Source organism: Theropithecus gelada, chromosome 10 (genome assembly GCF_003255815.1).
Source record: "Theropithecus gelada isolate Dixy chromosome 10, Tgel_1.0, whole genome shotgun sequence".
In the NCBI taxonomy this organism is placed as follows: Eukaryota; Metazoa; Chordata; class Mammalia; order Primates; family Cercopithecidae; genus Theropithecus; species Theropithecus gelada.
In genome coordinates this window covers 33,492,565-33,558,912 of record NC_037678.1, presented here as the reverse complement: position 1 = coordinate 33,558,912, position 66,348 = coordinate 33,492,565, and the positions used below count along the sequence as shown (strand labels likewise).

General features: G+C 51.0%; 3 protein-coding genes and 1 long non-coding RNA gene across 6 annotated transcripts; 1 reads left to right on the top strand and 3 right to left on the bottom strand.

The window, feature by feature from the left end:
* Positions 1-5,797: 5,797 nt before the first annotated feature.
* SDF2L1 (stromal cell derived factor 2 like 1) lies at positions 5,798-9,215 on the bottom strand. 2 transcript variants are annotated; one of them, XM_025398827.1, is made up of 3 exons: positions 7,562-9,215; positions 7,022-7,214; positions 5,798-6,206 (listed from the first exon to the last, which is right to left on the bottom strand). In XM_025398827.1, exons 1-3 carry the CDS (start codon positions 7,750-7,752, stop codon positions 5,925-5,927), a joined length of 666 nt encoding a protein of 221 aa, XP_025254612.1. In that variant the 5' UTR covers positions 7,753-9,215; the 3' UTR covers positions 5,798-5,924. The 2 variants fall into 2 exon arrangements, with proteins under 2 accessions (XP_025254612.1, XP_025254611.1); XM_025398826.1 differs by having other exon boundaries at positions 7,022-7,218; positions 7,566-9,215.
* Positions 9,216-13,264: 4,049 nt separating this feature from the next.
* CCDC116 (coiled-coil domain containing 116) lies at positions 13,265-17,886 on the bottom strand. 2 transcript variants are annotated; one of them, XM_025398784.1, is made up of 5 exons: positions 17,775-17,886; positions 17,349-17,482; positions 16,016-16,570; positions 15,317-15,901; positions 13,265-14,153 (listed from the first exon to the last, which is right to left on the bottom strand). In XM_025398784.1, the coding sequence occupies exons 2-5, from the start codon at positions 17,418-17,420 to the stop codon at positions 13,449-13,451; spliced, it is 1,917 nt and encodes a 638-aa protein (XP_025254569.1). In that variant the 5' UTR covers positions 17,421-17,482; positions 17,775-17,886; the 3' UTR covers positions 13,265-13,448. The 2 variants fall into 2 exon arrangements, with proteins under 2 accessions (XP_025254569.1, XP_025254568.1); XM_025398783.1 differs by having other exon boundaries at positions 13,280-14,153; positions 17,349-17,622; positions 17,775-17,884.
* Positions 17,887-20,239: 2,353 nt separating this feature from the next.
* Positions 20,240-22,222, top strand: YDJC (YdjC chitooligosaccharide deacetylase homolog). Its single transcript, XM_025398819.1, has 5 exons — positions 20,240-20,446; positions 20,535-20,694; positions 20,889-20,988; positions 21,110-21,287; positions 21,524-22,222. Exons 1-5 carry the CDS (start codon positions 20,283-20,285, stop codon positions 21,891-21,893), a joined length of 972 nt encoding a protein of 323 aa, XP_025254604.1. The 5' UTR covers positions 20,240-20,282; the 3' UTR covers positions 21,894-22,222.
* A 4,021-nt stretch (positions 22,223-26,243) lies between these two features.
* Positions 26,244-32,506, bottom strand: LOC112632808. Its single transcript, XR_003121448.1, has 2 exons — positions 32,397-32,506; positions 26,244-28,723 (listed from the first exon to the last, which is right to left on the bottom strand). It is a non-coding gene; the product is annotated as an uncharacterized LOC112632808 (long non-coding RNA).
* Between the last annotated feature and the right edge of the window lie 33,842 nt (positions 32,507-66,348).

The following is a 66,348-nucleotide window of genomic DNA, read 5'->3' as shown; positions in this document are numbered from 1 at the left end:
GGGGGTTAAGGGGTTGGGCCCCCCCCCCCGCCCTTTTTTTTTTTTTTTTTTTTTTTTTTTTTTAAACTGAGACAGTTTTGCTCTCGTCACTCAGGCTGGAGTGCAATGGCACAACCTTGGCTCACTGCAACCTCTGCCTCCCAGGTTCAAGCAATTCTCCTGCCTCAGCCTCCTAAGCAGCTGGGATTACAGGTGCCCACCACTACTCCCAGCTAATTTTTGTTTTTCTTTTGAGACAGAGCTTTGCTCCTGTCACCCAGGCTGGAATGCAATGGTGTGATCTTGGCTCACTGCGACTTCCGCCTCCCAGGTTCAAGTGATTCTCCTGCCTCAGCCTCTGGAGCAGCTGGGATTACAGGTGCCCGCCACCACGCCCAGCTAATTTTTTGTATTTTTAGTAGAGACGGGGTTTCACCATGTTAGGCAGGCTGGTCTCAAATGCCTGACCTCAGATGATCCACCCGCCTCAGCCTCCCAAAGTGGTGGGATTACAGGCGTGAGCCACCGTACCCGGCCACTCCCAGCGAATTTTTGTATTTTTAGTAGACAAGGTTTCACCATGTTGGCCAGGCTGGTCTCGAACTCCTGCCCTTAGGTTATCCGCCTGCCTCAGCCTCCCAAAGGCATGAGCCACTGTGCCCAGCCTCAGGTAGTGTCTTTATAACAGTGTGAGAACGGATGAATACATAGGATGTAGTCCATCCTGTTGGTGCCCCACCCACATCCCCTTGGCACTCACCTCTACAGAAAGGATCCTCATGGCCACCACCTGAGGCTTACCCTGGGGGCCGTATTCTGGCTTCAGGAGTCCCTTAGCCAATGTACAAGGCCAGTGCAAAGTGCTACAGTGGCTCCCGCCACGCACTCAGCAGACCCAGCCTGTGAGGGAAACTACTTTGGGAGGTGAGTACCTCATTTCCTTGCCCCTTGGGTGGAATAGCTTTTATTTATTTATTTATTTATTGAGATAGACTCTCACTCTGTTGCCCAGGCTGGAGTGCCTCAGCCACCCAAGTAGCTGGGATTACAGGCATGCACCACCATGCCCAATTAATTTTTGTATTTTTTTTTTTTTTTTTCAGTAGAGCTGGGGTTTCGCCTTGTTGACCAGACTGATCTCGAACTCCTAGCTTCAAGTGATCCACCCACCTTGGTCTCCCAATGTGCTGGGATTACACGTGAGAGCCACTGCACCCGGCTGGGTAGGATAACTTTGATGCACATTCTGCACTGGGTCCCAGAGATCCCCAATGGGATTGAGCTCCAGTTGCCCACGGGGGTAATTTGCTCAATAATGTACCTTTCACTGGCTTCTTTCCCGTCCCCTCTCACAGCCCCATTCCTCTATGCCAGCAATACTTCCATTCAAATCCTCTCAGGTCAGATGAGTGATGGGAGAGGTGGATAGACTTGTAGATGATCCTCAAGAAGTTTAACGATGAAGACGGGTGCAGTGGCTCACGGTCATAATTCCAGCACTTTCAGAAGCCAAGGCGGGGGCCAGGCGCAGTGGCTCACGCCTGCAATCCCAGCACTTTGGGAGGCTGAGGCAGGCACATCACCTGAGGTCAGGAGTTCGAGACCAGCCTGGTCAACATGGCGAAAGCCCGTCTCTACTAAAAATATAAAAATCAGCCAGGTGTAGTGGCACATGCCTGTAATTCCAGCTATTTGGGAGGCTAGGCAGGAGAATTACTGTAATCTGGGAGGCAGAGGTTGCATTAAGTCACTGCACTGCCTGGGTGACAGAGTGAGACTCCATCTCAAAAAAAAAGAAAAAAAAAGGAAACCAAGGTGGGAGGATCACTTGAGCCCAGGAGTTTGAGACCAGCCTGGGCAACATAGCAAAACCCTATCTCGACATAAAATTCAACTATTAGCCAGGTGTGGTATGGTATGCCTGTGGTCCCAGCTACTCAGGAGGCTGAGGTGGGATGACCTCTTAAGCCCAGGAGGTAGAGGTTGCAGTGAGCTGTGATTGAGCCACTATACTCCAGCCTGGGTGACAGACCAAGATCCTATCTCCCCAAAAAAATAAAAAAGAAAAAGCCAGGCGCTGTGGCTTACGCCTACAATTCTAACACTTTGGGAGGCTGAGATGAGAGAATTGCTTAAGCCCAGGAGTTCAAATTCATAATTGGCTAGAGCTTTTCTCCCGCCCCCTCACCCGACCCTAAGCCTTTTTTTTTTTTTTTTTTCGACGGGGTCTCGCTCTGTCGCCCAGGCTGGAGTGCAGTGGCCGGATCTCAGCTTACTGCAAGCTCCGCCTCCCGGGTTCACGCCATTCTCCTGCCTCAGCCTCCCGAGTAGCTGGGACTACAGGCACCCGCCACCTCGCCCCGCTAGTTTTTTTGTATTCTTTTAGTAGAGACGGGGTTTCACTGTGTTAGCCAGGATGGTCTCGATCTCCTGACCTCGTGATCCATCCGTCTTGGCCTCCCAAAGTACTGGGATTACAGGCTTGAGCCACCATGCCCGGCCCTTTTTTTTTTTTTTTTTTTTTTTTGAGATGGAATCTCGCTCTGTTGCCCAGACTGGAGTGTAGTGGCAGGATCTTGGCTTACTGCAAGCTCTGCCTCCCAGGTTCACTCCATTCTCCTGCCTCAGCCTCCCCAGTAGCTGGGACTACAGGTGCTCACCACCATGCCCAGCTAATTTTTTTTGTATTTTTAGTAGAGACAGCGTTTCACCATGTTAGCCAGGATGGTCTTGATCTCCTGACCTTGTGATCCGCCCGCCTCGGCCTCCCAAAGTGCTGAGATTACAGGCGTAAGCCACTGCGCCCGGCCTTTTTTTTAAAGAGACAGAGTCTCTCTATTGCCCAGCTGGAATGCAGTAGCACCATCATAGCTCACCAACTCTTGGTCTCCAACTCTTGGGCTCAAGCAATCCTTCCACTTCAGCTTCCCAAAGCGCTGAGATTACAGGCGTGTGCCACCATGTCCAGCTGCTCCATCCTTTAATAAGGTCAACTGAGGCCAGGCATGGTGGTGCACACCTGTAATCCCAGCACTTTGGCAGGCTGAGGTGAGCAGATCACTTGAGTCCAGGAGTTCCAGACCAGCGTGGGCAACATGGCAAAACCCTGTCTCTAGAAAAAAATACTACAATTAGCTGGGCGTGGTGGTGCATGCCTATAGTCCCAGCTACTCCGGAGGCTGAGGTGGGAAGATCATTTAAACTTGCGAGGTGGAGGTTGCAGTGAACCGAGATCGCACCACTTCACTCTAGCCTGGGCAACAGAGACATTGCCTCAAAAACAAAAACAAACCAAAAAAAACCATGAAAGGTCAATTGATTTCTCCAATGCAGGGTGCTCTGTCCACACTACTCCGAGCCTCTTCCAGTCAGTTGCCACCCCTAGCCTCTCTCCTTGGGCTCTTTTGTTCTGCTTCAGGGAAGCGAACCATTATACTCAGTAGCTCCTGTGTCCTAAGCCAACCCACAGCTGCCCAGCTGAGTTACCAAGTCCAGGAAGCCTGTAATCTCTGCCGTAACCGCTAGAGGCCACCCACACACCAGCAAAGCTAACAGTGATCTTCCTTTATTAGGGCTCTCCTATTTAATCTGTTCCTGCCTTAAAGGTACCATACTCTGGCTTGCCCAAATTGTGCTTACTCTTCCAGGAAGTCTTCTCAGATCTCTGCAGGTAGCAGTTGTACGCGGCTGCCTTCCCTTGCAGTATCTTCTGTAGTTCTGTTATCTCACTGATACTTTCAAAGGTCATGGTGGGGGCCTGAGATGCCATGTGCCTAGGCAGGCTAGGGTGGGTGGGGTGCCATTTGCACCGAGTGAGGGAAACTGTGATGCTACTTTCCAGTGGATGGGCAGAATCCTCATCTGTCTCTTGGTCAAATACAGGTGTCAAGACTGCCACAACTGACAGGAGAGTGAGCTCTTCACATCTAGGGATGAGGGAGCTGAAGAGCTTGTGCCTCATCCCAGCTGACAGGGAGTGGGGCTCCCATCCATCCTGCTCTGAGGTCTGGCCTTGGCCCTTAACAGGAAGGTTCATAAAGCTAAGGGGCTGGGGAACGGGGAACTGGGGTCACTTGCCATCAGATCGCCTGAGGGTGGACAGGGGGATGCCCCGGGCAGCACTGGAGTACATGGAAGACCACTGAAAAGGTTTAGATTGCACAGTGACACTCGCCTGTAATCCCAGCCACTTGAGAGACTGAGTCAGGAGGAGGCTTGAACTATGCAGTTCGAGTCTGGCCAGGGCAAAATAGTAAGACCCTGTCTCAAAATAAAAGTAATACAACTGTAATCCCAGCACTTTATGGGAGCAAAGGTGGAAGGATCATTTGAGCTCAGGAATTTGAGACCAGCCAGAGCAATACAGTGAGACCTTGTCTCTACTAAAACAATTTTAAAAATTAGCCAGGGGGAGTGGACACAGTGGTTCAGGCCTATAATCCCAGCACTTTGGGAGGCCAAGGTGGGCGGATCACTTGAGGTTGGGAGTTCAAGACCAGCCTGGCCAACATGGTGAAACCCCGTCTCTACTAAAAATGCAAACATTAGCTGGGCGTCGTGGCGCATGCCTGTAATCCCAGCTACTCAGGAGGCTAAGGCAGGAGAATCACTTGAACCTGGGAGGCAGAGTTTGCAGTAGCAGAGATCTGCCACTGCATTCCAGCCTGGCGACAGAGCAAGACGTTGTCTCAAAAAAATGAAATAAAAAAATTAGCCAGGCATGGTGGCACATGCCTGTAGTCCCAGCTACTTGGGAGGCTGAGGTAGGAAAATCACTTGAGCCCAGGATGCAGTGAGCTATGATCACTGCCACTGTACTCCAGCCTGGATGACACAGCAAGACTCTGTCTCATCAGAAATAATAATTAGCTGGGCATGGTGGCGTGTGCCTGTAGTCCCAGCTACTCAGGAGGCTGAAGTGGAAAGATCACTTGAGCCCAGGAGTTCAAGTTTACAGCAAGGCCGGGCGCGGTGGCTCAAGCCTGTAATCCCAGCACTTTGGGAGGCCGAGACGGGTGGATCACGAGGTCAGGAGATCGAGACCATCCTGGCTAACCCGGTGAAACCCCGTCTCTACTAAAAAATACAAAAAACTAGCCGGGTGATGTGGCGAGCGCCTGTAGTCCCAGCTACTCGGGAGGCTGAGGCAGGAGAATGGCGTGAACCTGGGAGGCGGAGCTTGCAGTGAGCCGAGATCGTGCTACTGCACTCCAGCCTGGGCGACAGAGCGAGACTTCGTCTCAAAAAAAAAAAAAAAGTTTACAGCAAGCCATGATCATGCCACTGCACTCTAGACTGGGCAACAGAGTGAGACCATCTCTAAAAAAGCAAAACCCAGGCCGGGCGTGGTGGTTCATGTCTGTAATTCCAGCACTTTGGGAGGCTGAGATGGGCATATCACCTGAGGTAGGAAGTTCGAGACCAGCCTGGCCAACATGGTGAAACCCCGTCTCTACTTAAAAAAAAAAAAAAAAATACAAAAATTAACCGGGTGTGGTGGCAGATGCCTGTAATCCCAGCTACTCAGGAGGCTGAGGCAGAAGAATCACTTGAACCCGGGGGACGGAGGTTGCAGTGAGTTGAGATTGCACCATTGCACTCCAGCCTGGGGGACAAGAGCGAGAGTTCGTCTCAAAAAAAAAAAAAAAAAAAAGCAAAACCCCCCAAAAAACCAATAATAATAATAATAATAATAAAGGGTTTGGACAGGTTCAGCAGTCACGCTGGGATGGAGACAGGTTTTACACTGAGGAAGAGATGATCAACTGGGCCTGGGCTGGCAGCTCCTGGTCATCCTCAGGATCACAGTGAAACACAATCATATACCAACATTCTTTAATCACAAAGGCACTTGAGGACCCCTACAAACCCAAAGTCTCTGCCAAGAGTGGCCCTGCAGACACCCCACCTGCCACCTTCTATCCACCCATCCATCCATCCCACACTCAGAGTTCATCGTGACCTGCAGAGGGCTCCACACTAGGCTTGATGAAGATGCCTTCCATGGCCTTCCACGTATTGTGCGTGTTGGCACTGGGCATGCCGTGGACCTCATGCTGCCCACGGATGGGGCTTCCATACTGCTCACCCGTGACTGACAGGAACACAGAGGTGCCCACGTGCTGGAAGCGCACAGCAGCTTCACGCTCCCAGTGCTGTCCAGAGCAGCGCACTGTCCATAGGTCCAGGTCGTCACCCTCGCCGTCTTCCCCAAAGGCACTCACCTCCTATAGGTGCAGAGGGTGAGGGGACAGTGGTCACCACAGAAGGCGGCATTCGCACCTACACTGAGCCTAGGATCCTTCCCTGCCCTTCCCGGAGACTCAGCTCCCACAGCTGCAAAAGGTGACACCGTAACCCACCCACGCAACCTCTGGCACTCCCTCCCCAGCATGGGCTCTTCAGACACATGCACACACCATTGCATCTGTCTGTGCAGAGACCACTGGTCCCCACAGAGCTAAGGCCTCCTCCTCCACATTCTCCCAGTCCTAACCCCTCTGACCTACCTTCAGCCCCTCAGGCTAGCAGTCAAGCTGTCTATCTATCTCAAACATTTTCTTCCACCAACTCTCCAAGGGCACCCACTGTTCCATCCCAATCCCCTGAATTCCACTGACCTCCATGCATTGGTGCAATCTCTTCTGCTGGCCTGGGAAGTCCTTCTTTTCTCTTTGTGGCTTGGAGGACTCCTAATCATCCTTTCAGACCCAGCCTGAGTTCCTCCTCCCCAGTAGAGTTTCCTATTCCCCACCCTCAAGGCTGTGTGGATTCTCCTCCTGGGTCCCACTTGCCCCCAGAGGAAGAGCTATCCAGGAGGATCTCTTCGGATCTCTCTCCCATCGGTCTCCCTGCCGGGCCAGGAGCACCTGGGGGCATGATCTTGGCGGAGTTACTCTGTTTCCCCCGAAGGGGTGCTCAATAACCATCTCTGAAGTGAAATTTCCATTTCACGAAGAAGCTGAGGCTCAGATTGGAACCCAGGAACTCTGGCCCCTCACACAGGCCAGGAATCTCTCTGGGGGCTCCGGGAGGGGCTCACCTGGTTGTTGGACAGCGGTGACGGGAAGTGGTGCGTGTGTAGGTTCTTGCCTGTAAGCACATGCGTGAGCCGCACTGCCTGCCCGCAGCGCACCGGGGACCCACGCGGGCACCCGCCTTCCGAACCGCCGCGGATCCGCCAGTAGCTATTGGCGTCGTCCGACGCCTCCACGCCGGTCACCGATTGCTGGCCGCTGCCTGAGGAGTGACATCCCACCCACCCAGGGTCTCCGTCAATCGCAGAACCCCGGACCCTCGCCCTGGGACCATAACATTTCCCAGGGGACCCCAAGGGGCTCACCCCCAGTCCCGGCCCCCGCCTGACACCTCCCTCAGTCTTTGGGCCTGCAGTTCCCCGACGACCGTCCCCACCCTCAATATCCTCGACACCCTCAAAGCCTTGCGCCCCTCGACCCCCCAACGACTCTAGAGCCTCCGCCGCCCGGCTTCGAGACGGCCCACAGACCCCCACGACCACCCTGTCTCCACACTCCCAACCCCAAGCCCCCGATCCCCGCGCTCTCCCAGTCGCAGGTCACACGCACCGGATCCGTATTTGATGTCGTGCGAGTGCAGCCGCACCCGGTGGTGCGTATTGAGCAGCTTCAGCACCGACCCGCAGGTCACGAGCCCCGCGCCAGTCTTGGCGGCACTACCGCCCGGCACTAAGAGCGCCAGCAGCAGCCCCAACAGCACCGGCCCGGCAGACCCGCCGCGGCCCGCGCTCCACATCGCCCCGACCCGGCTCCAGCCGCTCCGGCCCTTGGGCTGCTTCCGTCCTCACCGCGGCCCAATCCAGTTCTGACAGCGCCCGCTCGCGGCAGCCAATGGTCGGCCCGCGCGGCACTCCGCTTGCACTGCCATTGGGTCATTGAGGAGAGGGCCCGCCCCCGGCTCTCTAGAGCAGTAGCTGGGCGGGGACTGGAGACACGAGGAGGGTTTTGATTGGTACACGCTTCCGAGGACTTTCCAATGAGTGTCCAGGGAAGGGCGGCTGAGTAGCCAAGCGGCAGAGAATGAGCGGGAGCGCTTGGTGAGGACGCCGAGTCCGAGCCCCGCAGCCGCTGAGTGCCTGGATACCAGCTCAGGATCCTAGGACCCTGCAGGCACGTGTTCACGACGCCCCTTGATCCTGGACTCCTGGGCACTCAGTAATTAGTCTCTCCCCCTCAGAACCTGGGACCACAACTGCAGGGTCTTGAGGCTGTTGGATCACTAGATTTTGTGGTCACAAAGTCGACAGATCCCAGAATCATTGAATCGTCTGGTCCTTCAGTCCCTGGACCCCAAGATTAATGAAAGCCCAGTCATTCGGCCCTAGCCGCCTCTCTGACACTGGGTCACCACAGTCCCTAGACCCTGGGGTTTCTGAATTCCCCTGGCTACTTATACATTTGACTCCTTTCGTGGCTAAATCTTGTGGTCACTGGGTCATCGGGCAGGAGAGGGCAGCAGGGAGCTGTGGCGTCGAGAATAATGGCAGCTTCCCACCAGAAAGCCCTAGAGCTGTCTTAGGAAACCAGAGTCCAAGGAGACCAAGGGGCTGTGGGAACCAAGCCTGGGTGACTGTGTCCCAGTCTCCTGGCCATGAGTAGGTCTCCCTTTTGCCACCTTCTCAGAGTGTTGTCAGCTCAACCTTCAAGGGAGGAAAACTTATACCACTGTTTATTTATTCATTCATGGGACATTGTTGCAGCGGCTTCACTCCAGATCCTGTGGGGTCACAGAGGAAATAGCTCTGGGCTCAAGAGGCTGACTAAGGTGTAGTTGAAGCACAGGCAAAGCAGAGACAAAAGTTCATATTTAATTAAATCGTCCAGAATTTTGCATTCAGAAAATCCAGAGTAAAGCGATTTTCATTACAGCAACATGTTATATTGTTTTTATTTTGAGTTACATGTAGTGTAAGTCACCTTGATCTTTTCAGCATTTAGGTGTCCAAACAGTTAAAGGTCAGTCTACCCTGGATTTGGTAGTCACTGCACTTGAGGGGTTTCCAGTCAGTCTAGGGTGGAAGAGCTGAAGTACTATCTGAGAGGCAACGGATGTATACTCCTGGACATGTCAGCCATCACCTCAAAATCAACACATGCAAAGCAGAATTCCTGGTCTCTGCCCTCAAACTGCCCCTCCCCCAGGCCTCTGAGTCTCAGTAAATGGCACCTCCATTCAGGCCCAAAACTTGGGATTCTTCTTTCATTCGTCTCTTTACCTTGTTGCTCCTCACATCTCATTCAACAAGTCTTCTTTTTTTTCTTTTCTTTTGAGATGGAGTTTCGCTCTTGTTACCCAGGCTGGAGTGCAATGGTGCGATCTCGGCTCACTGCAACCTCCGCCTCACGGGTTCAAGAGATTCTCCTGCCTCAGCCTCCTGAGTATCTGGGATTACAGTCATGCATCACCATGCCCAGCTAATTCTTTTGTATTTTTAGTAGAGACAGAGTTTCACCATGTTGACCAGGCTGGTCTCGAACTTCTGACCTCAGGTGATCCACCTGTCTCATCCTCCCAAAGTGCTGGGATTACAGGCGTGAGCCACCACCATCACTCCCAGCCTTTATTTATTTAGTTAGTTTTTTTTTTTTTTTTTTTTTTTTTTGAGACGGAGTCTCACTCTGCCGCCCAGGCTGGAGTGCAATGGCCGGATCTCGGCTCACTGCAAGCTCCGCCTCCCGGGTTCACGCCATTCTCCTGCCTCAGCCTCCCGAGTAGCGGTGCCCGCCACCGCACCCGGCTAGTTTTTTGTATTTTTTAGTAGAGACGGGGTTTCACCGTGTTAGCCAGGATGGTTTCGATCTCCTGACCTCGTGATCCGCCCGTCTCGGCCTCCCAAAGTGCTGGGATTACAGGCTTGAGCCACCGCGCCCGGCCTATTTATTTAGTTTTTTAACTTTTGAGTCTCCACATGTGCCTCATTCAACAACTCTTTTTTTTCTTTGTTTTTTTTTTTTTTGAGACAGAGTCTTGCTCTGTCGCTCAGGCTGGAGTGCAGTGGCGCAATCTCAGCTCACTGCTGCAACCTCTGCCTCCCGGGTTCAAGCGATTATCCTGCCTCAGTCCCCTGAGTAGCTGGGATTACAGGCATGTACCCAGCTAATGGGATTAAGGCAGGTACCCAGTACCACTACGCCCGGCTAATTTTTGTGTTTTTAGTAGAGACGGGTTTTCACCATGTTGGCCTGGCTGGTCTTGAACTCCTGACCTCAGGTTATCCACCCGCCTTGGCCTTCCAAAGTGTTAAGATTACAGGCATAGGCTGGGCCCGGTGGCTCACGCCTGCAATCTCAGCACTTTGGGAGGCCGAGGTGGGCGGATCACCTGAGGTCAGGAATTCAAGACCAGCCCAGCCAACATGGAGAAACCCTATCTCTACTAAATCAGAGCCATAAAGACGTGTTGAGTGGGCTGGGCATGGTGGCGCATGCCTGTAATCCCAGCTACTTGGGAGGCTGAGGTAGGAGAATCGCTTGAACCTAGGAGGTGGAGGTTGTGGTGAACCAAGATCGTGCCATTGCACTGAAGCCTAGGCGACAAGAGCGAAACTCCGTCTCAGAAAAAAAAAAAAAAAAGATTACAGGCGTGAGCCACCATGCCCAGCCCACTCAACGTGTCTTTATGGCTGTCATTCCAAATTACATTTCAAGGCATCTCTCCTGAGTCCCCATCACAGTTTCTAACCCAAGCCCCTCCATCTCCCATTTAGATATTGACCACTGCCTCCTAACAGGTCTAGCTGCTTCCATTATGATGCTGGCCCCTCCAAAGCATTCTTTCTACACAGGAAAGTGGTAAAAGCAGCTGGGCACGGTGACTCCCCAGCACTTTGGGAGGATGAGGCAGGCAGATCACCTGAGGTCAGGACTTCAAGACCACCCTGACCAACATGGCGAAACCCCGTCTCTGCTAAAAATGCAAAAATTAGCCAGGTGTGGTCTCATGTGCCTGTAATCCCAGCTGCTCAGAAGGTTGAAGTGGGAGAATCGCTTGAACCCAGGAGGCAGAGGTTGCAGTGAGCCAAGATCACACCATTGTCCTCCATCCTGGGCAATAAAGTAAGACTTCGTCTCAAAAGAAAGTGGTAAAAGCATAGATCAAAAGATCATGCCAGTTCCCTGCTAGAAGCTGCCAGCCATTTCCCAGTTGCATTTAGGACCACAGGAGGGTGAGGACACAGCAGGCAATCTTCCTGACAAGCAAGACAGGATTCTAAGTAGGCTGAGATACCAGACCTAGAGTGGGGAAGCCAATGTAGCACTCCCTTGACTCTCACGGGGAGCCTCATGGCCTCTCTTTGCTGTTCCCTTCTCCAGCCTCCTGCTGCAGACCGCCTTCCCCTGCTCACCCTATGGGCAGCTCCTCAGGGCTGATTATGGCCTCTCCAATGCCCTCCACCTACCAACCATAATTTGTCTTAAGGTTCAGGTTCTCAAGAGAGCATGTGATTGGCTCAACTCGGGCCCAAGGACTGCTAAAGGTACAATCAGCTGTGGAGAGGAGGAAGGGTGGTAACTAGTCTCCAAATACTAACAATTCCTCCCATCCCCGTAAGCCAAAGATACGTAGTTCATTTCCTCTTTCCTTGAATCTGGGTAGGTAGCACAACTTGTTCTGACCAATTGAATGCCGAAGAAGTGCTGTTTGGGGACTTCTGAGCACCGGCCATAAGAACTCTGGCAGGTCTGGCTTCATCCTTCTAGGAAGCTAGACAATGCACCTTGCGGTAATGAAGTGCCAGATTACTGCGTGGTAAAAAGCCACATAGAGAGGGACCCTGGAATGTTCCAGCCTCAGTTCAGTGAGCAGCTGAAAGCAGTCACATAAGCAACTCCAGTGTACACCACTGCCCCACTGAGCCTCCAAACTCCAGTGTTGGGCGGGGCATGGTGGCTCATGCCGGTAATCCCAGTGCTTTGGCAGGCCAAGGCGGGAGGATCACTTGAGCCCAGGAGTTGGAGACCAGCCTGGCCAATATAGTGAAACCCTGTCTCTACTAAAAATACAAAATTGGCCGGGCGCAGTGGCTCACGCCTGTAATCCCAGCACTTTGGGAGGCTGAGGCAGGTGGATTACAAAGTCAGGAGATCGAGACCATCCTGGCTAACACGGTGAAACCCCATCTCTACTAAAAATACAAGAAAATTAGCTGGGCATGGTGGCGGGCGCCTGTAGTCCCAGCCACTCGGGAGGCTGAGGCAGGAGAATGGCATGAACCCAGAAGGCGGAGCTTGCAGTGAGCAGAGATCGCGCCACTGCACTCCAGCCTGGGCGACAGAGCAAGACTCCGTCTCAAAAAGAAAAAAAAAAAAATTTTAGCCCAGCATGGTGGCACACGCCTGTAGTCCCAGCTACTCAGGAGGCTGAGGCAGGAGAATCCCTTGAACCCGGGAGGTAGAGGTTGTGGTGAGCCAGGATCGCACCAAGGCACTCCAGCCTGGGCAACAGAGCGACTCTGTCTCAAAAAATAAAAATAAAAATAAAAGCCGGGTGCAGTAGTTCATGCGTGTAATGCCAGCACTTTGGGAGGCTGAAGCAGGCAGACCAACTGAGGTCAGGAGTTCAAGACCAGCCTGTCCAACATAGTGAAACCCCATCTCTACTAAAAATACATTAAAAATTAGTGGCCAGGCGTGGTGGCTCATGCCTGTAATCCCTGCACTTTGGGATGCAGAGGTTGGTGGATCACTTGAGGTCAGGAATTCGAGACCACCCTGGCCAACATGGTGAAATCCCGTCTCTACTAAAAATACAAAAATTAGCTGGGCATGGTGGCGGGCGTCTGTAGTCCCAGCAACTCAGGAGGCTGAGGGGACAGAATTGTTTAAAGCCAGGAAGTGGAGGTTGCCATGAACTAAGATCATGCCACTGCACTTCAGCCTGGAAGACACAGCAAGACTTTTTTTTTTTTTTTTTTAGACACAGTTTCACTCTGTTGCCCAGGCTGGAGTGCAGTGGTGCAATCTCGGCTCACTGCAACCTCTGCTTCCCCAGGTTAAAGCCATTCTCCCGCCTCAGCCTCCCAAGTAGCTGGGATTACAGGTACTTGCCACTACACCTGGCTAATTTTTGTATTTAGTAGAGACAGAGTTTCACCGTGTTGTCCAGGCTGGTCTCCAACTCCTGGCCTCAAGTGATCTGTCCACGTCAGCCTCTCAAAGTGTTGGGATTACAGGCATGAGCCCAGCCAAGACTTCATCTTAAATATAAGTAAACGAATAAGTAAATAAATAAAATGGCGGCTGAAACCTCAGGACAACAAACCTGTGTCCCAGCAACACAGGCTTTATTTCTATTTCTTTCGCTGGCTCCCCTGAGAGTCTCAGCAGAGCTCCTCGTGGGCATTCAGCCTGTGGTGACTCTGCTCATGGCCGGGGCTGGTGTAATGGGCAGCAACTCTGACAGAGCAGGGAATCGAGTGGCTAGTGGGGACTTCATGGTGGGTCACTATGGCCCACGTCCACAGAGTGGCTGACCGAGGCCTCCTCTCCAGGTTCTGGGAGGCTCTGGACTCCATCCTCCTCCTTGTCCTCATCCTGGTCCTCATCCTTGTACTCATCCTCATCTTCAACCTCCGCCTCATCATGGCCTTCACTGTCCGTGTCCTTGGACTTGGGGAGACTGGAACCCATGCCGGTGCCAGCGGACACTGAGAGCTTGGGCTCCAATGGGCTGAGCTGCCGGCTGGCTGGCAAGTTGGTGTAAATGGAGCGGCAGGGCTCTGTGGCCTGGTCCTGGGCAGTGTGGGTGGCCGGTTCCTGCTGCACAGAGGGTGTCTCTGTGCTGCGGTGGGGGGTGCTGAGCCGGGAGGTCTGCCGGGCCCTTTTGGCCTCCTCCAGTTTACGCAGCAGGCAGCTCCGGTGGGTCTCCGAGGACAGCTGGATGCGGGAGCCTTTCACCTTCTTTAAGCCCAGGGAAAGGTCCCTGAGCACTTGGGTGACAGGAAAGGAGAAGAAGCCCAGCTGCTTACTGAGGTCCTTTTCAAACTCATACTTGCGGATGAGCAGGGAGGCTGCCTGCTGGGTCAGGAAGTCAGCGAGCTCCTCATAAAGGCGGTTGGAGAAGTGAGACATGCTGGACTTCGATGAGATGGAGGGCAGCGGCTTCTTCTTTGTGAACCTGCCACTGCTGCGGGGGCTCTGCATAGCAGCCGGGGAGGGAAAGGAACACATGTCACATCTGCCAGCCCCATCCCTCTGTGACACCCCTTCCAGCCACTGTGCCCTCCTCAGAGCCCTGCCAGCCCTGCCCATCGCAAACATGAATGGGTACACTTCGTGTGACAAACACACTTGTCACACGAAGGGTACAGCTTTGCCACATCTGCTATGCTGACGCACTCAACTGCCCACTCTCATGCTCACCTCACCATCACACCTCCTACACCTGTTGGGCCTGGGGCAAGGGCAGAGAACTGTCACAGGGTGAGGTTAATCTGAGCTTTGACAACTGGGTTTGGGCAGGCTTCTGCCCAGGCCTGCCCAGAGAGATGCCTGCAGGAGCCTTGATGGCCGAGGAAAGGGTCGAGGGACCATGCTGGAGATCCACGAGTGTGAGGCCACCTACGTCTTGTGCACATCCTGCCTGGTCAACTTTCCCTCGGCAAAGTCCAGAGACTGGAGAGTCCTGCTGGAGGCAGCTGGATTCAAGGGAACTAGACCTAGGAGGCAAGGCCCCGGCCAGGCTAGTGCTTCTGTCCACAAGGGACGGGACCCTCCACTCCCACATAGGAGCGTCTCTAGATTCACATAGAAACGTTAGCAAAAATACCCAGCATAAATAAATAGCCTTTATTTATCTGTGACAACACCTGGTAGTAGCTAGGCCAGGATTCACGGGCCCCCATCAGCTTGACCCCTGCCCAGGAGGTTTCCACAGTGCAGGGCAAGAGACCTTGACCTTGAGCACCTGCCAGTGATAGTGGCTGCTAGGAGTGGTGGGTCAAGGAGCCTTTCTCCTGCAAACTCATGTCCGGTCCTACTTTCGAGGAGGTCACCTCTGGACACAGTGAGGCAGGAGATGAGGAAGCAACTGGGGAGAGCTCAGGGAGAAGGTAGCAGGAAGAGCGGGGGTAGGGGCAGGCAAGTGGAGGTGTGACAACCCTGAGGTGGCCCTGGCCGCAGGCCGCCTCCACCACTATCCCGGGCGCGGGCAGGGTGAGGTGCAGGCCCCGCCAGGGCTGGGCCCTCTGTCTGGAGCTCAGGGAAACAGGTGGGTTTTGTAATTTGGGATCTGAGTCAGGCTCCTTCTCCCTGGAGTGGAGTGAGGGGCTGGGGACATCGGGCTTCTCCATGGGTGTCACCTTGAGCTTGAATCTGGTGGCCACCTGGGCACTAGACATGGAGGGGGAGCCTTCTCTGTCCTTGTGTTTTCTCTGAGGCGTCTTGGGGCTGGAGACTGTGGGGTGGGGCTGCCCGCTGTTGGTGGGTTTAGCCGGCTCAGAGCCCAGCGGCGGCAGATTGCGTTGAACCTGCAGCTCTGAGGGGGGCTTCAAGCTGGTGGGGAACAGAGGACGGCCGTCGCGGCAGCAGGCGCCGCGGAGCTTATCCACAGCCTGGTTGACGACGCTCTGCAGGGCAGGGAAGAGGCGGTGGTCAGCCAGGAAGTTCAGTGTGCGATGGGGCTCACGGAGCGGACAGTAGCCAGGCAGGTCGAGGGACTCCAGCTGGCTCAGTAACGACTTGATCTCTTTATTGAACTCTCGTTTGCAGATCGGCTCCTGTTCTCCAGGCCTCGGCTCTGATGCTTCAGGCACACCAGAGCTTGAGCCCAGCAGCTCCGAGAACCAGGACAGGGGCTGCTCCTGGGTCCACTGAAAGCTGGTCTGGCTGCCCAGCAAATCCCACAGCAGGGAGTCCCTCTTGGAGCAGGACTGACTGAGGCCTTTCTGCAGAAAGAGGGTGACTCTGAGAAGTGTTCAGGAGCAGCCAAGCCAGGGCTGACCCTGGCCCTGGGCTCTCCGTGGGAGTCCACCCCACCCAGCCATGGCCCCGGCTCTCACCCCTTTCCTCTCCAGCTGTAGCAGCCGCTTGAGATTTTTCTCCAGCAGGAGTTTGTCCTTCACAGGTGGCAGTGAGCCTAAGCCTTGGGCACCTAGGTCACTGTCCCGGCTGTGGGAGCCCAGCCAGCCAGCCATGAGGCTGCTATGGGAGTCGGACATGGAGCTGGAGCTGGATGGGTAGTTGTTGGGGTGTCCAGTGCAGAGGGTCGGCCGTACACGGTGCCGGTGTACAGTGCTGAGGCTGGGCCGGGCATGTGCCCGCCGCCCACCACTTGGCACCTCCACTGGGTCCTGCACCTCCACAAGCGGCACCCCAGCCTCGGTCTTCATGGCAGCCATGCGCTCAGTCGCCTTCTCCACCACTGTCTCCAGGCTGTCCAGGACATGGCTCTCAGTCAGGAAATCCAGAAAGTGGCTAAAGGGCTGAGGGTGCCTCTTGTTTCGGCGTTGGTTCTGGAGCGCTGAGCTGCCACATGTGGATGGTGGGTGTGGCACATGGCCCGGCTTGGAGGCTGGCCCCATCTCTGGAACCAGTGACTTCTTGGGTAGCTGCACCTGAGCAGACAGGTATGTCACAGTGGGCATGGGTGCCCTACAGGTGAAGGGCTCCCTGGGGTCTTCCTAGGGTAACACTAGGACCTGAGTGAGAGTGAGTAGTGGAAGGAGCTGCATTTTGGAGTCTGGAAGCCCTGGAGTTGGACCCTGGCTCTGCCACCTACAGCCTGATGACAGTGTGCAAGATGGCCCCTCTTGAGGTCCAATTTCCTTATCTGCAAAGTGGAGGTCTATTCAGGGTCGCCCTGAAGCTTTCCTAACACCTACATTTCACACACACAAGTCCTGGCTAAGGGACTTAGCCTGCTTCTGCCCTGATACATGGCAGGATGAGCAATCATGAACCTCTTGGAGTCTCCCTCCAGCTCCTCATCTGTCCATGCAGCAGGCCATCCCTGTCTCCATGGCAGGGCTGCAAACAACACCTGAGGTCTTGAGTGCAGACAATAGCTGAGGTCTTGAGCCCTGTGCTACCCAGGGCTGTTTCTCCAACTTGAGCCCTAGGCACCTAGTCAACCCCCAGTTCCCACTCTAGGGTCCCAGTCCACCCAAGCACCTTCCAGGTCGCTGGAAGTCAGAAGGAAACAAGGAATGAAATTGAGTGTGACAGGGGCAAGCAGGGGAGTCATAGGAGAAGTCAAGGCAATAAGGACTCCGCTAAGAGGCCCACAGAGCAGGTCAATAGACAATGAGAAATGGGGGCTGTGGTCTTGGGTGTCAGGGTTGGCGGGGAACATGTTGTGGCCTTAAGGGTCGGGGTCCTGCTGGGCACACTTACTCGTGCACTGCACATGGAGTGGCTGGCCTCATCGTCAGCCACGTAGCCCGAGTGGTGGCGGCACCTGGCCATGTGGTCACCTGGCAGGTGACCGAGCCTGCTGCCCACCTCTCTCTTCAGCTGCGCATTCCTCTCTGCGCGGGCTGGGGAGACAACGTGAGGGTCTCCAATAGGTCCACACATCTGTGGCCCTGGAGTCTGCGGTTCCCTTGCTCCCCGCACCCTGCGTCCTTCATGCATCCAGCCCTTCCTCTGCTCCATGGCCCCCATGCGTCTGCAGGCAGGCCATTCCCAGAGTCATCGGGATGGAATCGCCGAGGGCCATCCTGTCTCCGATCATCTTTGGATCTGCGTGTGCTTAACCCTCCCTACTCCCAAACCCTGGGCAACCTGGCTTTCGCCCAAGCCCGGAATCAACGGACTCACCAGAAACACCGTCTTGCTCCGCGCAGGCCAGTACAGTCTGCGCCCTCACTGGGGCAGCTACACAGTGCGAGGAAGTCGACTGGCAGCCTCCACTTGCTTATTTGCATACCACATCCTCATTGGTTCTTACCGAGGAGCTCATCCACTACCCTCTCCGACACAATAGTTGGGGGCGGGGCCCACATTGGCCCAACCTCCAATTCTCTGGGCTCTGCCCTCCCACACTCGTCTGGGAGCCGCAGGGTGAAGATGCTGGTGTCTACGTCCCCGCTGCCGGGAGGACCCCCACCCACCACCGAAGCTGCGGCTAGGCTCTATGATCCGCTCCTGCCCCGAGGGGAGTCTAAAAGCCAAAGCCGCGTCTTCCACCGGTGACACAAGCACCTTCCTCGTGTCCTCCCTGGTCGCTGCGCAGCCCTGGGCCTCCTGCTCCTGTTCCTTTCCAGGGGCCTCTGCCCCTCCCGCGGTGTGCACAGCCCCAGGTTCTACCTTGAGACCTCTCCCCTCTGCAGTGGAGAGAGTGCTGGCTCTCAGTCACAGACCTAGCTTCAGTTCCTGGCTCTGCTCTTTCCTGCCAATGTGACTCAGCCTCTCTTAGCATTGGTCCTGCACTGTAAATGGGCTTGAGTGTTCTTCCAATATGGGAATATGGGATTCAATACAATCTCCCTACAACACACCGTGTATCCCAGTGAAGCCTTGAATATTCTTACCTCCTCTCCCTCCCTCCTTTTCTCTTTTGCTCAGTAATACCCCACCACAGTGTCACTTCTTCCAAAAAGCTTTTACTGTGAATTCTGCCACTCCGTACACGATTCACAGTAAACCCCATTCCAGACTCCACCATACCATGTTGCTACTTATGTGTCTACCAGATGGTGCTCCTTTGGGGCCAGAACTGAGGCAAGTCACCCTGAATCTTTAATACTTCCAGTGTCTGGCACCAAGTAGGTGCTCAATAAATGTCAGTCTCCTCCTTCCCATCTGCGCACCCTCGGGACCTCTGACCTTTCCAAGATCAGCTTCCAGTGGAGAATGGTGGTTGGTTGAGGTCTGACAATTCACCAGTCACTATAAACACAACAGTCGTTATGCCAAGAGCATGGTTGAAGGACTCTGTGAGGCTTTCAATCCTCACATACCTCATGAAATATTGTTACTCTCGAGTTCTGCTCTGTCCTCTCAGCTCTGGCTACCCACTAGGTCAGGGACAGAGAGGACAAAGTAGGTCTGGGTGCAGGCCCTGAGCTGTGAGGTTCAGTCTTATCTCCACTACTCCTGGCAGGACCACACTTTCACTCTCTGATCCCCCGTTTCCTAATCTGTGAAACAGGAATGACATTACCAATTTCATAGTCTGGACACAAATACCATGGGAAAAATCAAGACTGCCACATTGCAGTGAAAACTGTGGCTGCCTACCATATACAGTCATGGGTAAGGAAAGCTTTTCTGGACCAAAGAGAAAAACAGTGAAGTTATTAATGTAAAAGCTGTAGCCTGGCAGAGAGCTCAAGATGGAAACAGGAGATAATGTTTTCTCAAAAAAACCCATTAGTGTATATGCTTTCTTTCATTTTCTTAGTGTCTAGAGCTCAAGAAAAAATAAATAAATAAATCAAGAAAATGCCTGCTCTTATAAAAATCTGCAAAAGATCAATAGGCAATTTGAAAAAGAATAAGAATAGCTAATAATATGAAAATTTTCATTCACACTGCTAAGAAACTACTAGAATATGATAACATTGGTGTAATCATCTTTATGTTCTCAAAACAACACACAAAAAAGGTGGGTTGGGAAGAAAGGGAGTTGGGTGTGTTTATTTGCTTAGAGAAAACACTGGAAGGACACAACCCAGAAAGTTTACAATGGCAATCTCTGGGAAGGGTAGGAGATTTTTTTTTTTTTTCTTTTTTGGTATTTTTCCTTTTTCTTTTTTTCTTTCTTTCTTTTTTTTTTTGAGATAGAGTCTCGCTCTATCGTCCATGCTAGAGTGCAGTCATGTGGTCTCGGCTCTCCACAACCTCCGCCTTCCGGGTTCAAGCATTTCTCCTGCCTCAGCCTCCCGAGTAGCTGGAATTACAGGCGCGTGCCACCACTCCCGGCTAATTTTTGTATTTTGAGTAGAGACGGGGTTTGCCCATGTTGGCCAGGTTGGTCTTGAACTCCTGACCTCGTGATCCACCCGCCTCGGCCTCCCAAAGTGTTGGGATTACAGGCGTGAGCCACTGCGCCCGACTTCCTTTTGGTATTTTTCATATTAAATATCACTTTTGCAGTCAAGGAAAGTTCCGCGTTGCAATGAATCCAGCACTGGTCTGGTTAGCGCGGGAGCTGTTGCCGGGTCCTTGCAGGGACACGCCGGACCGCTAGGTGGCGAGAACAAAGGCGAAGCGCAGCCGCACCTGGGCGTGTGCGTCGGGGCGGGGCATGGGCAGCGTCCAGGGGCGGGGCCTGGGCTGTCCGGCCCACTCCCCTGGGAGCGCTAGCGGTGGGCGCAGGCGGCCATGTCCCGCCCTCGCGTGCGCCTGGTGGTCACCGCGGACGACTTTGGTTACTGCCCGCGACGCGATGAGGGCATCGTGGAGGCCTTTCTGGCCGGGGCCGTGACCAGCGTGTCCCTGCTGGTCAACGGTGCGGCCACGGAGAGCGCGGCGGAGCTGGCCCGCAGGTGAGGGGAGGGCCCTAGCAGGGCGGCGATCGGCTTGGGGCGCGCTGCTCCGCGGCCGCCAGTGCTCCAGCTCGCGCTCCGCCCTCAGGCACAGCATCCCCACGGGCCTCCACGCCAACCTGTCCGAGGGCCGCCCAGTGGGTCCGGCCCGCCGTGGCGCCTCGTCGCTGCTCGGCCCCGAAGGCTTCTTCCTTGGCAAGATGGGATTCCGGGAGGCGGTGGCGGCCGGAGACGTGGATTTGCCTCAGGTGCGGAGCCGCAGCTGCAGGAGGATGCTCGCGAGGACCCCCAGAGCTCCGCCCGGAGGGTACTGTGAGGCCATTAGGAGATGGCGGTGGATGACTTCTTCATTTAAACACTGGAGCGGTCACACGGCAGCACGAGGAGGGTGTCCTCGGCAGCTATTCCCGGTTGCTCAAGGTGTCTCTCGCTCGCCCTCTAGGTGCGGGAGGAGCTCGAGGCCCAACTAAGCTGCTTCCGGGAGCTGATGGGCAGGGCCCCCACGCACGTGGATGGCCACCAGCACGTGCACGTGCTCCCAGGTGCGTGGTTGGTGATCCCAGTTTGGAGGGCGTTTACTCCCAGGTGGGGCTGGGGAAGTAGGGGTAGTTCGATGCCCCCAGGTGAAGGGACGTGCTCCTCCTAGACCCGCTCCGCCCGCAGGCGTGTGCCAGGTGTTCGCCGAGGCGCTGCAGGCCTATGGGGTGCGCTTTACGCGACTGCCGCTGGAGCGCGGTGTGGGTGGCTGCACTTGGCTGGAGGCCCCCGCGCGCGCCTTCGCCTGCGCCGTGGAGCGCGACGCCCGGGCCGCCGTGGGCCCCTTCTCCCGCCACGGCCTGCGGTGAGGCTTCCCGCCCTGTCTGCTACCATAGCTGCCCCAGTCCCTCCGCACTGACTATTCACCTGGCTAGCTGTGTCCGTTTCTCAGCCCGGAAGCGAGTCTGGCGTCGATCGCTGCCGCCACCCCAGTTCCCCCCTCCCGTCCCCCGTCCCTACCCTACCCTATCCTACCCTACCCTAGCCTAGCCCTGGCCATGGCCCGGCCTGGCCCCGCGGCTGATGCCCCGCCCACTACAGGTGGACAGACGCCTTCGTGGGTCTGAGCACTTGCGGCCGGCACATGTCCGCTCACCGCGTGTCCGGGGCCCTGGCGCGGGTCCTGGAAGGTACCCTAGCGGGCCACACCCTGACAGCCGAGCTGATGGCGCACCCCGGCTACCCCAGTGTGCCTCCCACCGGCGGCTGCGGTGAAGGCCCCGACGCTTTCTCTTGCTCTTGGGAGCGGCTGCATGAGCTGCGCGTCCTCACCGCGCCCACGCTGCGGACCCGGCTTGCCCAGGATGGCGTGCAGCTTTGCGCCCTCGACGACCTGGACTCCAAGAGGCCAGGGGAGGAGGTCCCCTGTGAGGCCACTCTGGAACCCTTCCTGGAACCCTCCCTACTCTGACCCGCTACCGACAACCAAGCACTAATCCCCTTACTACCAAGCAAGGGGAGCCAGGATTTAGTCCTGGCCCAGCCCAGAACCGGTCCTTGGAGCAGGGTCTGTTGACTTCCCTGGGTAGGACACTGCCACGTCTGGGCCCAGGTCCTCATGGCTCCAAATGGTATCTAGAGTTTGAGCAGCCTTCTTGGCTGCAGGCGGGTCCATCCTGTGGCAGCGGGCTAGGGCCCGCAGAGCATTTGGTGCCCCTCCATGCTGCAGTGCAAACACCTTCACCACTGGGGCAGTGGGGAGAGATGGCTATATTAATAAAATAACGTGTGTCTTTCAAACTTGGGTGGTTTATTAGCTCTGCCTAGGAGACCCTCACAGAAACAAGCAGGGACAAAGACCAGCTCCCTCTTGGCTCAAACCACTCCAGGAAATGGCCCATTCTCCATTCTGGTTTTGTTCATTTGTTCATGCTGCGGTTTTCTTTATTCCTTTTTAGGGGGTGGGAGTGGGAGAAGACTGCCCTCACCAGGCTGCTTTTGAAGAGGCATAATACTATAATCTCAGTAGTGATTTTTAGAAGTCACCTGTAGGCCGAGTGCGGTGGCTCACACCTGTAATCCCAGCACGTTGGGAGGCCGAGGCGGGTGGATCACCTGAGGTCAGGAGTTTGAGACCAGTCTGACCAACATGGAGAAACCCCATCTCTACTAAAAATACAAAATTAGCTGGGCGTTGGTGGTGCATGCCTATAATCCCAGCTACTCAGGAGGCTGAGGCAGGAGAATCGCTTGAACCCGGGAGGCGGAGGTTATGGTGAGCCGAGATTGCGCCATTGCACTCCAGCTTGGGCAACAAGAGTGAAATTCCGTCTCGAAAAAAAGAAAAAAAAAGAAAAAGAAGTCATCTGTTTAGATGTAAGCCATTCTAGGGGATAGGCGTGAGGAGACCCTGCAACCCCGTGGAAATACATTTAAATTTTTCTAGGAGGAGCAGTCTTCCCAGGAAATGGGATACCGAGGTTCCTAACTTGACCTGGCAGTGTAGGGATGCCCTGTGGACTGGGGCCCCATGTGGCTTCGGCGAAAGCTCCTGAGGTGCAGGAGCAGATGGGGAAGGCAGTGGGAATCCTCTGGAGCACAGAGTCCTTCTGCCCCACTCCGGAGGATGGAAAGGCAGATGGAATACCATGTGGTTCTTATCTCATTTCATGAAATAGCATCTATGAGGCAGGCACCGATCTCCCCATTTTACAGGGGTAGAGGCAGGAGTGGCAAAACAGGGCTTTGAAACTACTCATTCATTTATTTAATGTGCACCAGGCCCTAGCCTGGGCCAAACATGGAATCAGTGGCCAAGAGAGCTCTCACCCAGCCCGGGTCATGTGGCGTTCTGAAGGGTGAGTGTGGGATGTCTCTCCGCCTTCCTGCTTCTACCCACCCATGCCCCATCCCCTTGACTGCAGCTTCAGTCCCTTTTTCTGGCTCCACACTCGTCTTCCATCTTGACCTTCACTAGACTTGGACTCTCCCATCCACAGCCCTTTTCCTGCTTTCTTGCACCCATGCTTGTGAGCTGGAATCACTGTACGGTGGCTCCTCCTGCTGCCTAGCCTCCATCTCCTCGCCTCAGCCTAATGAGATCCGGCCACACTCCTGGCTGGGGCTGGGAGAGGGGTGGCCTGAAGTTAGCCGGGGGCACAGATGCTCCCTTGAGGGGCTTCTGTTATGGAAGTGTTCTGAGAGGAGCAGGCAGCTGGTTGTGCAGCTCTAGGCTCAGGAGAGAGGTGTGGGTGGGCAGGAGAGATCTGGGTGTCTGCACAGATGCTAGATGAGTGGCTACTGTCACCCACGGAGGGAAGGAGGGATGAGCAAAGAGCCAACAGCAGCCCTGGGGATCATGAACTTTTTTTTTAAAGACAGGATCTCATCCTGTCACCCAGGCTGGAGTACAGTGGCACAATCACTACAGTCCTCGATCTCTCCAGGCTCAGTTGATCATCCCACCTTGGCCTCCCGAGGAGCTGGGAACACAGGCATGTCTGGTTCATTTTTTATTTTTTGTAGATGGGGTTTTGGCATGTTGCCCATGCTGGTCTCAAACTCCTGGGATCAAGAGATCTGGTCACCTTGGCCTTTCCTTCAGTGTTGGAATTACAGGCGTCAGCCACAGCGCCCTGCTGACCATGAGCATTTGAGTGAAGTGAAGCCAGGCAGTGGCTCACACCTATCATCCCAGCGCTTTGGGAGCCTGAAGTGGGAGGATTACTTGAGCTCTGGAGTTCGAGACCAGCTTGGACAACACAGTAAGACCTCATTTCTGTTATTTTAAAAAGAAAAAATAATGGCTGGGCATAGTGGCTCACGCCTGTAATCCCAGCACTTTGGGAGGCTGAGTCGGGAAGGCTTGAGGCTAGCAGATCGAGACCAGACTAACATGCCAAAACCCTGTCTCTATAAAAAATACAAAAATTAGCCGGGTGTAGTGACACGAGCCTGTAGTTCCATCTACTCAGGAGGCAGAGATAGGAGGATCGATTGAGCCTGGGAGGTAGAGGCTGCAGGGAGCAGTGATCATGCCACTGCACTCTAGCCTGGGCGACAGAGTGAGCTCGGCTCAAAAAAAAAAGAGTGAAGTGAGGGGCCACAGACTCACAGGATAATCAGGCCCACCTGATTATAATGAGGCCCTCCTCACGAGGAGGTGAAAGTGATAAGGACCTGTTAGGGTGGTGACTTGTGGCCCACGGGGGTTGTGGGGGCAGCAACAGGGGTATGTCTTAGCCAAGTGGTTCACTGTTACCCACCCACTCAGCATTCGTGTCTGGAGGGTCCACTCTGTGCCAGGCCAGGGCTGGAGCTGAAACGGCCTGGTCTGCAAGGAGCTCCCAGTCTGGTACACACAAGGACAGTCATCCAGTGACACAGGAAGATGTAGGAGAAACCCGCGGCAACGTGTGCAGCCACAGGGCGGTTTCCGAACCTGGCCAGCACAGGGTGGGGAATGCTCTCTGCAAGTGACTTCCTTCCCAGGGCCTCAGTTATGGCCTCTGCACGGTGGTCCTTTCCACTCTGATCCTCTGAGGCCTCCAGGGTTCCTTAGGAACCGTCAGTGAACAAGAACACATTCCAATAATCTGGGAAATGGCCACTTACCAGGCATGGCCTGGGCCAAGCACTGCACTGCACTGGGAGCAATGGTACCCTCAGCTCCCCTCTGTTCCAGGTTGGTGCCCTTCCCCCACACCATACCCAGGAAGCAGGGAGAGGAGGAAGAGGTGGGCAGGACAGGGTGGGAAATGCAGAGAGCAGCTCTGGCTTTCTTTTAGGGCTGGGTTAGATGGCACCAAATGAAAGGAGCAGCAGCAAGGGGCAGCAGGTGACAGAAGTCAGGCTGCGGCAGGTACAGGAGTGATGAAATGGATGCTTATTTCAAGCTGAACAATTAATAGTGAACAAGGCCAAAACTGGTGGCTGGTGGCTGTAGGAAAGAGGAAGTTGACAGAGGGGCTTAAAGGTCTCTGGCTTTGGGGAGGGGGGTAACTGGCTGTTTCTGGGCTCAGAGGGACCCTGTGGGAGGAAACGTGCCAAGTGGTGGAATGCAACAGGCTCTGCAGTCAGAATGTGAACAAAAACAGGCCAGGGGTCTTGGTTGTCTTTAAAAGCAGGGATAAGGATGCCACAGGGCTCTCCTGAGGCTCAGAGGGTAAAGTGCTAGGTATGTTAAAGGCTAGTAAAATGACACCCCAGGAAGCTTCCTTCCCCAAGACCTGCAGATCCAGCTGACAGTGCAGGCCTGGTCTCAGCAGGTGTCAAATTCCAGGCAGGGAAGGCCTGGCCAAAAAAGTCCTGGGCCTGGCTGAGCCCTTGCTGAGTCAGCACCACTGCTGCAGCGCCTGGCAGCGGGCTGCACTGGGGGACTCAAATAGTGTTTCTGGCTGGCACCATTCATGGACATGGTCCAGCTCCACCCTCAGGCACAGCCTTATTAATTCTGTGACCTCTTGGGACCCCAGGTTTGCCTCTTCAAAACACGGATCGTAACACTCCCAGGGGGCTCCAGGATGACTCCCACATGTAAGTGATGCACCCACACGTTATTCCCTGTCCCCTCACAAGACATCCAAGAGCGCCCTCTGCAGGCCCCGACTGTCTGGAGTCTCTGGCTTTCTCGTTGATTATACCTCATCTCCTTCCCTCTAGGGAGGCAGGAACACCTCTATGTACCTCTTTTGGAGAGGCTGGGAATGGGGAGAGAGATCAGAAGCCCCAGGACCTGGGCCCCAGCCAGCCCTCCCATCTCCAAGAGCACAGGCCCCTGGCACTGCCCGCTCCCAGGAAGGAAGAAACCCACACGACTAACCAGTGTCTGAGAGCATTTTTATTAAGGGCAGCAGAACGGGATCGCAGCATCTTAGAAAGCCTATTCTCTGCCGTGGTGGGGAGTGGGGAGCAGAGGGAAGGACCCGGCACACTTCAAGAAACCAGGCGGGTGTGAATTCCTGAGTGAGCTAGGGGCAGCAGTGGGTGGCTGCTCCACAGCTCGCCCCTCCTCCAGAGGACCCAGCTTTTTGGTTTTGGAGCAGCCAAGGCTGTTCACCAGCTTGCTCAGAGCCTACCCTGAGGGCATGGCTGGCAGGAGCAAGTCGCCCAGGCCCGAAGGAGAGACACCCACTGGCTCGAAAGCCAGGCCTCTGCTGACGGGGCCAACCCTGGGGTGCCAGTGCCAGGGCTGAGAGTCCCTGAGGGGCTGCTGGCACACAGGTATCCTCCCGTGGTGAGCAGAGCGCAGTGAGGGGGTGACAGGCAGGCAGAGCTACGTTGGCAGAAATATGAAGCAATGGGACAGTTTCCAAGAATGGCAACATTTCTGGATCCAGAGAAGCAACAAGAACAAATGGTGGCTTGTTTGGATAGTTTCTGACAGAATTTGGCATTTTATTACAAATTGGAGTGTGAGTGAAATAAAATCCATCATCATTTTTCTGCTAATGAAGAGACATATACGGAAACGCCAGCCCGGTGCCCTTGCCATCCTGGGCACACGAGTCTCCAGAAACCTGCCCTTGGCGTACCTAGGACAAAAGAAGCTGAGTTCATGTACACACCACAGGGGCCACGCGCCTGAATGATGTTAGGCTGCCTAACCTGCCCATCACTCCCCACTTCTGCACAGATCAGACCGGAAAGATCTAGAATTAAAATTAAAACAAAAAGCAAAGTTTAAAGTCATCTTCTCCACAGGATCTAGTCCCCCCAAAAGCCAAGAAGGGAAGCCACCAGTGGCAGAAGCGGGGTTGGTGACACACGGCATTTGGATCGTCGGCTTCCTTGGGGTGTCAGAGTGACACGGATTCTCTACTAGTTTGGGGACAATCCCATTTGCCTTGAAAAGACATTAATATTCAAATCTTTACAAGTTTATCTGATGATAAATTCTAAGGTCAATTTTTATTTCTACAAAAAAAGGCAGTCAAAACAATATAAAACACATTGAAAGGATATTACTGAGTGAGCTTCAAGTGGAGCTTGACTCTGCAAAGGCTGTGAGTCCAAAGGGAGAGGAAGTCCGTCTTGTTCCCGGGCTGGGCCAGCTGCTCTGGAGGAAGGGGTCAGCAGGGGCCCAGGAGACCCCAGACTGGTGCTTTAAATAGCCGAGTCCTGCTAATTCCAATCCTACAAAGGGTCAAAGTGTGCCGAGGGAGGGCTGTGGCGGGGCCGCTGCACAGAGGAAGTGGAGAGCAAGCTCCGTGGCACATTCAGATGAAACTCGGTGACAGATGAGCTGGGAATTTCAAACGGACATTCTGGCTGTAGCTTTGCCTGCAAGGACCAGCAGATCTTCTACAATGGCTGCAGGAAGAAGTGCCAACCTGGGACATCAGGAGCCTTTCTGGCGAGATTCATCACACACAGTGTGCACAGCATCCTCCTGACTAGCAGGCCCATTTTGGGGCCACCACAGACCTGTGATTATAGGGTTTGTCTGTGCAGGCCAGGCCAGAGGTCAGTTACACACACTGACATCAGAGCTTGCCCAATTAACTGATGTTACTGTGGTAACATCAGCTGGAGATTCACACAAGAACTGAGGAGAAGGACTGGAGGAGGGGTGTGGCTGTTTGTTTTTAAAATTTTTAAAAGGATGTTATAAACTGGAGTCAGGAGAATTTAAACCAACTCCCACACTGGACAACAGTCCCACACGTGCTAAGAAAAGCCACCAGGACCACCAGGGCAGTCTCTTCTCTTTTGTGGAGGCGGGCCCCGGGTCTGGGGAAGTAAGTGAAAAATAAACTCGGTGCCAGAAAGTGGGAGTGGCAAGGGTAGGGAAGAAAGGGAACCACAACCTTTTTTTTCCTTTTTTTTAAACATTATGGGCTAAATGCAACTTGAAGATTTTGGATAAAATTGGACAAGAAAAGAAACACCATTCTTTTGGAATAGATTGAAGCAGTGATTTTTAAAACAAAGAGAGCAGAACTAGAACATCTTAAATTTTTAATCCTTTCTTTACAGGTTACCTAGACCACTTTTGATTAAGAAAACTGTAGAAAGTTAGTAACTGCCACAAGCGAACGCCAGGCGGTGGCACGTGTCAATTTCCACAGAGTCCTGCTTTGCGGGGTGTCTGAATGCACTGCACGGGGCCTCTGCTCACACTTGCTGGAACCAATCGTGGCAGATTTTAGTCCACAGGTCGCTTTTCCCCATATTTCTTTGTAAACTCTTCAGCATTCTTACAGAATTTTTTACGGTCCTTAGAGTATTCTTCAGCTAGGTCAGCCCGAAGCGGGTGCTCGGGCTGGGGGTCATTCACCAGTGCTATGAGGGACTGGATTACTGCCAAGAGAAGGACAAGGCATGGGGGGTTAACACAGTCTCAGAAATGGCACAGGCAAGAGGCAGCTAATCCCAGGAACAAAACTCTGGCTTTACCACTGGTTTATAGCTAATGTGCTTTTAAGCCAAAGCAGCCTATCTATCCAAAATTCTGACCACCAGAAAACTCATCCTTCCTCTGTGATTAGGAGACATTGATGGACAACAAATAGCTAACACTACGGTGGATAATTGTTCACAGTGATGTGCTTCCGCCTCCAGGAAACCTTCCTGACCTGACACCTGGGGAAGTCTTAGCCCTCAGTCACTCCCAGCCCTTTTTTCTTGGCAGGGGGTTGGGGAGGAGGGACAGGGTCTCACTCTGTCACCCAGGCTGGAATGCAGTGGCACCATCTTGGCTCACTGCAGCGTCAACCTCCTGGGTTGACCTCAAGCAATCCTCCAGCCTCAGTCCCCTGAGTAGCTGGGACTAGAGTCGCGCACCACCATGCCTGGCTAATCCAGTCCTCTTGTGTGCTCTGGAGATAGGAGGCCTAGCATTGAACTGCTCACTCACACACACACACACACAGGGTCACTTTCTTCGGGGCAGGACTGGGTAGAACTTCCCTGCATCAGCCCAGCACCCAGCACCATGCTCGGCTCAGGGAAGTTTTGGTTAAGGTGAATGAGTGGGCACTAGAAAGAAGGGTATGTGGCAGCACTGCACTTATCAATGTGCAACGACCCAACTCTGGAAGACCCTTAGGAGTTTCTGCACCCTCCAGAAAGGATCACTGGGGCCAGCCAATGGGAAGCTGACAACCGCCATCGCATCACACTGTCAAGACCACATGCAGCTGTCACACTGATGGCTCTGATGGGTGCGACAGTACTCCCCCTAGGTGCCATAGCCCAGATGTGCTCCAGGGTGGAAGGATAGTGGGGAATCAGAAGCAGCTGCTACCCACACCTCCTCACATACTTTGCCACAGCTGACCCCAACCCTGTCAGGATCAGCATCCTCAGAATGTTCCTTCCCATTGTAAAACAGTGCCCCTCTTCTCCGAACTGCTGATGCCACAATTCCTTTATTGAGGGCTCGTATCGTTCACTCAGCATTACAAGAAATGGACTAAAATGCTGATGCTAGCTAGGCAGATCACCTGAGGTTAGGAGCTCAAGACTAGCCTGGCCAACATGGTGAAACTCCGTCTCTACTAAAAATACAAAAAATTAGCCAGGCATAGTGGCCCATGTCTATAGTCCCTGATACTCGGGAGGCTGAGGCAGGAGAATCGTCTGAACCCAGGAGATGGCGATTGCAATGAGCCGAGATCGTGCCACTGCACTCTAGCTTGCGTGACAGAGCAAGACTCTGTCTCAAAAATAAATAAATAAAAAATAAATAAAACAAAATGCTGATGCTGGCTGAGTCATATGCAAAGGCACAATCATTCAACAGCACATAGTGAGGGCCACAGCACAAAGTACTCCTGGCCTGGTATCCAAAGCCCACCTGCCTAACCTCTGCTTCTTACCATGCCTGGTGAGAAGGGAAAAGAGAGAGCTCCTGTGACCACAGCGGGTAGAGATGAAGCAGTGGGGCAGAGGCGAGGAGGGCATGGCGCATGCAAGGCTGACAGGTTCCACGTTTGTTGGGGCTAGGGGATGGTTGGGCAAGGAGGGTGGACTGCCAACAGCAAGCAGGGGCAAGGGGACTGGAAAGCTCTCTGCAGGCCAGGGTGGCCTCTAATTCAGTCTCCAAGCCTCCTCAGGGGTAGATGGTATCACCTCCCTGTACAAGCCACCTAGAGGCAGCAGGCCCTGGAGGTATATTTTGAGTTAATAAACATTTATTTAATTAATAAACGAAGCCCACCCTTGGCTCACTGGCCACAGTGTATTCAGTGCACGCCACCCTCGGTGTGAGACTGCTCCCTTTTCCCGGCTGTTCTTGACTTCAGGGTTGGAAACTGAACAACAGTCGCCTAAGAGCACAAACAGGTGGCTCCCTTTCTTTTCCCATGATTAGAAATGGCTCTGTAACAGGAGAATTACCACTGTATTAGCATTTTAGAAACCTTGCTGGGCTAAGGACAGGCTGAGTACTTTGTCAGGGGCACGCTCAGGAGTTTTCACCTCACTCTCTGATATGAATACTTAGGCTCTCTACTTCTCACTATCATCACCTTGGTGACTAATGCAGAGGTTGGTGGCTCATACCTGTATTCCCAGCACTTTTGGGAGGCCAAGGAGGAAGGATCACTTGAGGCCAGGAGTTTGAGACCAGCCTGGGCAACATAGCAAGACCTGGCCTCTACAAAATTAAAAAATAAAATTAGCTGGGCATGGTGGTACATGCCTGTACTCCCAGCTCCTTGGGAGGCTGAGGTGGGATGATTGCTCAAGCCCACAATATTGAGGCTGTAGTGAGCTGTGATTGTGCCACTATACTCAGCCTGAGCAAGAGCGAGACCCTATCGCAAAAAAAATTAAAAAATAAAAATTAAAAATAAAAGACCTATTTCTCAAAAGATGCCATTTGTCTATTTCATTATTTTCTAAAGTTTCACTTTCACTAATTTGATCAAGTCTTAATTTTTTTTTTTTTTTAAATTGAGAAGCAGAGATGGAGTCTGCCTCTGTCGCCCAGGCTGGAGTGCAGTGGCGCAATCTCAACTCACTGCTACCTCCCCCTCCTGGGTTCAAGTGATTCTCCTGCCTCAGCCTCCCGAGTAGCTGGGACTACAGGCATCCACCACCACACCTGGTAATTTTTTGTATTTTTAGTGAAGATGGGGTTTCACTGTGTTACCCAGGATGGTCTTGATCTGCCTGCCTCGTCCTCCCAAAGTGCTGGGATTACAGGCGTGAGCCTGTAACACGTGCACTGGGTACTTCAAATTTTTTGCTGCTCTGCACATGCGCACATCTGTGATAGACCAGAAGTGCGGAGAATATTGATTTTGGGGCTACAAAAAACTTTAGTGAGTAGGCAAATTCACAAACACAGACTCTATGAACAATGAGGCTCAACCACAAATGGAATCATACAATATGTGGCCTTCCATGGATGGTTCTTTCATTTAGCATATTTTCAACATTTATGTACTCTAAGACAGTACTTCATTGCTTTTTATGGCTAAGTAAGATTTCATTGTAGAGATACACTACTTTTTTGTTGTTGCTTGGTTTTGTTTTGAGAGGGAGTTTGGCTCTTGTTGCCCAGGCTGGAGTGCAGTGGCGCAATCTTGGCTCACTGCAACCTCCACCTCCCAGGTTCAAGCGATTCTCCTGCTTTAGCCTCCCAAGTAGCTAGGATTGCAGGTGCTCGCCACCACGCCCAGCTAATTTTTTGTATTTTTAGTAGAGACAGGGTTTCACCATGTTGGCCAAGCTGGTCTTGAACTCCTGACCTCAGGTGATCCACCCACCTCAGCCTCCCAAAGTGCTGGGATTACAGGGGTGAGCCACCGCTCCCGGCTCACATTTTGTTTATTCACTCACCAACTGATGGACATTTGGGCTCTTTCCACTTCCTGTTCATTGTGAATAATGGTGCTATGAACATCTGTGTACAAGTTTTTATTGAGCATATGTTTTCATTTCTCTTGGGTAGATATAGCTAAGAGTGGAACTGCTGGGTCATATGAGCATCTTTTCATATTACTATTTCTTCCATTATGCTTACTTTTCTGTACTTGTAGATGGCTAAAGTTAGCTAGAGGTTGTGAATTGAGGAGGTCAAAGAACTTCAAGGCTGGATCTGGAAGAAGCCATAATTGGGAATGCCGAAGTTTCTAAGGACAAGGGCAGGAGACAAAAATCACGAGCAGGTGCTCTGGGGACAAAGGAAGAGCACTGGAAGATTACAGCAGGAGGGTGGCACAATTGGCTTTCTCTTTCTTTCTTTCCTTCCTTTTTTTTTTTTTTTTTTGGTACACACAGGGTTTCACCGTGTTGCTCAGGCTGGTCTCAAACTCTTTGGCTCAAGCAATCTGCCTGCATCAGTTTCCCAAAATGCTGGGATTACAGGCGTGAGCCACTGTGCCCGGCCTCAAGTGGCACTTTCACTTACCATATTTAGGAAACAAATGAAGGAATGGTGAGGCATTTGAAAGGGCAGGGTTTGCAGGACAGTGGCAGCTGAACAGCAGTCAGGAAATAGCACCAGAAAAACAGGGACACCCAACATATGAAGAATCAGGCAGGTGGGAGAAGGAATGGCATGTCCAGAAGAGCTGCCATTTGGGAAAAGCAGGCCCAAGTGGGTCTGAGGAGGCAGCAAGGGGACTCAGCATCCTTGCCTGCCTGTCCCACCTCTGCCATCCTGTCTCCCATCCTGCATGCTCCTCCCATCAAGAGCTGAAGTCTATTTTCCCTCTCATTAAATCTGGACTTGCCTGACCAAAAGAATCTGCAGAAGCGACACTGTACCAGTTCTGTACCTTCAACCTGGAACCCTGACACCACCATGCTCTGAAAGCGTTCAATCTAGCCTTGTGGAAAACACGAGAACACAAAGAGAACCAAAGTGCCTTAGCTAATGCCATTTCCACACATGTGCACGATGCCTACCAGCACTTCCCAGCCAAATTGAGTTCTCAGCTCAATACAGCTGCATGAGTGACCCCAGGAACGAATGGTCAGCTGTAGAACCATGCAGCTGAGCCCAGCCAACCTCCAGAGTAAAAACTAATAAACTGGTGTTACTTTAAGCCACAAAGTTTTGATAGGGGTTATAATGTAGTAATAGATAACAAACATGGGAATGTGGCCATCAAGTGCCAGGAACATTCTTGATGCATGTGAGGATGAATCAAGGCCATGCCACAAACAATCTACATAATAATGTTCTAGGAAGGAATCCTCAACTGTTCCAAATCACAAAATAGCAATTCTGGCTCTGTCCATCGTGGCACACAGAAAAGCTCCTGTACCAAAATTTTTACCTTAAAAATCCCAAGTCAACAGTACTTTTTATAAAAAAATTAAAAGCTGCCTCTAAGTTATTTGGCTCTTTAGGGGGGAAAAAAAAAGCAGCCACAGTGTGAAAAAGCACAGCATTTTGGCAATGCACCTGGAGAGGAAGGTAAAAAGTGAATTATCCTGCCACGGCCTTCTACACAGCAGCCCCATGAGAGGCGGCAAAGCACGTGCATCCATCTCCTGAAAGCCTCCCTGGCCCTAGCTCCACCCTCTCAGTCTACAGGTAAGGAAGGAGTCCCAGAACTCTTTGTGGCCAGAACTTGAGGTGCAGGGCTTTCCTAGGCAGCCTGGCCTAGAAGGACTGCCACTCCCCAGGCACGGTAGTTTAACAGACATGACTCAGCAAGGACTCCAGGAATTATTGAACACTCTTGATCAAATGCAGTTATAGGTTTTCAACAGTGCTAGGAATCTGTATTTAAAAAAACCAGGTCGGCCGGACATGGTGGCTCATTCCTGTAATCCCAGCACTTTGGGAGGCTAAGGCCGGTTGATCACCTAAGGTCAGGAGTTCAAGACCAGCCTGGCCAACATGATGAAACCCTGTCTGTACCACAAATACAAAAATTAGCCGGGCATGGTGGCGGGCGCCTGTAATCCCAGCTACTCGGAAGCCTCAGGCAGGAGAATCGCTTGAACCCAAGAGGCGGAGGTTGCAGTGAGCTGGGATGGCACCACTACACTCCAGCCTAGGTGACTCTATCTCAAAAAAAGACAGGACACGACACGACATGACACAACAAGACCAGGCCATGTGCACTGAGAACTGTGTCAAGCTTTTATAAACATCAACTTGTACACAAACAAGGACCAAGCCCACTAGAGACTCTTCTGCCCTGACCGAATGTTTAGCACCCACTCCTTTCTTCTACTCAGTGTGGGAGTCTAATGGGCACCTTTCATGGTGATTATTTCCAACAAGTGAGGCTCAATTTTTCTTGTGAAAGGCTTTCCACGCCACCTTCCAGGGCTTTTCTCAGTCACTGAAACATAGGACCTCCTCAATCCCTGTGCAGGTCAAAAGTTCAACTGAGTTATTCCCATGGGACTGGTGGGACCTCAGCCATACTTTGCGTGCACCTGGCAAGGCAGGAGTTCTCTGCACTCTGTCGGAGCTGGCATTAGAAAGGACCCATGAGCCCCCACCTGAGAGCAGTACCACCCAAAGAAACCCTCCACTTGCAGCCTCTCAGGTGCCAGCTTTGCCCACTCTAATCTAAACAGACTTTACACTAAAAGAAAGCCACCACAATATGAGATGAGGGCTTCCAAAGAAAGTCTGGAATTAAATGAAAACTAGACACAGTCCATAACAAACTCTAGTCACTTCTAGGGGACAAAAGTGAGGACAACCACAATACTGACTCGAATACTCTTCCCAGAAGAATGAGCATGTGTATGTTCACACAGCCACACACAGACACATGCACCACGCACAGCCACATCCAACTCCAGGGAATCCCAGGCCCACTAAAGCCAACCATGTGCCTTCATCTGGGAATACTGCCCTTACATCTGCCTCTGTCCCTCCGCTCACATCACCCCTTGAGCCACTAGGCTCTAGCTCACCCCCTTCCTATAGCCTGGAAGGCCCTCTCCAACCTCCTTTCCTCCATGGAGTCTGAGTTCAGGCACTAACTACTGTGTAAGGCCACCTTAAATCCCACTCTCCCTTTCCCTTGTAGGCAGCCCCACAGTCCTTCATCCCTTCCAGAAACCAGGGCCTGAACCCCTCTGCACCAGCAGCAAGCCGCTGGGCTTGTCTGTCCATGTGTGTTCCCACTGTGGACAGCAGCCCAGGGTTGAGCACTGGGAGGGCCTCCTCAATCCCTGTACAGGTCAAAAGTTCAGCTGAGATGAGTCATTCCCACAAGGCCTGACAGGACCTCAGCTACATTTTGCGTGTACCTGGTAAGGTAGGAAAGATTCTCTGGATTCTGTCTGATCTGGTATCAGAAACCCCCACCCCAGAGCAGCACCCCCAAAGACCCCCTCCAAGGAAGACACAGGCACATGTCTTACCTTGGTCGGTTTTGGTTGCTGGCTTCCAGTTTTCAGCGCTAATTACTGGCAGACAGACCTGCCCCTTTTCGTCAATGTTCGGGTGATAGATCTTTGTTTTAAATGTGATCTTCGGTGGTTTGAATGGGTACTCTGCTGGAAAGTTGATTTCGATTCTGAAGGCCCCCTTATCATATGGAGGGTTGTCCTGGAAGGAAAGAGAGATCAAAATGAACACACCATGGTTCATAAACCTATGGCCAAGATAGGAATGTTTCAATTGTTTATCTGAAAAATCAATTTATTTCAAGGGATTCAAGTATCAACTGAAGCCCTGCCACCTTCAGGACAACCTAGCCACCCATTAGTATTTCTAGAGCAAGATATCTGCTAAACTGAGAAAAGGCTTGAGATTGATGTCCTGGTCTCTTTATACTTTTTTAAAAAATAGACTTTACTTTTTAGAATACCTTTAGGTATACAGCAAAACTGAGAGGAAAGGACAGAGTGTTCCTATATACCCCCTGCCCCTAAATACACACAGCCTTCCCCACTATCAGCATCTCTCGCCAGAGGGGCAAATTTGTTACCATCAATGAACCTTTTACCTTAACACATCATGACCTCTCAGATTCCCTAGTTTATGTTAGGGCTCACACTTGGTGTTGCATATTCTATAGGTTTTATGTGGTTATCAGACAAGCTGGAATCATGCAATATGTAGCTGCTATGTCTGAATGTATCTCCCCAAAAATCTTATGTTGAAACCTAATCACCAATGTGATGGTATTAGGAGTTGGGGCCATTGGTAAGTGATTAGGTCATGATGGGATTGGTGTCCTTATCAAAGAGGACCCCAAGAACTGCCTTGCCCTTTCCATCATACAAAGACACAGTGAGAAGGCACCATCTATAAACCACAAAGCAGGCCCTCAGTTGCCACTGAATCTGCTGGAGCCTTGATCTTCAGACTTCCCAGCCTCAATAACTGAGAAATAAATTTGTTGTTAGAAGCTATTTGTTCTTTTTATTTATATATTTATTTTGAGAGTCTGCTGCCCAGACTGGAGTGCAGTGGCACAATCTCTGCTCACCACAACCTCCGCCTCCTGGGTTCAAGCAATTCTCCTGCCTCAGCCTCCCAAGTAGCTGGGATTACAGGCACCCACCTCAATGCCCAGCTAATTTTTGTATCTTTAGTAGAGATGGGGTTTCACCATGTTGGCCAGGCTGGTCTTGAACTTCTGACCTCAAGTGATTTGCCAGCCTCGGCCTCCCAAAGTGCAGGGTTTATAGGCATGAGCCACTGTGCCCAGCTGTTACTTGTTTTTCTTCCCTTCATACTTACTTACTTATTTATTTTTAACAGGGTCTTGCTCTGTTGCCCACTGGAGTATAGTGGCATGATCTTGGCTCACTGCAACCTTGACTTCACAGGCTCAAGCAGTCCTCCCACCTCAACCTCCCAAGTAGCTGAGACTACAGATAGGCACCACCACGCCCAGCTAATTTTTTGTACTTTTGTAGAGACTGGGTTTTGCTATGTTGTTCAGGCTGGTCTCAAACTCCTGGGCTCAGGAGATCTGCCTGTCTCGGCCTCCCAAAGTGCTAGGATTACAGGTGTGAGCCACTGCACCCAGCCTCATTTCTTCTTAGTGTTAAATACCATTTGTCTAGATGTACTACAATTTATCCATTAACCCACTGAAGGACATGTGGGTTGCTTTCAAACCTTAGCAATTAATGAATAAAGCTGTTATAAGCATCTGTGTGCAGGTTCTGTGTGGATACAAGTTTTCAATTCATTTGGCTAAATACTAAGGAATGTAATTGCAAGATTGAATGGTAAGAGGTATGTTTAGTTTTGTAAGAAACTGCGAAACTGGGCCAGCAGCAGTGACTCGTGTCTGTAATCTAAGCACTTTGGGAGGTCAGGGAGGGAGGATCACTTGAGGCTGGGAGTTCAAGACCAGTTTGTGCAACATAACAAGACCCCATCTCTACAAAAAATAAAATAAAAATAAAAATAAAATATATTAGCCTGGGCCAGGCTCAGTGGCTCACACCTGTAATCCCAGCACTTTGGGAGGCTAAGCTGGATAGATCACTTGAGGTCAGGAGTTCAAGACCAGAATGGCCAACATGGTGAAACCCTGTCTCTACTAAAAATATAAAAAAATTAGCAGAGCGCAGTGGTGCCCGCCTGTAGTCCAGCTACTCAGGAGGCTGAGGTAGGAGAATCGCTGAAACCCTGGAGGCAGAGGTTGCAGTGAACTGAGATTGCGCCACTACACTCCAGCCTGGGTGACAGAGTGAGATTCCACCTCAAAAAATAATAATAAAATAAATATATTAGCCTGGCATGGTGGCGTGTGCCTGTAGTCTCAGCTACTTGAGAGGTTAAGAAGGGTGGACTTCTTAGGCCCAGGAGTTTGAGAATGCAGTGAGCTGTGATCAAGCCTCTGCACTCCATTTTGGGCAAGAGTGAGACTCAATTTCTTTGTTAAAAAGATTTTATGAATAAATAAATGAAAGAAACTGCCTAACTTGTCTTCCAAAGTGGCTGCACCATTTCGCATTCCCACCAGCAAAGAGCGAGAGTTCCTGTTGCTCTACATCCTCAGCAGCATTTGGCAGTGCTCTGGATTTTGGTCATTGTAAGAGGTGCACAGTATTATTTATTGTTGTTTTCTTATTACAGATTTTTCAGTTTTCTTTGTCCTTTCAACAGTCCTTTATCAGATAATGTTTTTGCAAATATCCCTTGATCTTCTCTGAAGATACAAGTAGAGTTATATCAGAGGTAAGTTACAACCCAACCAGAGTACAATGTGAGTACTGGAAGTCCAAATAACGGCCTTGATGCCAAGTCCTGGCCAGTTTAATCTTCCCAGGGTGGAAGCAGTAGTCAGCTCAATGGCTGGACCCTGGTGACCTGAGCTGGCCACTCAACAGGTGATCACCAGGCAGGGCCAGCACCATGCCCTAGCTCCTTGCCCCTGGAACCACCGGAAAACCACCTTTGGGGCCTGGACACTCTGATGGCCCCAGGAGCCTGAGATGACCCAGCAAAGAACCTTTTGGCCTCTCCCCGATCCTACCTATCTCCAGAGCTGAGGAAGCCCTTCCCATTGTACTCCCTTTTCCCTCACCCAGGTCTGCCATGGCACACCTAACCCAAAGGAAGCCAAGCTTCACAGAGGGCCCAAGAACAATCTTTTTTTTTTTTTTTTTTTGGATGGAGTCTTGCTCTGTCACCCAGGCTGGAGTGCAGAGGCACGATCTCAGCTCACTGCAACCTCCACCTCCCTGGTTCATGCAATTCTCCCGCCTCAGCCTCCTAAGTAGCTGGGATTATAGGTACCCACTATCCTGCCCGACTAATTTTTTTTATTTTTATTTTTAGTAGAGATGGGATTTCACCATGTTGGCCAGCCTGGTCTTGAACTCCTGACCTCAGGTGATCCACCCGCCCTGGCCTCCCAAAGTGTTGGGATTACAGGAGTGAACTTACTGCACCTGGCCCCAGGAACAATCTTGACAGCCCTACACCTCAGCCCCATGTCTTCAGGCCCTGGCCTAAGTAGGCACTCCAGTAAACAGAGCTCCTCTGCTGGGGAGCAAGGCTGGCGCACCAGTTCTCCACATTCTCCTACCTTCAAGCCCTACCCTGGGAGGGAAGGCATGGAGCAAGGGCCTTAAAGGATGGATAAGATGACATAAGGCTGAGGAGCGGGACAGGCCTCCCAAGCAGAGAGGACTAAAGCCTAGATGGCAGGGACTAGGAAGGAATAGCATAGAGTAAGACAGAAGGCTGCAGGCAGACAGTGGGGCCCCAGGGCTACTGAAGCCATGCATCCAGGTCTGAACCAACCCCCAGCAGCTGAAACCACTGTTAGCATATTTATCTGTGGGGAGTCACCCAGGCTGGAGTGCAGAGGTGCAATCACAGTTCACTGCAGTCTTGACTTGCCAGGCTCTAGCAGTCCTCCCACCTCGGCCTCCCAAGTAGCTGGGACTACAGGCATATGCTACTATACTCAGCTAATTTTTTATTTCTTGTAGTGATGGGGTCTCACTATGTTGTCCAGGCTGGCCTCAAACTCCTGAGCTCAAGTGATCCTCCCGCCTCAGCCTCCCAAAGTACTGGAGTGCTGCGATTATAGGAATGATGCACCATGCCCAGCCAGTTTTTAGTTTTCAAGAGGAGAATTAAATGGTAGTGGTGGGGGCGGGGGCGGGGGCGGAATAAGTAAACATCATTGTCATTTACAGTGCTTGAGCCACGTAAAAATAGCTTTCCCTAGCTGGGTGTGGTGGCACACCTGTAGTACAAACTACTTAGGAGGCTGAGCCAGGAGAATCACTTGAACCTGGGAGGCAGAGGTTGCAATGAGCCAAGATTGTGCCACTGTACTCCAGCCTGGGCAAAAGAGTAAGACCCTGAGACAGACACACACACAGACACACACACACACACGCTTTCCTGCATGAATTTTGGTTGGTGAAATCTGCTAAAGGTCTTCACTGATTGTCCAGGACTGACCAACCTCCCCTGTTCCCCACTGTGGGCCAGGTCCTGTCCGAGAAGCTGGGGTCAAGCATGAACGAGGCCATCTGGCCCCAAGTTAGCAGGTCTAGCCTCAGGCTCTGCCTCTTCCTAGCTTAAAGAGTCTGAGAATGTTCCCGTACATCTGTAAAATGGGAGTAGCAGCAGCCTGCACCCAGAGTTCATGATGAGAGATAAGGACTATAAAGTCCTACATGCCTCACACATGGGCAAAGCTCAAGAGAAGCAGATTTGGCTGGGTGCAGTGGCTCATGCCTGTAATCCCGACACTTTGGGAGGCTGAGGCAGGAGGATCACAAAAGCCCAGGAGGTTGAGGCTGCAGTGAGCCATGATCGCACCTCTACACTCTAGCCTGGGTGACAGAATGAGACCCTATCTCAAAAAAGCCAAAAACAGACTGGGCGCAGTGACTCAGGCCTGTAATCCCAGCACCTTGGGAGGCTGAGGCGGGCAGATCACTTGAGGCCAGGAGTTTGAGACAAGCCTGGCCAACATGTGAAACCCCGTCTCTACTAAAAATACAAAAATTAGCCAGGCGTGGTGGCGCATGCCTGTAATCCCAGCTACTTGGGAGGCTGAGGCAGGAGAATCACTTGAACCTGGGAGGCAGAGGTTGTGGTGAGATGATATCGCCCCATTGCACTCCAGCCTGGGCAACAAAAGTGAAAATCCATCTCAAAAAACAAAACAAAACAAAACAAAAAAGAAACCCCATCTCTACTAAAAAAAAGGCTGAGGCGGGTGGATCATGAGGGCAGGAGATCGAGACCATCCTGGCTAACACGGTGAAACCCCGTCTCTACTAAAAATACAAAAAATTAGCCGGGAGTGGTGGCACGCACCTGTAATCCCATCTACTCGGGAGGCTGAGGCATGAGAACTGGTTGAACCAAGATCGCACCACTGCACTCCTGCCTAGGCGACAGAGCAAGGCGTTGTCTCAAACAAAACAAAACAAAACAAAAACAAATCCTTTTGTAAAGACAGGATCTCACTTTGTTGCTAAAATTTTTTAAAAATTAGCTGTGCACGCTGCTGGTGCACACCTGTAGCCCCAGCCACTCAGGAGGCTGAGGTAGAAGGACTGCTTGCGGCTGTAGTGTTAAGTTGTTAGTTGTTAAGGCTATAGTGAGCCATGGTCACGCCACTGCCTTCCGGCCTAGGCAACAGAGTGAGATCCTACCTCTTTTTTCTTCCAAAAAGAGGAAGGAAAAAAACAAGCAGTTCTGTTGTTACGTGAGGCAGGCCAGGCCTCTCACCACCCAGGGAACTTGGTCAAACTCATCTGAACTTCTCTGGGCCTCTTTCCTAGTCTGGGGCTCTGTAGATGGTCAAAGGAGTGGCTCAGGTGTGCACAAGTCACACAAATTATGTGCCTGTCCCAGAGATTTTTGGTGAAAGAGGCGTGCAAAAATTAAAACATGAGATAATACCTTCCGGGTAAAGGTCTAAAGCTTTACAAGTGAATTTCAACATTAGAGCTAAATTTGCCCTTTGGGAAGGCCGCTCAGAAATAATAAGGGATGTTAATGAAGAATCATGGTTTTATTGTAAAAAATATAAATATCACACAACATTGCAGAAAATTTGCCTCCAACTTAAGCTGCAACATTTCAGTGTCAAATAAACCAAAGATTTCAGCATTATCTATTTATTTGTTTATTTACAGATGGAGTCTCACTCTTTGCCCAGGCTGGAGTGCAATGGCGGGATCTCGGCTCACTGCAACCTCCGCCTCCTGGGTTCAAATGATTCTCCTGTCTCAGCCTCCCAAGTAGCTGGGATTACAGGGGCAGGCTGCCACACCCGGCTAACTTTTTGTATTTTAGTAGAGACAGGGTTTCACCGTATTGCCCAGGCTGGTCTCAAATTCCTGAGCTCAGAAAATCCACCCATGTCAGCCTCCCAAAGTGCTGAAATTACAGGAGTGAGCCACCATGCCCAGCTGATTTCAGCATTATCTTCACTGAACATGACTAGTGTTTTTCTGTTATGCCTGCCTTTATGTGAATGTCTTGTGCTCCCTAAGCTCATACTGCTGTATTGAGGTAATCATTTGAGAAGTAAATTAATTCCTTATGATAATTTTACACACTCTGAACTAGTTCACAAACTGAAGCTCCAGCACTTTGGAAGGCCAGGTATCACCTGAGCCCAGGAGTTGGAGGCTACAGTGAGCTATGATTGCACCACTGCACTCCAGCCTAGGCAAGAGTGAGACCCTGTCTCAAAAACCAAACAAACAAAAAGACACCTTTTCAATCCATGTCTAAATTCTAGGACAGACTTTGCAGACTTTTTTTTTTTTTTTTTTGAGACGGAGTCTCACTGTGTCTCCCAGGCTGGAGTGCAGTGGCGTGATCTCGGCTCACTGCAAGCTCCGCCTCCCGGGTTCACGCCATTCTCCGGCCTCAGCCTCCCAAGTAGCTGAGACTACAGGCGCCCGCCACCGTGCCCGGCTAATTTTTTGTATTTTTAGTAGAGACGGGGTTTCACCATGTTAGCCAGGATAGTCTCGATCTCCTGACCTCGTGATCCACCCGCCTCGGCCTCCCAAAGTGCTGGGATTACAGGCTTGAGCCACCGCGCCCGGCCGACTTTGCAGACTTTTTATCCACTTGTCTTTTTTTTTTTGAGACAGAGTCTTGCTCTGTCGCCCAGGCTAGAGTGCAGTTGCGCGGTGTCAGCTCACCGCAAGCTCTGCCTCTCACGCCACTCTCCTGCCTCAGCCTCCCGAGTAATTGGGACGACAGGCGCCCGCCACCACGCCCAGCTAATTTTTTGTATTTTTACTAGAGACGGGGTTTCACTATGTTAGCCAGGATGGTCTTGATCTCCCGACCTCGTGATCCACCCGCCTTGGCCTCCCAAAGTGCTGGGATTATAGGCATGAGCCACCGCGACTGGCCCACCTTTTTTTTTTTTTTTTTTTTTTTTTTGAGATGGAGTCTCGCTGTCACCCAGGCTAGAGTGCAGTGGCACGATCTCGACTCACTGCAGCCTCCACCTCCTGAGTTCAAGTGATTCTCCTGCCTCACCCTCCCAAACAGCTGGGACTACAGGCCCGAACCACAACTCCCAGCTAATTTTTTGTATTTTTACTAGAGACAGGGTTTCACCATGTTGGCCAGGCTGGTCTCGAACTCCTGACCTCAGGTGATCCACCTGCCTCAGCCTCTCAAAGTGCTGGGATTACAGGTGTGAGCCACCACGCCCGGCCCACTTGCTATTTATAAAGACAGAAAGACACTTGTTTTAAAGTGGATTTTCTTTTATATACAGCCTGGCTAACAATTTCCTGTATTTGCTTCTAGTCATTATATGCATGCATGTAAATAAGAGTTGATCATTTCAACCTGGGAAAGCCAATTTTTAAAAATCTGACCAAAGTTTCTCAAGTACTTAGATGCCAGGTGCTTTCCCGTCCCATCTCCAGTCCATATTCCACCCGTCCTGGTCCCCTAACACCAGCCCTGGGAAGCCAGTGCTGCCATCATTCACATTTGGAAATGGAGCAAGTGAAGTACAATTGAGTGACTGGCCTGAGACCTCTCCTAAACTCAGCCTTCCTGTTCCGGAACCCACCCCTCATATCTGCAGGCATCCATCTGGGTCCATCCTCACCACCTTTGTGGGACGCAGGGACGAGGGGAACTGGCCTTTTTCTCAAGTCTTCTACCAACATTCAATAAATTGGCAGGCCACCTTTTTAGGCTGCAAGTAAGGTAAAAATCTCAGATCCTTCACAGCTCTTGACATCAACCTCCCATGGCACAAAGCCATTTTGTGGCAGCTAAGACTAAGAGGAAGCTCTTTGCCATATGGCACCGAACCATCTGGGGTTAGCTCTAACCCTGTGGTCAAATCCAATCTTCTTTTCCTATGGCAACCCTTCAAGAATCCTAAAACCCCATTCCACTTCATGTTTTCCCTTCCCAAGTAAAGACCCAGAGTCCTTCATCCCACAGAAGTCACAGTTTCATGTCACTGCTGTGAAGCAGTGAAGACAACTATACAGCTCTCTGGCAGCCACAGAGGAAGTCAAGGTGTCTTCTGGTTGTCTGACTTGGACTGCCGCTACATGGCACATCCCTGTGATGTGTTCCTAGCTGGCTGTAGGACACCACAGACAGGACTCATGGCTGACTTGAAGAGTTGGATCCTAGTTTGGATCTAACTAGCATGCTTCCTCTTCATGCCAGGCTTCAGATAGACTGAAGGGTCCTGTGCACTGCTGTCACTTCTGTCTAGCGTGGTAGTGACTCCACAGCAGCGTCCTTTCCCTGTGACTAACCTTTTTCACCCAGTGAACTAACAAAGCCCAAGCTTTCCCTGCCATAGGGATATCTACTCAGACCAGCCCTGTGGGCTGCCTATCCCCACACAGTCCAGTCCACTGTTAAGAGAGAACGAGGGGACGTGGCCTGGCCTGCTCGGAGTGCCCCAGGCTGGTTTCTATGCTCTCAAGCCTTCGTGATCCACTCTGGAACCTTGTCAAGAACTGAGTTAAGTCAGGCATGGTGGCTCATACCTATAATTCCAGCACTTTGGGATGCTGAAGTGAGTGGATCACTTGAAGTCAGGAGTTCGAGACCAGCCTGACCGACATGGTGAAACCCCATATCTACTAAAAATACAAAAACATTAGCCAGGCATAGTGGTACACGCCTGTAATCCCAGCTACTTAGGAAGCTGAGGCAGGAGAATCGCTTGAACCCGGGAGACGGAGGTTGCAGTGAGCTGAGATCACACCACTGCACTCCAGCCTGGGGGACAAGAGAGACTCTGTCTCAAACAAACAAACAAAAACCACCAAAAGAGTTAAGTTTAGGAGGTTAAGTTCTCGTAATTTCTAAATATGGAATATGTCCTTACTCTACATTCGAAAGTCATAAGAACTTAACTTTGTAAATTGCCTTTAAGTCTTTATTTATTTTTCTTTGAAAGAGTCTCGTTTTGTCAGCCAGGCTGGAGTGCATGACGCGATCTCGGCTCACTGCAACCTCCACCTCCTGGGTTCATTTCGTCATGTTGGCCAGGCTGGTCGCAAACTCCTGGCCTCGGGTGATCCACCGTCCTCGGCCCCACAAAGTGCTGGGATTACGGGCCTGAGCCATCGCACCCCACCTTGTCTTTAAGTATTTATTGCCTCTTCTGAAAACAGGCTTTTTGGTTATTTGAATCACAAAATCTGCTACATAAGATTCCTCTTGTTCTAATATTGGTTTCTGAAGATGACTTCTTTGTACTGTTTTCAACAATTTGGTTTTGGGGATTTTTCATAATACAGTTCTTTGGCAACCAACGTTTCTTTTTTTTTTTTTTCTTTTTTCTTTTTTTTTGAGATGGAGTCTCACTCTGTCGCCCAGGCTGGAGTGCAGTGGTGCGATCTCAGCCCACTGCGGCCTCCGCCTCCCAGGTTCAAGAGATTCTCCTGCCTCAGTCTCTCTAGTAACTGGGATTACAGGTGCCCACCACCACACCCAGCTAATGTTTATATTTTTAGTAGAGATGCGGTTTCACCATGTTGGCCAGGCTGGTCTCAATCTCCTGACCTCAAGTGATCCGCCTCCCCTGGCCTCCCAAAGTGCTGAGATTACAGGCATAAGCCACCACACCCGGCCGGCAACAAATATTTCAACACTAAAGAGTTCAATCACATTCCCTTTGGAAGTACGTATTAGTAGGAATAACTTTTTTTTTTTTTTTTGAGATGGAGTTTTGCTCTTGTTGCCCAGGCTGGAGCGCAATGGCGCAATCTCAGCTCACTGTAACTTCCATCTCCTGGGTTCAAGCGATTCTCCTGGCTGAGCCTCCCAAGTTGCTGGGATTTACAGGCGCCCCACCACCAGGCCCGGCTAAATTTTTTTGTATTTTTAGTAAAGATGGGGTTTTGCCATGTTGGCCAGGCTGGTCTCAAACTCCTGACCTCAGGTAATCCACTTGCCTCGGCCTCCCAAAGTGCTGGGATTACAGGCATGAGCCACCGCACCCGGCCAGGAATAAGTATTTTAGAACTGGTTTTCCAATCTTTCATGACTTCATAATGTTCATAAACTACCTTCTGAATTATATCTACAATTAAAATCACAATCTCTATTAACTGAATTTGACAAAGACCTTTCCTTCCTTTGAACTCAAATAGCCATGAGTACTTCTCATACATAATTCACTTTTCTCCCAAGAATGGAAAAAATACAGCCCTCACGCCAAAAACAGAAGTGAAAAAAAACAAAACAAACAAACAAACAAAAACCCACCAGACATCCCATTCCCCAGGATGCTGCCAGGCCCCTGCTGCCCAGCCTGAGAATGTTCTCTGTGCATACATGGTGCTCTCAAAGGCCTTAATTTCTTTTTCTTTTTCTTTTTTTGAGACGGAGTCTTGCTCTGTTGCCCAGGCTGGAGTGCAGTGGCGCAATCTTGGCTCACTGCAAGCTCCGCCTCCCGGGTTCATGCCATTCTCCTGCCTCAGCTTCCCGAGTAGCTGGGACTACAGGTGCCCGCCACTGCACCCGGCTAATTTTTTGTATTTTTAGTAGAGACGGGGTTTCACCATGTTAGCCAGGATGGTCTCAATCTCCTGACTTCGTGATCCTCCCATCTCGGCCTCCCAAAGTGCTGGGATTACAGGCGTGAACCACTGCGCCCGGCCAAAGGCCTTAATTTCTGTACATCTATGCAAACTACTCATATGTCCTCACATTGACTATATTTTTTCATAGTTTTTGCTCACACTGCCTTCCACCATGCAGTCCAGATGTTGTCACCCTCCCACCCACCGCTGCCCCTCTTCTGTTGGGTCTTAAGTGCCTTGCAGGTGGAGTCACACTCAGTGCTTAAAAGACCATGGATTCCAGGATGGCAGCTTCTCTGCAGCCTCTGTCCACAGAGCCTTGTGTCTGGCTGTAATAGGAGCTCAACAGCCCATAAACGTAGGGGGATACTCTTCCTCCCAAAAACAACTCCAGTGTGCCCTGAGGTTGATGGCAAAATTATTTTTTATGTGTGGCTCTTTGTCAGAAAACAGGGCTGCCCTCATTAGGTCTCAACCATTACAGCTACAGGGCCAGGCGCTGTGGCTCACGCCTGTAATCCTAGCACTTTGGGAGGCTGAGGTGGGTGGATCACAAGGTCAGGAGATCAAGACCATCCTGGCTAACACGGCGAAACCCCGTCTCTACTAAAAATACAAAAAAATTAGCTGGGCGTGGTGGCGGGCGCCTGCAGTCCCAGCTACTGGGGGGCTGAGACACAATGGCATGAACCCGGGAGGCGGAGTTTGCAGTGAGCCGAGATCGCGCCACTGCACTCCAGCCTGGGCGACAGAGCGAGACTACATCTCAAACAAACAAACAAACAAACAATTACAGCTACAGGAGATGGAAGTAGCGGAGGGAGAAGACAGAGTAGCACAATTAGTAGGAAGCAGAAAAGAACTGACAATTAACAGGCAAGAGCTGAGCCCAGGGAGACAGGATGCAGCTCCCAACAAAGGCCAGAGGGGCAGTGTAGAGAGGAGGAGGAATGAGGCATCTGGAGGGCATGGATTTTAGGAGCAACATGCTGTGCAAATAAGCCTGCAGAAAGAAGGTGAGAGGTCTAACTACAAATAAAACTGCAAAACGGTGAAAGAAGCCAGGAGTTCAAGACCAGCCTGGGCAACACAGCAAAACTCCGTCTCTACTAAAAATACAAAAAAATCAGCCGGGCATGGTGGTGCATGCCTGTAGCCCCAGCAAGACTCCATCTCTACAGAAAAAAAAATTAAAATTAGCTGGGTGTCACAGCATGTGCCTGTAGTGCCAGCTACTTGGGAAGACTGCTTGAACTCAGGAGTTTGGGGCTGCAGTGAGCCATTACTGAGCAACTGCATTCCAGCCTGGATGACAGAGCAAGACCCTGTCTCTAAAAATAAAAATTAAATTAAAAAATTTAAAATGTTAGTGCATCAGGCCGGGCACGGTGACTCACGCCTGTAATCCCAGCACTTTCGGAAGCTGAGGCGGGGGGATCACTTGAGGTCGGGAGTTCGAGACCAGCCTGGCCAACAGGGTAAAACCCTGTCTCTACCAAAAAATACAAAAATTAGCCGCCTGTGGTGGTACACACTTGTAGTCCCAGCTAATCGGGAGGCTGAGGTGGGAGAATCACTTGAACCCAGAAGGCAGAGGTTGCAGTGAGACGAGACCGTGCTACTGCACTCTGGCCTGGACAACAAAGTGAGACCCTGTCTCAAAACAAACAAACAAACAAACAAACAACAAACAAACAAAACCCACACATCCTTAGTATGAAGAAAATGGAAATCAAAACCACAATGAGACAGTACTACATACCAACTAGAATGGCTGTAACGTAAGAAGAAAAAAAGTAAAATAACAAATGTTAGGAAGGATGTGGACAAACTGGAACCTTTGCAGTGGGAATTTAAGATGTTATAGAATGGGCCCAATGGCTTATGCCTGTAATCCCAGCACTTTGGGAGGCTGAGGCGGGTGGATCACTTGAGGTCGGGAGTTCGAGACCAGCCTGGCCAACATGGAGAAACCCAGTCACGAAAGTACAAAAATTAGCCAAAATTGCTTGAACCCAGAAGATGGAGGTTGCAGAGAACTGAGATCGTATCACTGCACTCCCCAGCCTGGGCAACAGAGCAAGACTCTGTCTCAAAAACAAAAATTAGCTGGGCATGGTAATGCATACCTGCAATCCCAGTTACTCGGGAGGCTGATGTATAAGAATCACTTGAACCCAGGAGGCTGAGGTTGCAGTGAACCGAAATCACACCACTGCACTCCAGACTGGGTGACAGAGTAAGACTGTCTCAAAAAATAAAATAAAATGGAATAAAATAAAAAGAAATTGGCGGCCGGGCGCAGTGGCTCACGCCTGTAATCCCAGTACTTTGGGAGGCCAAGGCGGGCAGATCACGAGGTCAGAAGATCGAGACCATCCTGGCTAACACGGTGAAGCCCTGTCTCTACTAAAAAAAATACAAAAAATTAGCCGGGCGTGGTGGCGGGCACCTGTAGTCCCAGCTACTAGGGAGGCTGAGGCAGGAGAACGGCCTGAACCCGGGAGGGGGAGCTTGCAGTGAGCCCAGATCATGCCACTGCACTCCAGCCTGGGCGACAGAGCAAGACTCTGTCTCAAAAAAAAAAAAAAGAAAAGAAATTGGCTGGGTGTGGTGGCACACACCTGTATTCCTGGCTACTCAGGAGGATTTCTTGAGCCCAGAAATTCAAGGCTGCAATGAGCCATGATGGCACCACTGCACCCTAGCCTGGGTGATTAGCACAAAAGTCTGCCTCAAAACAACAAAACATTATTATGAAGTTATGAAATGGTTTATTAAAAGCTGCATGAAGGCCGGGCGCAGTGGCTCATGCCTGTAATCCCAGCACTTTGGGAGACCGAAGTGGGTGGATCACAAGGTCAAGAGACCAAGACCATCCTGGACAACATGGTGAAACCCCGTCTTTACTAAAAATACAAAAATTAGCTGGGTGTGCTGGCACACACCTGTGGTTCCAGCTACTTGGGAAGCTGAGGCAGGAGAATCACTTCAATCCGGGAGGCAGAGGTTGCAGTGACCAGAGATCATGCCACTGCACTCCAGCCTGGCGACAGAGCGAGGCTCCATCTCAATTAAAAAAAAAAAAAAACTGCATGAAAAAAGGCTGAGTGGAAGTATGCTGAAGGTTAAGAGTAAACACGTTCACTGGGCTAGAAGCTTCAAGAAGGTTCACCACCATATCTCTAGTTCCTAAAGGGCAATACCCAAAACGTAACTGAATTTCTTGATGATGTGATTATGGGTAATATTTTCTTTCTTAGACGTTACCTTAGAATCTTCGATGAAAAAAAATTACAGAAAAACAAATGTTTAAAGGGAATAGACCTGAGTTGTGTTGGCAACAACGAAGTCTCTAGGAAGTACCTCTCCAGCCTCCCCTCCCACCTGCCCTCCTCTGTGCACTACGACCAGGGCAATCACTAAGTGGCTACCCAAGGGTAGCACCTTCCACTAAGGACCAGGGCTGGGCTGCCATGCCTTCATCGACCTGGCTCTGCTTTCATCCCAACTGGGCAGACTTCACCTCAGGTGAATTTGTATAGTAGATTCCCATGCTGGCCCAGCCCGTCCAATGCAGGAAGACCTAAGGCCCAGGTTGGGGTACAAGTGTGGACCTTGGGGATGTCAGATGTTAAGAATGTCTTAACTGCTCTGGAGAAGGAAGAAGACTTTGTTGAAACACTCCTCATACAAACCTAGGGCCCTGGAAGAAAGCAATGGAGAGGACCGAGAAGAAGTGGTATACACAGGCACAAGAGCAGCCCTGACTGTGGCTTACTGTCTCCAAGGCAAAACGTTGGCCTGGATAGCTCCCCAGAGCCTCAGTCCAAGCGCACTGGGATTCTACCAGCCAGCCTCCACCTTTGGCCTAGTAAGATCTTAGCCCACTGCTCCACAGCCCCTGCCAGCGTGAAACCAGAGTGAGGCCTTTGCATGAGTTGGGGCAGAACATGCCCAGCAGCAGTCTACCCTTGGAGCCGGCTAGCAGGCTCTCAGGCCACTAAACTCTCAGGGCCAGACTGCCCAAGCCTTACCACTTAAAACCATTCCATTCATTTTTATCATTTTCCAAAGAGCCACAGATTAACTGTTCACTACTTTGCTTGGTAGGCTACACAATCTCAATTAGAAAGGGGACAAGATGTCAGATGGTCCCGGCCATCTTCAGGTCCCTAGAGTAGGCAAGGGCTGTACTCACAGGCCAACCTCTCCCCTGCAGAGGTGTCTCTGCCACCCACACCCTTTGCCCTGAGCCCTAACACCATCAAGCCTAAAGAAATCTAAAGGACTCATCTTCAAAATCAGACTGGAAGCTCCCAGATTTAAACATTCTGAGCATACTAAATCATTACAAAGCATATCTTTCCTTAGTTATCCAAATGATTATGGAAATAAACTACAAATCCAATAATTGCTGATCAAATTCAGCGACTTTAAAAAAAAAAAAAAAGGCATGACCTTATAACCAGCATCAAGAAGCATCTATAGGAGGAAGCATGTTCCATGCTCTGCTTTGGTAAAGTAGCCAATCCATCCATGAGAAAAAATTACATACAGGACAGGGTTAGGCACAGGGCAAGGGCCTAAGGCTCAGATGTGCAAAGTGGGAAAGAAAAGGAAGAAAGAAGGTGAGTGGATGAGGAAGAACAGGAAAGGAGGGCACTCACACAGGACAAGGCTGTGAGCTGGGGTAGCTGGAAGGCTACACAACGACCAAGTGAGGCTGCCTGGTGGAGAGATGGTGCAGCTTCCGGGGAGAAGGCAGGAATGGAGACAGGTGTGGGAATCCTTCACGTCCAGCATAATCATCTATGATGCTGAAAGTAGTAGGGTCCCCAGAGACAAAACAGAACAGGAGAACAGCAGGAGACTAACAAGAGCCATGTTTAAGAGTGAGGAGGCTAAGGAGTGGCAAGACAGGAGAGAGTGGCAGGCTGGTCACAGGACTGGGGCCTGGAACGCTGCCCATGCTCTAAAAGCTCAGGAGGCAAGCAAAGGCCATGACGCCAGCGCTACCGAGCTAGAGGTGTGACAACAGTGGGGGCAGCCCGTGGGCTGGGTGTGATGTGGTTTCAGGAGAGGAAGGGGGACTGCAAACTGGAGTTAATTATAAGATAAGCCTCTTGAAGGGGAGGGGATGAAAGGATGCAGAAAAGAGTAGACACTAAGAGGGTGCTAAGTTCCAGGGAAGGCCATTGTTAGGAGGGGCTTGAGCCCATCAGAAGGCAGAAGTCTATGAGATGGGGGAACTAGGCTGTGGGGGCAGACTCTGGAGGCATAAGCCCCAGAAAAAGACATGGGGTGAGGTGAACATGTGGGCAATTAGGAAAAGGGACTTGAGACAAATGGAAGGCACAGGTTGGAGGGGACCAGGAATAAAGCCCGAAATACAGGTATCCAAAGGGTTAGAGACATGAATGCAAAACCAAGAGAGAAAGCAAAATATCTAGAGGGGAATGCTTGTCCCCTCCCAAGGAGCTCAGAGAAGAAGGTCCTACTGATCCATCAGGCCAGGCACAGGGAAGCCAGGAAAACGGCAGGAGCACAGACACACTCCTTTTCTCTGTGTCCACAGATCTGCAAAGCTCAAGAGCCCCTGAATTTGACAAAACCAGTGCCAAGATGTGACTCTACTCAGGACCCAAGGCTACACTCCCTACCTTATCACCCTAGAGCGACAGCCACTTCTGTGCATCTGCTGGCTGCCTAGACTAAGAGCCTACTAAGGAGCAGAAAAACAAGCCCAACAGCACACACATCACCTTAAAGAATAATCTGGTAGGAAGTGGAAGTGTTCAATACTCACAGGAACAATAAGCCCTTGCCAAGTCAATAAATTAGCTTCATCAACCTGGATGTTACGGAAGTTTTTCATCCCACATTTGCGGATTTCTTCAAGCTCCTGTTGATTGACAAAGCATAAAGGGGTGTCAAATAGGGGAAAGCACCACATATTAAGATCCCTCCTGATGCCCTCAAATTAAACCAAGTGCCAATAATGCCAATGTCAAAATTGGAGAGTGAGGACTAAACTGTGCTTGGAGTGGTTAAGGAGGCATGGAGTTGCCATGGCGGTCCCCTCTGCAAGGTCGTTGCCTCTACCCATGCCCCAGACCAAGACAAGTCCCCACCTCAGTGAACCCCCTAAACACGACAGGGGGAACTGTGCTTCTGCGGATGTACCACCTCCTCTTTGGGTTGGTCATCATGCCTGTTTAAATCCCTCAGCACCCTGCATAGGGCAGACACGTGGCAGGAGCTATACTGAGGTGCTGTACACCTGATACCTTCCAATCAAGATTCATTAAGCACTGATTATGCATCAGATGCTGAGAACCTAAAGATGAATAAAACTGGAGACTGGGAACAAACCAGACACAAACACATATCCAGTTTTCTACCCAATGCTATAAGGGTGATTTCAGAAGGACTCCACCTCAACATGGGCACACAGCAAAGAGAACCATCCAGTCTGGGACTGGGGTGGGAGTGGGGGTGGGGTGGGGACGGGAAACCTTCAATGAGCCTCAGTTTCCTCAGCTGCAAAACAGACCCAGAATGCAGAAAAGGAAGGGGAAGCCATGCTGTGGGCAACAGGACCCCTTGCAAATATGTGGGGTTATTGGTGTATGAACAGTCAATGCAGCAAGTGTCACTTCACCCAGAAAGCACAACTTCACGACTTCAGGGTCCTGCCTGAGATGTCTTCAGAACTGTCACCTGTTTTTCAACTGTGCACCAGCCTGACATTTCCCATTGCTTCCAACATCTCAGTGAATGCCTGGCAGGTGCTATAACCCAAGCCACCCAGCATGCCCTCCCGCCAGCACACCAGCCTCGCCAACATTCCTCCACTCTTGACACACGAGTGCCACTTAACCCGCCTCAGCCCGGCCTCCCATCCAGTGGCACAACAGCTGCCTCCACACCTGTCAGGCACCTTCTCTTCTGCAGCCTGAGCACCATCCAGCTAAGCCCTGCCTCCTTTGCCAGGCTGCTTCCTCTGGCCCAGCTCCAGCACCCTCCAGAACCTCCTTATATGGTGCTTCAACTCAAAGTGGCATGGGGGCTCCCTATCAGCCCTCACATCAAGCCCAAAAAGCTCATACTTCCATCATACAGTGGTAGTTTAAAAGGCACCCTGAGGCTACACAGGCAGGGAAGGAAACAATTTGCAAGGAAGGGGGAACCAGAGTTCAGGTTACTGGTTATGAGTAGGAGGATGTACTGCGCGCCTGGCCCAGAGCAGCAGAGAGGGAGTGCGCGCTGAATGAACGCACGGAAGAGGTGGAACACACTGGTGCTTCATAGCAGGCAACAGGCACAAGTTTCTCCCCACAGGGTGCTCCTGCCTGTCACCCTAATCTGCCCACTACGATCACCTGGACTTGGGCCGAGCCCCAGAAATTCTGGTCCAGCAAAGGTGGGTGGATCTTGAACACAGGGATTTCTCACAGGCTGTGCCTGTGGTGAGAAGAGGCACCGCTGGGAGAGATGACGGATCTATTTCTCCCTGAGGTGTTAGCAGCATGGGCTGCAACCTCCTGCAGTGAGGAATGGAGTGGTCTGGCCCTTCTCCACCTGCATGAGGTCCCTCTTTCCCTGCATAAGGAGGTACGGAACCTGAGGGACCACTCCAACCCGCCAGCTGCTACCTGGTCCTCCTGCTCACTCATCAGAAATGCTCCCCTGGGGATTATGAAGCCTGGGCAGACTCAGGAAGGGGAAAACATCTCACACCCACACTACCACCTCCTTCCACTCTCCAAATAGAATGTAAACTCAACGAGGGCAGGGATCAGGAAGCCCCGGTCCTGCCAGGGCCTAGCTCACAGTGGTGCTCAAACATGTGCTTAATGACCAGGTTGGTGGGTAGATGGGAAGCTGGGGCTTTGGGAGGAAAAAAGAATCTGGGGTGGGAAGGATTTTCTATAACTACAATTCCAATGTTTGGCTTTTTTGACCTTGGCTCAAGACACTAGAATAAGATTCTTGGCTAAAGACAGAATATAGCATGCATGTCCCTTAAGGCTGGAGTCCTAGCAAACAAAATGTTTTAAACCAAATACAGATAGGAAAAAAATATGCCAGATAGAACTTTGAAACTAGACAACTAACAAAAGAAGAAACAACAGTGAATATTTATGGGAGAAAACAAATTTTAAAATCATCTGTAAATAGTTTATGGTTTCAAAAATCCACACTCCAACAGTATAAAGTATGGGCAATGGCCGGGTGCGCTGGCTCATGTCTGTAATCCCAGCACTTTGGGAGACCGAGGTGGGTGGATCACCCAAGGTCAGGAGTTCAAGACAAGCCTGGCCAACATGGTGAAACCCCATTTCTACTAAAAATACAAAAATCAGCCGGGCGTGGTGGCGGGCACTTGTAATCCCAGCTACTTGGGAGGTTGAGGTAGGAGAATCGCTCGAACCCGGGAGGCAGAGGTTGCAGAGAACCAAGATTGTACCACTGCACTCCAGCTTGGGCGACAAGAGTGAAACTATCTCCCAAAAAAAAAAAAAAGTATGGGTGATAAACACAAAGTAAATTCCACAAGAATTACAAAAATATGGCAAGATGGAACTCAACTGTAACATGAGAGTGAAAACCTGTATCTTGCTCAAGAAAAAGGAGAGGAGGCAGTCAGTGAGGAGCACTATGGGCAGGGGTGCAGAAAGGACACTTACTGGTGCTTTGGGATCAAGGAGATCCAGGGGATCCTCAGACAAAGAGAAAAGCAATACTGCCATGGGAGTGAGCCACACACCTGGCCAGAAGAACGGGTAATCCTGAGGATGCTAATGAGAGCAGGGTTGGGAAGCTCAGAGAATCCAAAGCAGGGTTATCAGATAAACTCCTAACTTACCTTGCCGTCAAGTTAAGCTCTCCAAAGACAGAAGAGGCAACCTCCTTTACATAATTCTAAACAACAAGGAAGAACTGATTATAAGGCAGAAGTGAGAGAAACAGACAAACAAACAAACAAACAGGCCCTGACATCTTCAGAGAATGATGAGCATCCCACAGAAGAAAATTTCTCAACAGGGTGTTGCGGGAATCCAGATACGACTCTGCACTTGAGCCTCCCAGGCCCTTCCTTACCCTGAGACAGATGCCAGGCATTGTGACCAACCCACCCCAATTTCCCAACGTCCTCTACAGCTTCCACTGAGAACCACGGGCACTATGAGTGGCCAGGATGCTAAAAGGCCAGGATGATCTGCATTGCACAAGATCAGCCCTGTGGACAGAAACCATTTAGCCCAAAATGCCAATCATGCCTCCACTGAGGAAAACAACTTCAAGAAGATAAATTCAGGCCGGGCACAGTGGTTCATGCCTATAATCCCAGCATTTTGGGAGGTCAAGGCGGGTGGACTGCTTGAGCCCAGGAATTCGAGACCAGCCTGGCCAACACGGCAAAACACTGTCTCTACTAAAAAAAATACAGCCTGGGCGCGGTGGCTCACGCCTGTAATCCCAACACTTTAGGAGGCCAAGGCAGGTAGATCACGAGGGCAGCAGTTCAAGACCAGCCTGGCCAAGATGGTGAAACCCCATCTCTACTAAAAATACAAAAGATTAGCTGGGCGTGGTGGCAGGCACCTATAATCCCAGCTACTTGGGAGGCTGAGGCAGAGAACTGCTTGAACCGGGGAGGCGGAGGTTGTAGTGAGTCAAGATTGCGCCACTGCACACTAGCCTGAGTGACAGAGAACGACTCTGTCTCAAAAATAAATAAATAAAAATAAAAAATAAAAAATAAAAAAAAGTAGCCAGGCATGGTGGTGTGCGCCTGTGATCCCAGCTACTTGGGAAGCTGAGAGATGAAAAGTGGGAGAATCACCTGAGCCCTGGCAGTCAGGGCTACGCAGTGAGCCAAGATTACAACCACTGCACTCCAGCCAGGGCAACTGGAGTGAGATCCTATCTCCAAAAAAAAAAAAAAAAAAAAAAAGGAAGAAGAAGAAAGAAGAAGAAAAATCGGAAACATTCAGAGATCAGTTCCATCTGAATATATGAGACTCAAAAGGCCAGATGACTCAAACCCTCAAGATGGTTGTAAACCCTCAAGCAAAACTGTGCCCCGATAACTGAGAATGGTCCTGATAGTGAAGAATTAGGGAAGAAATTGAAGGAAACCAATGTAAACTCCAAGAAGTGGAATTCAAAAGGATGTTACAAATGACAGAAGAAAGGACCTGATAAAAACCACAAGAGCAGCCCAGCTCTAGAACAGAGTTAGGAAGACCAAAGCCAAGAATGACAGACGCTTACAAACAACACTCCCACAAAGGTTTGTTTCAGTTCTGCTCAGAGCAAGAAGCAGCCCAAATCAGCTGCTCAGGGCTGATGGTGCAGTGCTGACAAATGGAGAGAGAAGAGTTCAAGGGAAACCGCCAGGCAGCTCACATGTTCCTTCTCTTGATGGGGTCAGCAGGCTTCCCAACCAGGGCAGGTGGTGCAGGAGAAAGAGAGCAATGCTTCTTAGAATGAGGTCCACTTCTGAGCCCAAGTAGACTTCAGTGTATAGAGGGAAACTGAAAGAGCCCAGGGGTGCCATCCAGCTCCTGAAAATGGAAAACATCCACACCCCAAACTCAAGTCCAGAGAGCTCGATGCCCACTCCAGGACGAAGTGTGGAGCATGGCAGAGAGGGATGGTTACTTAACAGCTCTGCAAGCATTAACAGGAGAGATGGGCCCTGGGCCCCAGCAGAAGGCCACCGACCTAAGTCCTGAGAGGAGATGGGAGACCAGGAGACTGCTGTGTACAGCCAGTGCTCAGTCACACGGCTCAGTGTACACACCTGCGTCTTGGCAAAGCAGTTAACAAAGTTTCTCTTTTGCTTCTTTTTGGGGTCTACAATGAAGCCTAGAAAACCGTTCAAAATCTCCCCAGATGATCCTCACACAAGGCCAGGTTTCAGAACCCATCAGGAGCCATTCATCAAGAAATCTAGGCTGGGCGCGGTGGCTCACGCCTGTAATTCCAGTACTTTGGGAGGCCGAGGCGGGCGGATCATGAGGTCAGGAGATCAAGACCATCCTGGCCAACATAGTGAAACCCCGTCTCTACTAAAAATACAAAAATTAGCTGGACATGGTGGCACGTGCCTGTAGTCCCAGCTACTCAGGAGGCTGAGGCAGAAGAGTTTGAACCAGGGAGTCAGAGGTTGCAGTGAGCCGAGATCGCACCACTGCACTCCAGCCCGGTGACAGAGCTAGACTCTGTCTCAAAAAAAAAAAAAAAAAAAAGACATCTATGCCAGGGCTAGGCGTGGTGGTTCATGCCTGTAATCCCAGCACATTGGGAGGCCAAAGCAGGTGGATCACATAAGGCCAGGAGTTTGAGACCAGCCTGGCCAACATGGTGAAACCCCATCTCTACTACAAACACAAAAATTAGCTAGGCATAGGGGTGCATGCCTGTAGTTCCAGCTACTCGGGAGGCTGAGGCATGAGAACCGCTTGAACCAGTGGGGCAGAGGTTGCAGTGAGCCAAGATCGCATACTGTACTCCAACTCCAGCCTGGGCGACGGAGCGAGACTCTGTCTAAAAAAAAAAAAAAAAAAGGCCAGGCACGGTGGTTCACGCCTGTAACCCCAGCACTTTGGGAGGCTGAGGTGGGTGGATCACGAGGTCAGGAGATGGAGACAATCCTGGCTAACACAGTGAAACCCGATCTCCACTAAAAATACAAAAAATTAGCCAGGTGTGATGGCAGGCACCTGTAGTCCCAGCTACTCAAGAAGCTAAGGCAGGAAAATCACTTGAATCCAGGAGGCGGTGCTTGCAGTGAGCCAAGATGGCACCATTGCAGCCTGGGCGACAGAGTGAGACTCCGTCTCAAAAAAAAAAAAAAAAAAAAAAAGGCCGGCACAGTGGCTCACGCCTGTAATCCCAACGCTTTGGGAAGTAAGGCGGTGGATCACTTGTGGACAGGAGTTCGAGAGCAGGCTGGCCAACATGGTAAAACCCCGTCTCTACTAAAAATACAAAAATTAGCCAGGCATGGTGGCGGGTTCCTGTATTCCCAGCTACTTGGGAGGGTGAGGATGGAGAATCACTGGAACCCAGGAGGTGGACGTCGTGGTGAGCTGCGATCTCGCCACTGCACTTGAGCCTGGGTGACAGAGTGAGACTCCGTCTCAAAAAAATAAAATAAATAAAATAAATCTAGGCCAAGAGCCAGGGGCAGTAGCTCACATCTGTAATCCCAACACTGGGAGGTCAAGGCAGGAGGATCACTTAAGCTCAGGAGCTCAAGACAAGCCTGGGCAATATAGCAAGACCCTATCTCTACAAAAATTAAAAACTTAGCCAGGTGTGGTGATGTATGCCTGTGGTCCCAGCTACTCAGGAGGCTGACTTGGGATGACCAGTTGAGCCCAAAAGGTTGAGGCTACAGTGAGCCATGATGGCGCCACTATACTTCAGCCTAGTCAACAGAGCAAGACCCTGTCTCAAAAAAGAAAAAGAAACAAGAAAAGAAAAGAAATCCAACAGCACCAGACGACTCTTCCCCCTGCAAAATATGTAGGAATCCTGCCATCCAATATTTCCAACTAAAGCTCTTTGGTGCAACCCAAATGAGCAGTGTGCAGAATCCTACCAAGTCAGCCTGGTGATTTCCCCCCTCTATGTCTTTCCCCAGGATGTCTGCTGGAAGGATGTCCCCAACTGTCCTGCCTATCACCAGCCCCACATCCCCAACATGCTCATCACAGAAAGCCTCTCTCAAATGCCCGTCCCTCTAAGGAGCTCCCCAAGTCCTGGCTAAAAGTGATGCTGCTCCTTTCTCTCAACAGCCACTACAATGTTTCTGTACAAAATAAAGAAAGGCTGGATCAAGAAGAGCTGAGGAGAATCGAATGGCTTTAGAACTGGTGGCCTGAAGTCACCCTGGTGGGAAGTGGGCTGAGAGAGATGTAGTCAGGTACCACATATCAGGGAAGGAACGAGTATAGGCTTAAAGACTAAACCTCTAAGGGTTCTTGATAGCAAAACAACACCCCAAGCCACAGAATGAAATATTTTAGAGATCCAGTAAAGACCTGGACTTGGTTCCAAACACTTAATTTTTCACCTAGTACAAGGCATGAACCTTAGCAGCAGCGTGAAAAACTGACTGGTTTAGCTAACCAATCGTTTGTGCCGTGTTTAACGTCCAGGCTACCCTAAACTATTCAGAGCCAAATGCTGTGTCCAGTTCTGGACATCGTACTTTAGAAGACCACATCAAATAAGGGCTGCTCAGGACAAGAACAGCAAGGATCATGTCCTACCAGGAACAATCAAAAGAACCAGGAACCTATGGCCTAAAGAGATGTGAAGATGACACACATCTGTCTTCAAATGTTAAAAAGTTAACCTGCTGGCTAGATGAAGTGGCTTATGCCAGTAGTTTCACATTTTGTTGTTTTTTGTTTGTTTGAGATGGAGTCTCGCTCTCCAGGCTGGAGTGTAGAGGCGTGATCTCAGCTCACTCCAACCTCCGCCTCCCAGGCTCAAGCGATTCTTATGCCTCAGCCTCCTGAGTAGCTGGGCCTACAGGCATGCACCACCACGCCCGGCTCATTTTTGTACTTTTAGTAGAGATGGGGTTTTGCCATGTTGGCCAGGCTGGTCTCCAACTCCTAACCTCAAATGATCTGCCCACCTTGACCTCCCAAAGTGCTCCTGTAATCCCAGCACTTTGGGATGCCGAAGCAGGAAAATCACTTGAGGTCAGGAGTTGAAGATCAGCCTGGGAAACACAGTAAGACCTCATCTGTACAAAAAAATCAAAAATGAAGCGGAAAGACTGCCTGAGCCCAGGATATCCAGGAAGCAGTAAGCCATGATCATGCCACCGCACTCCAGTCTCGGTGACAGAGTGAGACCTTGCCTCAAAAAATAAAAATAAAAATAAAAATAAAATAAAATAAAATTTAGGCCAGGGCCGGGCACTGTGGCTCATGCCTGTAATCCCAGCACTTTGGGAGGCCGAGACGGGCGGATCACGAGGTCAGGAGATCAAGACCATCCTGGCTAACACGGTGAAACCCCGTCTCTACTAAAAATACAAACAAAAAAATTAGCTGGGCGTAGTGGTGGGCGCCTGTAGTCCCAGATATTCGGGAGGCTGAGGCAGGAGAATGGTGTGAACCTGGGAGGCGGAGCTTGCAGTGAGCCAAGATCGCACCACTGCACTCCAGCCTGGGCGACTGAGCAAGACTCTGTCTCAAAAATAAAATAAAATAAAATATTTAGGCCAGGGCTGGGCACTGTGGCTCATGCCTGTAATCCCAGCACTTTGGGAGGCCAAAGTGTGCAGATCACAAAGTCAGGAATGCGATACCAGCCTGGTCAATATGGTGAAATCCCATCTCTACTAAAAATACAAAAATTAGCTAGGTATGGTGGTGCATGCCTGTAGTCCCAGCTATTCGGGAGGCTAAGGCAGAAGAATTGCTTGAACCCGGGAGGTGGAGGTTGCAGTGAGCTGAGATCACGCCACTGCACTCCAGCCTGGGTGACAGAGCAAGACTCTGTCTCAAAAAAAAAAAAAAAAAAAATTTAGGCCAGGCACGGTGGCTCATGCCTGTAATCCCAGCACTTTGGGAGGCCGAGGCGGGCGGATCACCTGAGGTCGGGAGTTTGAGACCAGTCTGACCAACATGGAGAAATCCCATCTCTACTAAAAATACAAAATTAGCCGGGCATGGTGGCGCACACTTGTAATTCCAGCTATTCAGGAGGCTGAGGCAGGAGAATCGCTTGAACCCAGGAGGCAGGAGGTTGCGGTGAGCCAAGATCGTATCATTGCACTCCAGCCTGGGCAACAAGAGTGAAACTCCGCCTCAAAAGAAAAAAAAATTAATTTAAAAAGTTTACCTATAAAGGATTCAACTTTCTACAGGAGTAAAAAAGAAAGAATTGGGGCAAGTATTCACTATCACAGGCAGCTTTTGACTCAGTGCCAAACTCTTAAATGCCACCTCCGCGTGGTCCAACCCCCCTGACTTGGGGCAGCAGTCATCATGTCACTATAGATACTCAAATGGGTGGGGCAGACAGGGCTGCCAGTGGCCGGGGATGTCAGAAAGGAGCCACCTGCACTGGGCAGGACCGTACTATACACTCTCTTGAGCCTCCTCTGAAGTCAGTGCCAGGAGCAGGTGAACAGACGTGCAGAGCAATAACCAGGGGGGCCAGTCAGGGATGCTTCAGATGTCACTGCAGTGCTATGGGCAAAAAGTCTCAATGCAAGGACACTGGTGCAATGTAAACAAGCATATTCCATACTACTGTGTCATTTTATATCTGTTAAATGGCAAAAGGCCTGTAATATCCTTAAAGGAAAGTAAAGCTTAAGGCAACTTTTCTTGGCTGTTGAGGGTGGGTTAAAAGAACTGAGAAACGCTGCTCTAGGAACCTTTAGGTCACAGTGAGGAAGTCTAGCAGACACCAGTGGAGGGAACAGCTTTATGGAAGACAGGCTCTGAGATGGGCCTTGAAAGACGGGGGAAGACAGAACTGCTAGAGAACAGGTGTCCATGTGTGGGAAATGTGTATGCAGAGACATGGAGGGCAGAAACCAGCAGGGGCGTTAGGGAAGCAGAAAGGAAGCCAGCTTAGCTGGAGTGTTTACCAACTCAGGGCAGTCATCATCAGGGCCAGAACTTTCCAGCCAGGGTGCCTGGCCAAGCCCCTGGGGGCTGTTTAAAATACACATACAGAGAGGTAGCGGAAGGGGTCAGAGGGGTACTGGGGAGAAAGAAGGAGAGCTGATGTGCCTAGGCACCATCTAGGACTTGCTTACTGCATCATCCCCCAGTACAAGATGGGTACCTCTGTGTGGGGAGTGCTCCCAGATGACTGTGATGTGTAATCCCTGCTCTGCTTAAGAATCACCATATTGAGGGTGGGGCGCAGTGGCTCACACCTGTAATCCCAGCACTTTGGGAGGCTGAGGCAGGTGGAACCTGAGGTCAGGAGTTCGACAGCAGCCTGGCCAACATGGTGAAACCTCGTCCACTAAAAATAAAAAAATTAACTGGGCGTGGTGACGCGCGCCTGTAATCCCAGCTACTCGGGTGGCTGAGGCAGGAGAATCACTTGAACCCGGGAGGCAGAGGCAGAGGTTGCGGTGAGCCGAGATGGCGCCATTGCACTCCAGGCTGGGCAACAAGAGTGAAACTCTGTACAAAAAAACAAAAAAACTACAAAAATTAGCCAGGAGTCCTGGTGCATGCCTGTAATCCCAGCTACTTGGGAGGCTGAGGTAGGAGAATAGCTTGAACCCGGGAAGCGGAGGTTGCAGTGAGCCGAGATCGTACCATTGCACTCCAGCCTAGGTGACACAGTGAGACTCCATCGCAAAAAAAAAACCACCACATTCATATCACTCAGTCTCTTGGCAAGGAAAAAACTGGGGCCTTGATGAATGCAGTGTCGTTTCTACAGCTAGAAACAAGCTCCTAAAAGGACTAAAACCTCCCACTGAGCTAAGCACATGGAAAAAAACCTCTGACTACAAGTCTACAGGCACCGAAACCCAGACATTGTTCTGAACCTTTTGTTTGTTTGTTTGTTTTGAGATGAAGTCTCGCTCTGTCACCCAGGCTGGAGTGCAGTGGTGTGATCTCAGCTCACTGCAACCTCCACCTCCCAGGTTCAAGCGATTCTCCTGCCTCAGCCTCCCAAGTAGCTGGGACTACAGGCAGGCGCCACCACGCCTGGTTAATTTTTTCTTGCATTTTTTTTTTTCAGTAGAGATGCGGTTTTGCCATGTTGGCCAGGCTGGTCTCAAACACCTGACCTCAGGTGATCTATCTGCCTCGGCCTCCCAAAGTGCTGGGATTATAGGCGTGAGCTACTGGGCACAGCTTGGTCTGAATTTTATTTTATTTTTTTTGGAGACAGTTTCACTCTTATTGCCCAGGCTAGAGTACAATGGTATGATCTCGGCTCACCGCAATCCCTGCCTCCCGGGTTCAAGTGATTCTCCTGTCTCAGACTCCCGAGTAGCTGGGATTACAGGCATGCACCACCACACCCGGCTAATTTTGTACTTTTAGTAGAGTCGGGGTTTCTTCATGTTGGTCAGGCTGGTCTCGAACTCCCGACCTCAGGTGATCCGCCCACCCTGGCCTCCCAAAGTGCTGGGATTACAAGCGTGAGCCACCGCGCCCAGTCCAAATTTTTTTTTCCTTTAAGTGAACACTGGCCAGCACAGTGGCTCACACCTATAATTCCAGCATTTTGGGAAGTCAAGGTAGGAGGAGCGCTTGAGGCCAGGAGTTCAAGACCAGCCTAGGCAACATAGTAAGATCCCATCTTGCTATGTTTAGAATAACAAAATTAGAATAACAAAATGGCCAGTCGTGGTGGCTCATGCCTATAATCCCAGCACTTTGGGAAGCCAAGGCAGGTGGACTGCTTGAGCCCAGAGGTTCGAGACTAGCCTGGAAAACATGGCAAAACCCCATCTCTACCAAAAAACACAAAAATTAGCTGTGCATGGTAGTGTTCACCTATAGTCTTACAGCTACTTGGGAGATGGAGGTGGGAGAATTGCTTGAACCTGGGAGGCAGAGGTTGCAGTAAGCCAAGATCACATCACTGCACTCCAGCCTGGGTGACAGGGAGACTCCATCTCAAAAAAAAAAAAAAATTAGCCGGCATGGTAGCACACACCTGTAGTCCCAGCTACCTAAGAGGCTGAGGCAGGAGGATCCTTTGAGCCCAGGAATTCAAGGTTATAATGAGCTATGATCATGCCACTGCACTCCAGCCTGGGCAAGAGTGCAAGACCCTGTCTCTTGAAGAAAAGAGGCCAGGCACGGTGGCTCATGTCTGCAATCCCAGCACTTTGGGAGGCTCAGGCAGGCAGATCATATGAGGTCAGGAGTTCGAGACCAGCCTGGCCAGCATGGTGAAACCCCGTCTCTACTAAAAATACAAAAACTAGGTCGGATACGATGGCTCACACCTGTAATCCCAGCATTTTGGGAGGCTCAGGTGGGCGGATCACAAGGTCAGGAGTTTGAGACCAGCCTGAACAACATGGTGAAACCCCGTCTCTACTAAAAATACAAAAAAATTTGCCAGGCATGGTGGCGCATGTCTGTAGTCCCAGCCACTCGGGAGGCTGAGGCAGGAGAATTGCTTGAACCCAGGAGGTAGAGGATGCAGTAAGCCGAGATCGCGCCACTGCACTCCAGTCTGGGCAATAGAGAGAGAGTCCATCTCAAAGAAAAGAAAAAGAAAGAGAAGAAAAGAGTAATTCCAACAAAGAACAGAAAACAGAGAGATGCTGGGAAAGGGGCAGCCATGGCACGAGAGGAAGCGGTCAATTATGAGGCCATTCTGCACTGTTTACAGTTAACAGCCCTGAGATGGGCAAGTAGAGCACATTAGCCCCATTTCACAAACAGTAAAGCCAAGGCTCAGAGAGGTCCAAGTCAAAGAACTTGTACAGAGCAGGCCCAGGACTAGAGCCAGCACTGAAACTGCTTTTTTGACCATCTTAGCCACCCTAAGCAGTGAGTTAATGCTCCCATTGGAAACTGACAGAGCAAGTGCTCCTGTTTACTCTGTGGGATCCCAGGAGGGTTTAGCTTGCTCTGGAATAGTACTGACCAATATTTACATCAACAAAAACATGAACATATTCAGTATTTTCCCTAGTCCTGCACAGCTAGTCATTATGTGCCTGTGTTGTTGTGCAAGGAATATTTCTAGGCTCCTACTGCCCAGGCAAAACAAAACCTGGCAGATGGAGCTGGACATCTGAGGAGAGTTACATAAACCTGCCTTAAATCTTCCAAATTCCAGCATAACTGGTCTATCAAAGTAAATACTTGTAACAGAAATGCAAACTTTCCAAGCTTGCATAAGGCAACTGTTGGCAATGACACTAAAATCATGACTTTTCTTTTTTTCCCCTGAGACAGGGTCTCGCTTTGTTGCCGAGGCTGGAGTGCAGTGGCATGATCATGGCTCACTGCAGTTTCAACCTACAGATCCCAAGCGATCCTCCCACCTCAGCCTTCTGAGAAGCTGCGACTACAGGCATGTGCCAATGTGCCCAACTAATCTTTTTATTTTTGTGTAGAGACAGGGTCTCACTCCGTTGGGCAGACTGGTCTCAAACTCCTAGGCTCAAGTGATCCTCCCGCCTCAGCCTTCCTAAGTGCTGAGATTATAAGCATGAGCCACCGTGCCTGGCCACTAAACCATGACTTAAATGTAATCCAATATACTGAAAATCCAAACATAAGCCTCATGGCCTTCTAATGCAATTCTCTCATTTCACCTAATATTTAGCTAAGGGGCAGGACCCATGCCAAGACATCATCACTTCTGTAGGTCAGCAGTATGATAGCTATCTTACATTTAGTTATCATCATAACTAATTACATCTGGGGCTGCGCACGGTGGCTCACACCTGTAATCCCAGCACTTTGGGAGGCCGAGGAAGGTGAATCATCTGAGGTCAGAAGTTCAAG

Excerpts from the sequence above, each read along its gene's own strand:
- SDF2L1 (XM_025398827.1), bottom strand. The coding sequence starts at position 7,752 with ATGTGGAGCGCGGGCCGCGGCGGGTCTGCCGGGCCGGTGCTGTTGGGG. Across the intron at positions 7,215-7,561 it reads ATCAAATACGGATCCGGTGC|CGGCCAGCAATCGGTGACCG; the intron begins GTGTGACCTGCG and ends CTCCTCAGGCAG. Across the intron at positions 6,207-7,021 it reads CACCGCTGTCCAACAACCAG|GAGGTGAGTGCCTTTGGGGA; the intron begins GTGAGCCCCTCC and ends CTGCACCTATAG.
- YDJC (XM_025398819.1), top strand. The coding sequence starts at position 20,283 with ATGTCCCGCCCTCGCGTGCGCCTGGTGGTCACCGCGGACGACTTTGGT. Across the intron at positions 20,695-20,888 it reads GAGACGTGGATTTGCCTCAG|GTGCGGGAGGAGCTCGAGGC; the intron begins GTGCGGAGCCGC and ends CTCGCCCTCTAG. Across the intron at positions 21,288-21,523 it reads TTCTCCCGCCACGGCCTGCG|GTGGACAGACGCCTTCGTGG; the intron begins GTGAGGCTTCCC and ends CGCCCACTACAG.
- CCDC116 (XM_025398783.1), bottom strand. The coding sequence starts at position 17,618 with ATGGGGGCCATGGAGCAGAGGAAGGGCTGGATGCATGAAGGACGCAGG. Across the intron at positions 16,571-17,348 it reads ACTCCATGTGCAGTGCACGA|GTGCAGCTACCCAAGAAGTC; the intron begins GTAAGTGTGCCC and ends CTGTCTGCTCAG. Across the intron at positions 15,902-16,015 it reads TACAGCTGGAGAGGAAAGGG|AAAGGCCTCAGTCAGTCCTG; the intron begins GTGAGAGCCGGG and ends CTCTTTCTGCAG.